Source organism: Zingiber officinale, chromosome 4A (genome assembly GCF_018446385.1).
Source record: "Zingiber officinale cultivar Zhangliang chromosome 4A, Zo_v1.1, whole genome shotgun sequence".
NCBI classification, from domain to species: Eukaryota; Viridiplantae; Streptophyta; class Magnoliopsida; order Zingiberales; family Zingiberaceae; genus Zingiber; species Zingiber officinale.
This window is the reverse complement of record NC_055992.1, coordinates 160,692,262-160,761,862: the sequence shown is the minus strand read 5'-3', so window position 1 is coordinate 160,761,862 and position 69,601 is coordinate 160,692,262. Positions and strand designations below refer to the sequence as shown.

The 69,601-nt window shown below is 38.2% G+C and overlaps 8 protein-coding genes and 1 pseudogene across 18 annotated transcripts; 5 read left to right on the top strand and 4 right to left on the bottom strand.

Annotated features, from left to right (window-relative positions):
* Nucleotides 1-3,104: 3,104 nt before the first annotated feature.
* LOC121973001 (wall-associated receptor kinase 3-like) lies at nt 3,105-11,367 on the top strand. The gene is made up of 5 exons (XM_042524602.1): nt 3,105-3,128; nt 4,064-4,809; nt 7,995-8,254; nt 8,335-8,511; nt 10,157-11,367. The coding sequence occupies exons 1-5, from the start codon at nt 3,105-3,107 to the stop codon at nt 11,365-11,367; spliced, it is 2,418 nt and encodes an 805-aa protein (XP_042380536.1).
* A 10,537-nt stretch (nt 11,368-21,904) lies between these two features.
* On the top strand, nt 21,905-27,502 carry LOC121972006 (probable ubiquitin-like-specific protease 2A). 2 transcript variants are annotated; one of them, XM_042523577.1, is made up of 8 exons: nt 21,905-22,030; nt 22,505-22,694; nt 22,765-22,932; nt 23,018-23,149; nt 23,244-23,325; nt 23,401-23,511; nt 23,599-23,663; nt 27,101-27,502. In XM_042523577.1, exons 2-8 carry the CDS (start codon nt 22,525-22,527, stop codon nt 27,177-27,179), a joined length of 807 nt encoding a protein of 268 aa, XP_042379511.1. In that variant the 5' UTR covers nt 21,905-22,030; nt 22,505-22,524; the 3' UTR covers nt 27,180-27,502. The 2 variants fall into 2 exon arrangements, with proteins under 2 accessions (XP_042379511.1, XP_042379510.1); XM_042523576.1 differs by lacking the exon at nt 21,905-22,030 and adding an exon at nt 22,051-22,408.
* A 2,560-nt stretch (nt 27,503-30,062) lies between these two features.
* LOC121972005 (UDP-glucuronate:xylan alpha-glucuronosyltransferase 1-like) lies at nt 30,063-34,055 on the top strand. The gene is made up of 5 exons (XM_042523575.1): nt 30,063-30,843; nt 30,961-31,076; nt 31,697-31,912; nt 31,993-32,639; nt 32,978-34,055. Exons 2-5 carry the CDS (start codon nt 31,006-31,008, stop codon nt 34,003-34,005), a joined length of 1,962 nt encoding a protein of 653 aa, XP_042379509.1. The 5' UTR covers nt 30,063-30,843; nt 30,961-31,005; the 3' UTR covers nt 34,006-34,055.
* A 153-nt stretch (nt 34,056-34,208) lies between these two features.
* Nucleotides 34,209-36,321, top strand: LOC121972004 (pentatricopeptide repeat-containing protein At2g13600-like). Its single transcript, XM_042523574.1, has one exon. The coding sequence runs from the start codon at nt 34,224-34,226 to the stop codon at nt 36,267-36,269; it is 2,046 nt and encodes a 681-aa protein (XP_042379508.1). The 5' UTR covers nt 34,209-34,223; the 3' UTR covers nt 36,270-36,321.
* Nucleotides 36,322-38,099: 1,778 nt separating this feature from the next.
* On the top strand, nt 38,100-41,139 carry LOC121973847 (serine/threonine-protein kinase CDG1-like). Of its 2 annotated transcripts, none has more exons than XM_042525193.1 (10): nt 38,100-38,445; nt 38,520-38,581; nt 38,659-38,780; nt 38,860-39,266; nt 39,353-39,604; nt 39,686-39,852; nt 39,932-40,011; nt 40,092-40,236; nt 40,446-40,595; nt 40,703-41,139. In XM_042525193.1, the coding sequence occupies exons 1-10, from the start codon at nt 38,229-38,231 to the stop codon at nt 40,952-40,954; spliced, it is 1,854 nt and encodes a 617-aa protein (XP_042381127.1). In that variant the 5' UTR covers nt 38,100-38,228; the 3' UTR covers nt 40,955-41,139. The 2 variants fall into 2 exon arrangements, with proteins under 2 accessions (XP_042381127.1, XP_042381126.1); XM_042525192.1 differs by having other exon boundaries at nt 38,517-38,581.
* Nucleotides 41,140-44,402: 3,263 nt separating this feature from the next.
* LOC121973000 lies at nt 44,403-45,797 on the bottom strand (annotated as a pseudogene).
* Nucleotides 45,798-48,586: 2,789 nt separating this feature from the next.
* Nucleotides 48,587-53,862, bottom strand: LOC121972003 (protein WHAT'S THIS FACTOR 9, mitochondrial-like). Its single transcript, XM_042523573.1, has 4 exons — nt 53,312-53,862; nt 51,502-52,793; nt 50,119-50,213; nt 48,587-49,124 (listed from the first exon to the last, which is right to left on the bottom strand). The coding sequence occupies exons 2-3, from the start codon at nt 52,756-52,758 to the stop codon at nt 50,202-50,204; spliced, it is 1,269 nt and encodes a 422-aa protein (XP_042379507.1). The 5' UTR covers nt 52,759-52,793; nt 53,312-53,862; the 3' UTR covers nt 48,587-49,124; nt 50,119-50,201.
* Nucleotides 53,863-56,180: 2,318 nt separating this feature from the next.
* On the bottom strand, nt 56,181-61,789 carry LOC121972002 (30S ribosomal protein S9, mitochondrial-like). Of its 9 annotated transcripts, XR_006109292.1 has the most exons (8): nt 61,516-61,789; nt 60,565-61,274; nt 58,040-58,480; nt 57,740-57,820; nt 57,447-57,541; nt 56,744-56,944; nt 56,549-56,633; nt 56,181-56,469 (listed from the first exon to the last, which is right to left on the bottom strand). XR_006109292.1 is itself a non-coding variant. In XM_042523568.1 (6 exons), the coding sequence occupies exons 2-5, from the start codon at nt 61,196-61,198 to the stop codon at nt 57,450-57,452; spliced, it is 1,248 nt and encodes a 415-aa protein (XP_042379502.1). In that variant the 5' UTR covers nt 61,199-61,274; nt 61,516-61,788; the 3' UTR covers nt 56,181-56,469; nt 57,447-57,449. The 9 variants fall into 9 exon arrangements, 4 of the variants coding, with proteins under 4 accessions (XP_042379502.1, XP_042379506.1, XP_042379503.1 ...); XR_006109293.1 differs by lacking the exon at nt 56,744-56,944; XR_006109294.1 differs by lacking the exon at nt 56,744-56,944 and having other exon boundaries at nt 56,553-56,633.
* Nucleotides 61,790-66,926: 5,137 nt separating this feature from the next.
* LOC121972000 (patellin-3-like) lies at nt 66,927-69,385 on the bottom strand. The gene is made up of 4 exons (XM_042523567.1): nt 67,880-69,385; nt 67,678-67,802; nt 67,449-67,590; nt 66,927-67,380 (listed from the first exon to the last, which is right to left on the bottom strand). Exons 1-4 carry the CDS (start codon nt 69,275-69,277, stop codon nt 67,120-67,122), a joined length of 1,926 nt encoding a protein of 641 aa, XP_042379501.1. The 5' UTR covers nt 69,278-69,385; the 3' UTR covers nt 66,927-67,119.
* Between the last annotated feature and the right edge of the window lie 216 nt (nt 69,386-69,601).

Genomic DNA, 69,601 nt, shown 5'->3' with positions numbered 1-69,601 from the left:
CCTGAAGGAGATACTAGTGCTACGCTTTCTTGGATTAACAACCTTCCCGGTTGTAACCAAGTAAATCTCGGTGTGCCTTTTACTTTTCTGCTTTTATTTATTTCTCTTATTTTACAAGTGTTAGTTTAAGAGTTCGAGAAGGGTGTTTGCGTTTTGATTTTTGCAGGGCTATTCAACCCCCCTTCTAGCCGGCCCAACGGTCCTACATAAAGTTTGATATCAACTAAAGTTTTACTTGTACTCCACATACAACTCACATATAGCCTAAGTAAGAGATTGTTGGATATAATTATCTCTATTAAGTGGGCTTATTTGTAAGTTACATATGTGAATACTATCTGAACCCTTTAAAGTGATCTAACTTAGACTTATTGAGTTCGGTTCTTAGATATAGACCTTGTATGTGTAGAACTTTTAGTCTCACATTTATTATCATTTATATACTGATAATAGATATTCAGTATATATATAGGCTTATAGTCCCGCATCTATTATTATTTATATGGGCTGATAAAAGATGTTTACTATATAATGAATTATGGATACCAACTAATTGCGTCAGTGCCTAAAACAAAACACATAACTTACAAGTGAGGTCTTTTGGTTTAGACCGAAGCAACAGAATCAATCAAACAGCTACTACCATCACTTAATTTTAAACAGATATTTGAAGTACCTTTCAAATATCTCAAAACTCATTTGACTACTTGCCAATGAGTTCAAATACCAAAACACGCATATACCATGATATATATGAGAGTCATTGTATACCACATTTATCTAGGATAGAATTCAACCCAATACATCATGTTTACTTTTTTCATCAAATGAGGGCGAAAGATAAGCTCCTACCAGTGACGAGGGTTTATGATAATTAACATCTACCAAACTAGTTGATCGACTTCAATCACAACTATGTTTTTTTTCTTCTTTTCGGCTTTCATCATAGGAGAAATTAAGATGAAAGGGAGGGGTGTTTTGGTCTTTTGAGAGGTGAGGGGTTTTTGGGGTCTTAAGGGTTACTGTAGCATGCGGGGAAAAGAGGAGGGGGGGAGGTTTTGGTTCGTTGTCTGGCGCCGCCAACAGCGAACAGAGAAAGGGGTTTTCCTCCCTCTCCTGTTTCTAGCCGGCCGCCGGCCTTCACCTCTGCTCCTCTTCTTCTCTTCACCGCCGGCTACCCTCTCTCCTCCTCCTCTTTCCCGCGACCCATACTGCCGCCGGTCGTCGGTCCTCCTTGCGGCGCCGCCATCGGACCAACACGCCGACGCCCCCTCTCCTTCTCTTCTTCTCGCCGGAAGTGCCTCACAATGCTGCCATCCTTCTTCTCCCCTTCTTCGGTGCCACCACAGCTCGTGAGAGACGTCACTGCCACCCTCCTTTGACGCTGCCTCGCCGGAAGGTCTCGCCGTCGCCACCATGCGATATCTCCCTCTTCTCCTCGCAACATCGCTACTGGATTAGCGTCGCTGCCATTGCCCTCCTCATGCAGCACCATCTCCGCCGCCGGAGAAACTTGCGACTGCCCTTCTTCTCCTCGCCAGCGCCGATGATGGCTACCGCCTTTTCTCCTCTCCTCCTTCCTCTCTGGCCGACTGTGATTTCCAGCCGCCGTCTCCTCTTTTCTCCCTGTGCGCACCATGACCCCCATCACGAGCACCGGCAGTCCTTTCTCCTTCTCCGTGTCGACGTCGCAGTGTTCGGAGCCGTTGCCGGCACTACTGTTCACCCCCATAGTCTAGGCCTCCACGTTGCAATCGCTGCCCCCTCTGCGCTATGGCTAGTTGTCGCCGTCTTTCAGATTCCGACGCTTATACGGGGCAGCTTCCTCGTCGTCGTATGTCTTTGAGCTGTGTGCCATGTTTGTGTGCCCGGTCTGTATGCTGTTATTGTATTCTGACCTTGCGCCGATCTTGCTCGTGTACTGTATTCCACCCTAGCGTGGTTCCTATATATGTGTCGGGTTCCGGCCTGCGTGCCGATCCAGCGTCCCGGCCTGCGTGCCGACCTGGCGTCCCGGCATGCGTGTCGACCCAGCGTCCCGGCCTGCGTGCCGACCCAGCGTCCCGGCCTGCGTGCCGACCTAGCGTCGCGGCCTGCGTGCCGATCTCGTGTGCCGGCCTGCGTGCCGATCTATTGTTCCGGTCTGTGCCTCGATCTCATGTCTCGGCCTGCGTGCCGGTATCGTATCCCGGTCTGCGTACCGGTACTTTTTCCCGGCCTGCGTGTCGTTATTATCTCCCGACCTGCAGCTCATCTTTCGGCTCTGCACCTCGTTCGGCTCTTCACCATCAGATCCAGCCTGATCAGAATCATCTACTCTTTCGGGTCGCGACAACTCAAGCCGCGTCCTATCCGAGGGCGCCCCCTTGGGCCAGGGTACGTTCCTCGTTCATATTTCATATACATTTTCATTATTTCATGGCTTAGTCTTGTACTCATATATTCGTCGGATCTGCCTCAAGTATCGGGGTACCGGGGGCTGGGTTAACCCGATCGCTGGCTGCAGGTAGCGTTGACCAGAGGACTTCTTAACACTTGGTCAACATAGAAGTCATCTCAGCACACCCCCCTCCGGGACGTCGCGACTTCGTCAACATTCTCGACACCTCTCTCGACGGTCCATCCGACTAAGCTTCCGGACCGGATCAAATACTATCCCATGTGTTGACGCAGTTAGTTCATGTTAATGATAATAATGAAAAATAATCTTGAATTGATTTCAATCAATTAAAATTTATTATATTTGTTATCACAATCAAGATCAACATCACAATCAAGATTGACATGAATCGAATAGCAAAAATAATACTTCTAAATCTATTATATTTATTGCTATGCTTATAATTGTACGTCATATTTAGTTTTTTCATTATTGTTTAGTTAACTTATATAAATAAGTCTATTGGCTTCAGTAAATAACAGATCAAAGAATTATTCTTTGTTCTATTTCTTTCCTTTGTCTATTAATTTTAACATGGTATCAAAGTCATCTTCTCTTCCTTCCAATTTTTTTCTTCTGAATTTTTGTTACAGCAACTACAGGAGTGTCTACATGCTAGTTTGATATCATCGTCTATAGTGCGGCAACCGTGACAACTTCGACGATGGCAATAGCAGCTTCGACAATAGTAACTTTTCTTCTACTTTCATTAACAACACTTTTTTATCGACGATAATAATTTCGATAACATTAATAGTAGTAAGACAAAGTTACTATTTGCTCATTTTATTCATCTCATCATTTTTTTTCCTTCTTCTTCTTTGTAATTTTTTCCGTCTCAGTCTCCGTTATGTTAAAAAAACAAAAAGCAAACAAAAAAACCAGAAAAAGGGAAAAAAACAACCAGAGAAAAAACAGGAAAGAAAAAACAGAAGGAAAAAAAACTAGAGTGAAAAAAAATAAAGAAAATCTTCTTTAGATTCCACTGAAATCTTTGCACCATCATAAAATAGCTCTTTCTCTTTTCATATAGTTTTTTTTTTTTTTTGTTAAATTTGACCATGATAACTGATTCTGTCTGAGAAGCTTGACAAGACGGAGAGCCCGGGAGAAAAAACTTACTGCTGGTGAAGAATAATACCTGTAGAACACCGATCTAAGAAACCCAAAGCGGATTAGGAAGAATAGAGTCGCTGAGTGCCCTCCTTGCGTGAAGATTCGATAACAAGAGAGAGATCCGACCGAAGAGAACCCGGATTCAGAGCTTCCAAGACTTCCTGCGCACAAGAGACCAACCAACACTATCGTCAGTGACCTAAGACCGGGGTGGGAATCCCTTGCTAGACCCTCCGACGCTTAAGTTAGTGATCTCTCTTGGTGTCTCCGAAGGAAGAAGATGAACAGTGGTTGAAAATTAGGGTTATGAATGTGCGTGATGATGTGAACTTACCTAGCCAACGGAGAAAATTTTCCTTTTTATACCACTTCATATAACCTTTGTAGTCATGAAGTGGACCCCGGTTTGTTAGAGTTTGGTATGAGATGACATAAGCTGCGTACTTGTGGTAAATGACTTTTAAGAAATCTTTTTTGTACCCCAGATGTACATTCTTTGTCGTCTAGTACCTACAAAATAGTCTGAAAACACATTTCCAGGCCAAAATATATAACACCTGTTATACAATCATATACTGCAAATATCTTCCCTGCAAATCCCTGCAAATCATATACTCCGTGAACGTAGTAATCGTAATAGCGCTGACAGTGGCAGCTTTAGCTGCTGCTGCTTCACCACCGAGCTATTCCAGTGCCGCTACTTTACCACCAAACTGCGGGCGCAAGTGCGGCGATGTCGAGATCCCCTACCCCTTCGGCATCGGCCCCGGCTGCTTCCGCGACGGCTTCGACATCGTCTGCGACGGCTCCCGCCCCTTCATCGGCAACACCGCCATCGAGCTCATCGACATCTCGCTGAACCTCAGCCGCGCGCGCGCCTACACCCACATCGACTGGATCTGCTACAACAACACCAGCGTGACCAGCCAAGGATACATCCCCTTCGACCTCTCGACCCGGCCCGCCTTCACCATCTCCGCGGCCGAGAACAAGTTCACTGCCGTCGGCTGCAACACCATCGCGCACATGGACAACGGCAACTTCGGCCGCGACGACTTCTATGGAACCGGCTGCGTCTCTGGTTGCCTTGATCTCAACATGAGAAACGACACCTGCGACGGTTCCGGGTGCTGCCAGACGGCGATCCGGAAGGGGATGACGGCCTTCTTTATCGGGTTCGGCGATGAGATCAACAACTCTTTCGTGTCGGATTTCAATCCTTGCAGCTACGCCTTCGTCGTCGAGCAGGAGTGGTATGAGGTTCTGAGCTGCTTAATAGTCTATTTAACTCAATTGGCTCAAATTGATCCACTAAACGACATGATGACCCATTCGCCTGTTAATCAATTGACTTGACTCTCCAGTCCATCTAATCATACAGCCAATTGGAGTCATTTAAGAAAAAAATATATATATTCTAAGAATAAAGTAAAGAAATTGAAATAATTATTTAAATAGATACTCAGAGTAATTTGTTAATAAAATAAGAATAGTTATATTATGGAAATTTATTAAAATAAAATAAAATAATTATTTATATGAACTAAGTCAACGAATCCATCATAAAGTTGGACGCTGGTAACGAATTAATAACTTTATCATACATTTGAACATCCGTGTAAACATTCAAATCATCATTCATATATATATATATATATATATATATATATATATATATATATATATATATATATTATTTTTCTTTACATTATATAATTTTAATTATATAATTATTTATTAATCATATAATTAAAATTATGGAAAATAAAATATAATTTAATATTATTTAGTTTAGATAATATAATAAAAATTTATTTATTTAAAGATTTTAATATATAATCTAATTTAATATTTTACTGTATTATTTTTCATTACAAAATCAAATATTATTATTATTATTTTATAAATTTTACGTTTTTTTTTAACATTATATTTTTTTCTTTACATTTTTTTTTTTAACGTTATGATTTTTTTTTTCTTTATGTTTTGTTTACCATTACGTTTTTTTTTAATTTAACTTTATGTTATTTTTTTACTTTACCTTTTTTTCTCTTTTTTTCTTTACCCATTACGTTTTTTAAATTTTTTTACTTTCTTGTATATATATATATAATATTTTCAAAAATATAAATTTATTTTTTAAATAAAATATCACTTTTTTATTTAATTTTTATAATTTAAAATAAAATTTTTGTTATAAAATTTTTAGGTGTATGTTTATCTCAAAGTATAAATGGATATCTAAACCAAATAAAATTTTTTATTTAGTTTTTATTTTTTTTATCGGAGTATAAAAAAATTATAGATTATCTAAATTAAATAAATTTTTTATCAATAATCTTAAATAAATAATTAAAATTATCAAAAATAATCCTCACCACCTTTAAATTTTTTGTCTCACTAAACTTCCCTTTCATATTCAGACGATAACTTTAGAGATTAATGATGGGTGATAAGAAACGAATGGGAGGTGAGAAAAAAATTTGGTTGAACAGATCGAATTTAAAAGTCCGGTTTAATTATTTTGGATAAAAGTTGATTTGGTCATTTCGGTAATTTTCTTTAAAAAATATCAATTGTTTCAGTTAAAATTCAATTTTAAAATTTTTAATTCAATTAAATTAATCAATTTATTTTATTCTCATTTGCAACCATCACAATTATTAGGTATTTAAATGAGAAATAATATCCAACTTGTAATTTTGCATGATATTGTCTATTTGGCCTAAGCCCTAAGGTCATCCCACATGGTATACCATGACTCTGATACCATTTGTTGTACCCAAAAAGATGTTCACATATCTCCACAATGATATGATATTATCAACTTTGGGCCTAAGGCCTCATGACTTTGCTCTTGAACTCTCCCCAAAAGATATCATGTCAATGGAGATATCATGTATCCTTTTAACCCTATGATATTTTACTAAATCTTTCAATGTGGGACTTTGATTGAACCCCAACAAAATAGAAATGTATCAAAAGTTTGGTTACTTAAGTCAAAAACTGAATTAACCAATATTATATCGATTCAGAGTGGTCGATTTATATTAGAAAGCTACGTCGATTTGGTTAGTTTGAAAAAAATATAGTTTACCTAATTTTGATTAAATCGATTCGGTCGATTTGATTTTGAATCAATTGCTCAATCCTAGAGGATAAAATATGTGTTTTCTCTTTAGCGTCGTTCAAAAGATCTTGAGAAAGAAGAAGAAGTGGAAGCAAATAAGGAAGATCTTCCAAGGGGCTTAGGAGATAATTGTGCCGAAAAATTTCTTGTCAATGGAGAATAAAAAACTAGGTCAAGATTTGATGTCCTAAACCCTTGAGGACCTCCCTTTTAGGCCATATATAATAACGGATTGGACTAAAGGGTTCTACATATTGAACTCACATCCAATAACTCAGAATCCAATAACTTTAATTTAAATTACTTAACAGATTTCAGTATCGCAAGTCTCTTAAATCACATGTGAGATCACCTTAAGGGATATTAAATCCAACAATCTCCCACTTGGGTCATATGTGATTATAGACAATACGTGAATTTAACTTTAGTTAATATTAAACTTTATGGGTACAAAATACCCCTTAAAAAATCTAGTTCATTAACTTCATTGGTATAGGACTAAAGAAGTCATAACTAATGTATATGATCGTGACAAACCCCAACAGTAATTATAATATCAATATCATTAATGACATAGATTAAGATACGGGTGTGTAGAGTAGAAATTACATGAAATGTTAATTTCCAACTGGTACTAAGATGACTTCAAAAAAGGTCAGATCATATTTACAAAATACTTTATGTTAAACTGCAATAGTAAATCATGATCCAAACTTAATGATTTCAATAGAAATCTGTATCATATTTACAAACACTAAATGTTAAACAGCAGTAATAAATTATGATATCATAGACAGAGTGTCAAACAAACATATAAATTCCCATTAATGTTTTAAACTTTAAGTACGTACAATAATAAAAAAAAATAAATGTTTGTCTTTATTAATCACAAGAGCAATAAAATAAATACAGACACTTACTAGATGAGCTCTTCTTTCATAAGGATCCCCATATCCATAACATGCGCATGAAAAACCTTAGGCACCAAGCCTTTGATGAGATTAATAAGTGTTAAAAGTTCCTCCACTAAGGTTTAACATCCCTAATGGTGGTTATACCTTCCCATAGATAGCTATTATTTTACTATACTTAAAATTAGATCAACTCTAATATCAATTCTTATGCCCGCCTTTAAAGGAGAGATCTAAGCTTATTATTGGCTCAAAATGCTTAAACAAGCTAATTTATCTAAGCTTAAAGTTCTTCTATTAGTTTATAACTCGTCATCTGGTAACAAAGTGGGATGTTACAGGAAGCGATTTAAAGGAATTAAAATAAGAGTGTTGTTTAGCCTTCTTAATTTATCAGGTACAACTTTAGCACAGCAGATCTTGGTGGGAATAGATTGAATCAGACTTACAAATTTGGGATGCCAGTGGTGTTGGATTGGAGAGTTGAAAATATGACAATTTGTGAGGAGGCTCGCTGGAACCCGAAGTCGCCACCGGCATCATATGCTTGCGCTGATAAGAATAGTGAGTGCTTCAGTTCAAGCACCGGAGAAGGGTACATCTGCAACTGCACAAGAGGTTACCAAGGGAACCCTTATGAAGATGGTGGATGCAAAGGTAGACTGTAGCTAATTAATTGAATGAAAAGGATAATTGCCACAAGGATTTTGCTGATTTTAAACACTGTTTGGTCGCAGATATTGATGAATGCAGTCTCTGGTCAGAGTATAGGTGTTATGGAAGCTGTATAAATACGATAGGCAATTATACTTGTTCATGTCCACAAGGCACAATGGGTGATCCAACCACCAAGGATGGTTGCCATCCAACAACAATATCAACAACTTTGCCTCAATCTCTAAAGGTGCTAATTGGTAGGTGAATCTCAAAATGATCACACAATTTGAGTGGTTTTTTTTGTGGCTATTTTTTAATTGTTGTTTTGGTCTTTTGGCTCATGTTGTTGTTATGAGTTTCTTGTAGGTATGAGTCAAGAGAGAGAAGTTAAGGATGGAAAATAATGGAGAAAAGAAAAGAGGACTTCTCTCGTTTCTTGTTTACTTGGTAAAAAAACCAAGAGAGAGAGAGAAAAGAAAAAACCTTGCAGTTTTCTAAAATAAAAGCCTGTCTCAATAAGGCTTTCAAAATATGGAGAAGAAAGAGAAAAAAAATAAGTTTATGTGACTGTCTATTATGTGTCGTGCATGCCACATTGTGTGGCTAGGGAAGATTGGTTAAGGATTTAAGGTCCATACAAAGTATTCTAGACATCACCTCTACTATTTAAACATGAACATTCACAAGATTACACTGCGGTTGAGTAGAATTCTGATTCTGCATCTCACTGTACTAGTGCTATTGTAAATCAACTTGAGGTAGTGCAAGACTTCCTGCCTACTAGGGCTTATCCTATAGGTGATATCTCATTTGAAAAGATAGTGTATAAGCCGCCTAATAAGAACAAGTCTATAACATCACGAGTTACTCTATTGAAAGTAGTACACCTTAGACTTCAATTAGGTGAAAAGTAAACATAACAGAAACACAAGAATGTGATAGGAACTTCATAACACATAGAATAAAAAGGTTCTATATTTTAGAGTTCGAGTTCGATTGGAAGTAAGATTTTTTTGATAATCAAGGATGACAAATTTATTGGTGAGCATTCTAAGGGGCAAAGAAGAAAAGTCACAAGTGACACAAGACATTAATTGAAGAAAAGTCAGTAAATAATATTAGAATAAGCCTTGAGAATAATGTCCTCCATGTCTCGTGTCATAAAGATTAAAATGCTTAGAGTATGACTGACTCCAGGGTAATAGTGCAGCGATTAGATTTTCTAAATGGTTAATCAAGTATCTAAGGATTGAATCCTAGTTATGACATATTGTAATGGGACGACAACACAAAGAATGTTGGCCGCTTGGATGGAACTTCGTGAGTACTTTCCAATTTACTTTAATGGTTAGTGGAAAATTTCTGTAAGATTGGATCTATCACCTTTAAAATTTGTCATTTTGAAGAGTTAGATACCTGTATTATTCAAAAAAAAAAAAAAAAAACTTAGAGGTAATGGAATAACGTATCATTATATGATTCATATTTACACCAGAGACTCCTAATTAATGCAAATAAATGATCAAGAGTTTGAGTCTAGTAAATAACTTTATTAGCAATGGAGGTAAAGAATGTTGGATTAGTCCTCTGAGTTTACTTGGAGTATGAAAAGTTTATAGGTAGATGGTGTGATCCTCACCGGATACTTAGCTAATTAGATTGTGGTATCATTATAAGCTAACTAAAATGAGTGTTTAGGATGGGCCATGGGAGCAGATGCACATAAGGAGGAAATTGCAGAAAGACTAACACTTTTGTTCTCTTTTCTAATTGTACTGAATGAATATGCTTTGTCCTGTGTCTAGGAAATTGCAGCAAATATCAATAATTTTGTTCTTGCCTGTAACAATATTTTCACTCTTCAGTTCACAATTTATAATTATCAATATCTTTTATGTGCAGCTACGATGAGCAGCATCCTTTTCTTAACCGTCTCAGGCTTTTCTATCTACTTAGGATTGAAAAAAAGAAAGCTTATGAAAACTAGGCAAAAGTTTTTCAAACAGAATGGAGGTGTATTACTACAACAACAAATGAATTCTTATCGAGGTGCCACTTTTAAGTTGTTTACACAAGAAGAATTGAAGAAGGCTACAGATAACTTCAGCTCAAGTCGAATTATCGGTCGTGGAGGACAAGGAACAGTTTTTAAAGGAACGCTAGAAGACAACAGGCTAGTAGCAATCAAGAAGTCGAAGCTGGTCGACGAGAGACAAACTAGGGAATTTGCAAAAGAGATGCTCATCCTATCACAGATAAATCACAAGAATATCATCAAGCTCTTAGGATGCTGCATAGAGGTTGAGGTTCCAATGCTTGTATATGAATTAGTATCGAAAGGAAATTTATTTGAGTATCTACATAGCAAGACTCACAGGTTTCACATATCACTGGATGCCCGTTTAAGGATTGCTGTGGAGTCTGCTGAAGCCCTAGGTTACTTGCATTCATCAGCTTCTACACCGATCATTCACGGAGATGTGAAGTCCTCCAACATCCTCCTGGACGACGAGTACACAGCAAAGGTTTCAGATTTTGGAGCATCAAAATTAGCTCCCAAGGATGCAACTCAATTGGGTACATTTGTGCAAGGGACTCGTGGTTACTTGGATCCTGAGTACATGTTAACTTGTCGATTGACTAAGAAAAGTGATGTTTTCAGCTTTGGAGTAGTGATTCTAGAGCTTCTCACAAGGAAGAAGGCACTTGAGTTCGATGTGTCAGGTGAGGAAATGCTGCTCGTGACCAGTTTCATTTCTGCAATGAAGGAAAATAAGGTTGAAGAAATGGTGGATCCAGAAATTAAGAAAGAAGAAGACATGGTAGTGATTAAAGAGGTGTGCAAGTTGGTCGTTCTTTGTCTGAATTCTAACGGAGATGAAAGGCCCACTATGAAAGAAGTGGCAGATGATCTTGGAAAGCTGAGAAAAAATAAGCAAATTTTAGATATGCAAAGTAAACACCAGAAGCCTGTTGATGACATAATTGTAACATCAGAATATGTTGATGAGCCTCCACAAAGGATGCAAAATGCAGCATCATCTGAACACTCTACTTCTAGGTATCGTAGTTTGGACATTGAGGCACTATTGAGTATAGAAAGTGGAAGATGATTCATTAGTGAGTAGGCTTCTTGCTACCTTCTGAATAAACGATTGCTACGTATTTGATAATCCTAGAGTTGTATAATACATCTAGGTATCCTAGAGTTTGTATTCTGTAAGATATACTGACTCTATGCACAATTCTTATGAAAGATATGTTGATTGTTATTTGGAATATTGTATCGGTTTCCCTGTATAAAAAATTTGTACAAGTCCTGAACCTTTTCTACTAACCTATTGTGTTCTTTAGAAATTAAATTTGAAATCGCAAATAAAACTTAACATTATTGATTCAAAATTCCACTTATCTATTCTTAGAAGTTTAGACTTAAATCTTAAACGATGCTTAACATTATTAATCCAAATTCACATATGTTACAAATTTGATTAAATATTTATTTCAGAGATCGGCTCCCAGGTCAAACATGGCGAGGCACTAAGTCTTCTTGGGTATGGGATCATCTACCACTGCCTCGACAAAGTCTTTCAAAGAAATTCAATATTTAATCTCCTTATAGTAACCCTAGGTTTAACCATTAAGAGCTATCGAATCACAAGATCGAAAAAAAAAAAAACACAAATTCGAATCACAAATCTGAAACCTATAATCTGTAGCCTCTTGTGTTTGGTATTTCAAGATCTAAACAAAAGGATAAATTAGTTATGATGCGGAAACTAATAACTAGTTATACCTTACGTAGCTTATAGACCTCACGATCTTCTGCCGTATTCCTCTTATAATCTCGAACGTCGTGTGGGCGACGATCTACCGAAATGAGAATCCACCCAAGCTTTCTTCTTCTCTTTGCAAGTTTCGGCCAATCAACAAATTCCTTGAGATGAAGAACTTCGGCCACCAACCAAGCTCCAAGGGATGCTAAAAAAACAAAACCTCCTATCTCTCCTTCTTCCTCTAACAAGATCCGGCCACCACCAAGCTCCTTGAGATGAGATGTCGCTGGCCACCAAGGCAAAAGAATAGGAGAAAATGAAGGATGAGAGGGCCGACCATACCACCAAGGAATAGAAGAGAGGAATACTAGATTATGTGTTGTTAGGTGAGACACCTCTACCATCTCTTTTATATTCCTTGGTCTTGGCAAATAAGGAAAGTTTTATAAATAAAATTTCCTTATATTCCTTGCCAATGTTTAAGAAGGAAAATTTAATTAAAATTTCCTTATCAAACCTCTAATGGCCGGCCACCTTATTCCCTTCAAACAATGAAAGTTTTAATCACAAAATTAAAACTTTCTAATTTATTTCCAGAAATTTTAAAATAAAAATTTCTCTTTAAAAAATTCCTTTCATGTTTGGTTATAAAAGGAAACTTTTATAAATTAAAATCTCTCTTTTAAAACATGTGGATGATTACAAAAAGAAAAATTTTCTCAAAATTTAAATATTCCTTTTTAATCTACAAATAAGTAAAAATATCAAATCTTTCTTTTAATCTTTTGTAGAAAGCTATAAAAGGAAATTTTAAAATTTTATAACTCTCTTTTAAAACCATGAGGATGGTTATAAAAAAGAAAGTTTTATCAAAAATTAAAATATTCCTTTTAACTACAAATAAGGAAAGATATCAAACCTTTATCTTAATCCTCTGTAAAAAGTTATAAAAGAAAATATTTAAATTTTAAACTATCTTTTAAAACAATAGCTTCCACATAAGAAAAGATTTTAAAAATTAAAATCCTTTTATTGTGTTGTGGTCGGCTACCTAAGCTTGGGTTCAAGCTAGGGTCGGCCACCAACTCACCTTGGTTTGGCCGGCCCTAGCTTGGGCTCCAAGCTAGGCTTGGTCGGCCACTTTAAGGTGGGTATAGGTGGGTATAATACTTAATAAATAAGAGGCTACAACAGGGACCGAAAGGAGAATTGGTTTTGGTCTCCCAATGAACTTGAGCTTCCCGTGTTCGCCCCGAACACCCGACTCGAGTTCATCAATAATAACTCATTCCACTAAAGAGTTATTATTGAACTACCGCACCAATCCCATATTACTATATGGGCTTCTTCTTATCATGGGTGTGTAAGTCTCCCTGTGTTTAAAATATCGAATGTCCACTAATTAAATGAGTTACTGACAACTCATTTAATTAATATCTAATTCCAAGAGTAGTGTCACTCAACCTTATTGTCATGTCGGACTAGGTTCACCTGTAGGGTTTACATGACAATCCTTATGAGCTCCTCTTGGGACATTATCAACCTAGATTAATAAGACACAGTTTCATTCTATAATCAACAACACATCATATAAATAATATCATTTCCCAACTTATCGAGCCTATTGATTTATCGAACTAAATCGCACCCTTTGATAAATTAAAGAAATGAATATTGAGTATATGTGCTTGTTATTATATCATGATTAAGAGCACACACTTCCATAATAACAAAGGTCTTGTTCTTTTATGCAGTCAGTATAAAAAGAACTTATCTTAAATGGTCCTGCTCAATACACTCATAGTGTACTAGTTTAATTTATTAGTTAAGATAAACTAATATCTAATTATACTACAACCACTCCAATGGTTTGTCCCATTCCATCTTGGTAGTGAGCAACTGTTTATAATTTATAAGGTACTGATAACATGATCTTCTGTGTGTGACACCACACACCATGTTATCTACAATATAAATTAATCGGATAACTACACTTAGCATAAATGTGGACATTTGACCAATGTGATTATAAATATTTATACAAAAAGCAAGACTTTTAGTATACATTCCAACAAGATAGTCTTTGCATTTTGTGTGATTTTGTCAATATTATTTGTTTGGGTAAATGACGGCTGATCTTATCTGCAAATCGGGGAGATGGTGAGTTGGGGATGTGATTGATGCATTAACTAGATGTAGACTCCTCTCCGCTCTGCAACACAAGAAACATCGGTGCCGAGGCAGGGAAGGGGTCCCCCATGTTGGCCCTCCGACGCTCAAGTCAGTCTCCTGAAAGAGGAAAAAGACAGAGCAACAGTAGACACATGTGTAAATAATGAATAACGCGTACCTTCGTCAGTGTATGAACCGTCCTTTATATAGTGCTCTGGTGGGTGATGTGCATGCTTCTCAAGGCATGGACGTATTTTCCAATTGGTCGTGAGCACATTCTCCAACAGGTCGTGGGTACGTTCTCCAATTTGTCCTATGAAAGGACTTGTCAGGAAAGTGCCTCTGACACTATACCTTAACAGGGTATGCATATCCTTGACAAAACAGTAGAAACTTTCATCATACGATTCGTTTGTTGTCCATGTCTTATGTCACTAGCACTATCTCCCAAAAAGATATCCCGAGATACATCAATGATCTATCTCGTTGCTCGACCGAGCGGGGAAGATGCTCGGCTAAGGACACCTCCGCTCAGTCTGACTCAGATGCTCCTCCCCGTGGGCCGTGGCGATCTGACTCGATAGCTTGTTTCCACCCGGCCGGACTAACGCTCAAGTCATCCCACCGTTCCTTTATTTCGTGATAAGCGTCTGATGATCTTGGTTGCACGGGTGTTCTGTTTGGATGACCCCTTTGCCAATCGGGTGATTCATGCCCGATTAGCCACTGCAGGAAAACTCCGCTCAGCCCTCTTCGGTTAGCCCGTTAGTTCTCTGGCGTTGACCTCCTTGACTTTGATCTCCACGTCAGCTGCTCTCTCCATCCTTTAACTCACACTTAATGACTCCCTTTATCACCACATCAACGACCTCAACTTACCACATCAACGACCTCAACTTTCCTTGAGGTTGTTCATAAATGGATTTCTATTAATAAAAAATGTGGAGTTGTTTCGTTAGATAATTTATGGTGGTGAAGTTGTCCTATGTACATGCATTTCATAACGCCCCTTGTCATATGGATCAATCATCACACAAATGATTTCATAACTTCCTTTGTCATTTCATAACCCCTCCTTGTATGCGTTATCGAACGGTCATAGAACCACCCTCACCTAAGGGATTCGTTTCTATATGTTCACTCAAATCTCTAGAATCACAACATACATTCGAGCAGCCCTAAAGACAAGGTAGGATTTCACGCAGATCTCCAGAATCAATGTTCCATTCATCTTTTGCCATAATGGGCGTTCGGTAAGCCAACTCTCAGCCGAGATATAGCCAAGGAACAACATTATCAAAGAATCCTAACAACTTGTTAGAGAATAAATATTCTTTTATGCATTCTTTCAACCGACATATTATGATAGCATATTCCTTCAATCGCCTTAGTAATAGCATCAGTTATAAAAAGGGTGCACACATGTAAAGTAAGATTCCTCTGACTAAGGTTATACGCCTTTCAGGATACATATACTTCGTTGCTTGACAGCTTCTGACACCCAACATTTTCTGTCATCTCATGATTACAGAGGTTATAGAGATGATATATAAACGGGGGGTCATTTCCTATGGCAAGGTACGCATGCATACTTCATTTATTCTATTACATGTGCATCCTACCACTCACTTAATATTCTACTTTCCGCTTGGGCAACACACTAACTTGAACGTTGGAGGGCCTTCGCTAGGGACCCCCTCCCTGATTTTTGGTGTTGGCTTTAGTTTTATTGGCTTGTATAAGTGTGTGCCCCTAGCTTAGCGCACTGGCCAGTAGTCTTTGATTCCAACTGGAAGTTTTTGTTCTGTCAACATCATGGCCACCTACCCAACGCTCCATCCTCGGTTTGTAGGTGGAGTCCGTTCCATCAATTAGAATCATGAGTTAATTAGATCGTGATAGTCTACACGACAAGAGTGTAAAGATCATGAAAAAGGATCAGAATGAAAGTGAGGATGAATGAGGAACAACGATTCTAACCTTGTTTACTTGTAATAAGAACAAAAGGATAGAACTTAAATTTATTGAAAGAACATTTAAAAACCTCCATTTGACTCCGTTTTTTCCCCCCAAAAAAATAGTGATACAATGATATCTGGAACTAAGAAGGTTTTCCTCTCTTCAATTTCTGCCCGCATTCTAGCAAAAGCAAAAAATAAGAGACAAAGTTAATTTCTTTTGATCATTCTTCGATATCTACAAGTTAAAACATTCTTTTGAGAAACATCTTTATTGATTCCTTCCATCCAATTTTCTACAAACTGGAAAAAGGCCGGAGTGGCCTTCACTACTCCAACACTTGAGCTGTAGCTATGTATAATGCGAGGTTTAAGATTAATTGTATCTCAATAGTAGAAACTACTCCGAATTCAACTTAACCAAAATAACACACTGAAGTCAAATTCAACATCAGCAATTCAGTTACTTAATTCTTCGAAAATTAATTAAACTTCAGTAGCTAAAGTTTACCATGTATAAGATGAATATTTTAGATAAAATTAGTCTAATATTACCGGATACATTGGATATGCTTGGTCCTCGTTATTTTGCTAATAATCAAACAAAGCATGCAATATTCAACTCATTTTCATATACACAAAATCAAATAAACAAGTCACTAAATTTTCTAAATAGCATCCCTCGCAACGTAACTCAGGAGTAAACTCAACATGTTGATTGGAAAATAACACAACAAAGTTAATTGATTTCTAAAAGGCGACATCTAATAATGTGTCTCTTAGAAAAATTATTTAATCAGGAATATGTAACAAAGGTTGTAACTATCCAGTATCAAGTAACAGACAACAAAATCTCTCCACTGATACCATGAACTATTAGTACAATGTAAAAAGAAAACGATCAAAAAATACAATGATTAATGTCCTTTGTTACCTGCACCCAATTAGCTACTATGATAATTTTATTAATGTGAGTTGAGTTTGTAGACGAGATAGCTTTATGCCTTCTTTCAAATATTAATAAACTTACAATGAGTCAAAATTTTACAGAGTTGGATGATTCTTGCTTGAGATGCTATGCAAGTAGTTGAAATAATCAATCCTTTATACTCTCAATTTCCCATATAATTTGCAAAGCAAATTGTAAATTTAAACATTATGGAAACACTAATGAAATAAACGTGTGAGTAAAAATAACTCATTTACCTTTTTAGAGGACTCAAAGTAGATTCTAGGAGAGGAATAGTAGGGCTTCAGCTTGCAAGGTGGATCCATATAGCCGACCTCGTCTAGTAGAATAAGACTTGATTATTGTTATATCATTCCAAAGCAATTGATTGCCGAATTTGAGTAATGATAGTAGAAAGCAATGGAATTTGTTATAGGTCTAGACTAAGCATACTAAACCCACAAAACCACCATATCTCTCGCAATTACATTTTACAGAGTTGGATGGTTCTTGCTTGAGATGCTATGAATAATCAATCCTTTATACTCTCAATTTCCCATATAATTGCAAAGTAAATTGTAAATTTAAACATTATGGAAACACTAATGAAATAAACTTGTGAGTAAAAATAACTCATTTACCTTTTTAGAGGACTCAAAGTGGATTGTAAGAGAAGAATCGTAGGGCTTTAGCTTGCAAGGTGGATCCATATAGCCGATTTCGTCTAGTAGAATAAGACTTGATTATTGTTATATCCTTCCAAAGCAATTGATTGCCGAATTTAAGTAATGATAGTGGAAAGCAATGGAATTTGTTATAGGTCTAGACTAAGTATACTAAACCCACAAAACCACCATATCTCTCGCAATTACATTTTGCACACAAATCATGTATGGACAACTCAATCAGCATAAATGCATAACTTGACACAGAAAAATTCACAATGGAAGAAAGTTAGGCAAAATCTACATGTCGATAGTCTATAAACAGAGAGAGAAGGTTTTGACGAATCTTTTAATTATATACCAGTAAGAAAAAGGAAAATACATATATATCATGGAATCTTCTATTAGCCATTGGCTCGATAAAGTCTATCATATTGTAGGAAGATTCATGTGTTCCATTAGATTACTGATCTGGTAAATCAGCATCCTTGCCCTCTTGAAACCTCACATACTGTTGCTTCCTCCCTGAGTGTGGGTTTATTATACAAAATAATATTTTTGTGTCTGGCCAGTTAATGAAGCTTCTAGATCTGAATGATTTAGTTTGATTGTGGACTCATGAGTTTTATCTGAAACGGTTGAAAAATAGACAGCATAAGAAGCCACTCTTACGTTTATCATCTAAAAAAGATGTGTTAAGCAAGTATGTCTCGTCTTCAGATTAGATTCTTTAACAAAGCTTTCATCTATAGCTGGAAGAGCCTCCGTTGCCCTTCAACACTTTTGCTTTGTACATCTGGGTTACTTCCAGAACTCTGAAAAACAAATAAAAGTGAAACTAGTGAGATGTCAAAGGAAACAAGACAAGTAATCTGTAGCAGGTGGAACACCATTAATCATCCATGAAATATCCTTGCAATTTCTACATAACAATATACAAGATTTACTTACCTGAGCATCACCCTCCTCACTGTTTTCCCCAGTCTTGGATCCAGCAACAACATTGGGGCTCAAATGATTGCTAGAAGCATGCATGCATTATTGTCAGAGGCATTAATTTTCACAAGCTAATTGGGTTCAACCTCTATGAATCAATTTGCATTAAGTAATATAAACCTACACAATGCCTCCTCCAACCATGCTGCCATAAGTTTCGTAACTCCTTCCTCCCTTCTGGTTTTACTAAAAAATCCACAGCACCATCACTGTATAAGAAAGAATTCCAGATATCACAACAGGAAGAGACAAATATATGGCAGGAACTAGTTTGCCTCTTACTCTACTAGCATGTAAAATGTCATGACAACGGAAACTTATTTCTTTGATGTAAGATATCCACCACTACATACTACAATGAGATTGAAATTAGATTGACACGTTCAAAATCTTCATTGGTTGAGAGTCTGAGAACTCTACCAGGCAGAAAGGCATAGAGAACATTAATAAAATAATTGAAGAGGGGAAGAACATTAAAAAAATAAATCGATCAATTAATGTATTAAAGTTAAAATTTCCATTTTGGTTCAATCTCTTTTTTGAAAAAATAAAAGGCTATGCATGATGGAATCAAGCATTCTTGCGTAATGATTCTATCCGAAAGTTGATCAGATGAAAAATTAGAAATATGATGTTTTTGTTGATCGTATGTAGACTGTACTCGGATATGCAATACAGATTATGTCAATGCCAAGTTAGAGAAGATATCTCTGGTGTTGATCTCCGACGCTCAAGTCAGTCACCGATGAAGAAGTAAAAGGCGGAGTAAAATGAACAGTAGCGAGAACAATGTCTATCGCGTATTGCGTCCCTCCGCCGATCCTTGGACCCCTTTTATATAGAGCTCTTGTAGCTCGCGTGTACGCTTCCCAAGATGAGCACGCTTCCCCAAGTTTTCCTTGAAAAGACTAATCAATAAAGTGGCTCTGACATAGTACCTTAACAGGCCGAGCATATCTCTGAAATGACAATGGAAGCTTTCGTCGTACGATCTTCTGGTTATCCATGTCCGGTGTCGGTGGCACTAACTCTCAAAGGGATGTCGTTGGATACCAGAGAGAGTATCCTGTTAGGCCGAACGGACTGGTTGCTCAGTCAGAACTTTGTTATTCTTGTGTCTCGTCCGCTCGGCCGGAACTCGACTGTGCTGGTGCCATGTCCGCTCGGTCGTACTCCACTATGTTTGTGTCGCGTCCGCTCAGCCGAAGTTGTACTGTGCTGGTGTCACGTCTGCTCGGCCAAAGATCCACTTTGCCAATGACGAGTTATGTTGCTTAGCCAAGCGGGGTAGTCACTCGGCCCGGCTACTACACATCATCTCCTCCTACGTTCGGCGTCTAATATCTCATTAAGTGTCAGTCATTTGACACCCCATGTCGAAGGCAAGATCGGACCGGGACCTTCTCTCCCCGGTCAGGGTATGCTAGCCCAACCAGTCGTTGCTATATGCGCGTTGACCGCCTTGACTTTGACCTCCACCGTGGCAGTATCCTCCGCGGGATGGGCTCCTCCTTATCACCACATCACATAATTAATTTTTCACATTGTCTACCGGTTGTATCAGTTTTTACATGTTATTATAGCCCCCAGGACTATGGTGCAGCGACAGAGAATCCAAGTTGTCACCCAAACACCCATGGTTTGAGCTCCAACTATGACGAATTTGTAGAAATTTTTCCTCCAAATAGGGCACGCAACTAAAGGATGTTGGACTCCTGGACTGCCCGCTGCGAACACTTCCCGATTTATCCTGATGGTCGATGAAAAATTTTCGTGGGATCGAACCGATCATCCCAAACTCGATGTTACCCAACCTGATTAATTATTTTTTACATATTATTATAACTAATATGTAATTAAAATTATTATAATAACTCTCCTACACATTATAACATTATATATAGTATAGTAGTTAGTTTTTTTAAAAAAAAATTAGTCAGCTAAGGATTCCAACTGTGCGTTAAAAAAAATTAAACTTACCATTTGACCAACTATATATATTTATATAATTTTTTTTAAATGGGTCAAATAATATATATCCACTAAGAAAATTTAAAAAAAAATCTATATAAAAATAATGTTATTAAACAATGGGTGGGGTATCAATTATTAATAATATTGGATAAAGAATATTATAAAAAAATATTGAATGAGACGTTCTTTATTATTTTCCTTTTTTTGTTAGGGGAAGCCCTTGTCATGATTAATATAATTTGGGACGTCCATTCGAATAAAATAAGGGAAAGTTGGATAAATTCCGACCGTACATTTGATCCGTAAATCTATAACAACCTTTTTCTCTTTCCCTTTACAAATTATAAATTATATTAAAAAAGTTAATACGTTCTGGATATATTTTACTGGATGGATATAATGACACGTGAAATATAATATATAATAATAAAGGTACAGATTGATTTATCATCAACTGTGTTTCTTTACATATAGTCCACCTATTTGATTGGGGAATTCTGTGGGGACCACTGAACAAGGGAATTTCTGGGTCATTTGTCCGGCTATTGCTGTCTGTTTCATGTTTATTACTCTCTCTCAGTTAACTTTCCACGTCAGCTTTCTTTTTGGTTTCCTACATTTAGGTATATTGGTTTTTAGGTATATTACTATGATTGTCCTTCAGAATCCATAGCTACATTATAACAACTAGTTAAATAATTACTATATCATTATAATAGACATATAATAACTTTGAAGTATAATAATTTTGATTAAATTGATAATAATTTTTTTCTAATATACAAATTATTATCTGTATAGGTTTTTCAATAAAGTTGAATCAATTTAGTACTTTATAAAAGGTTTTTTTATATAATAAATATAATAAAATACTATTTTATATTATTTTCTAAAAAAAAGATTCTTCCTATAAAAGTGTTATTTTGATTTTTACTCAATATTTAAGGTAAAAGCGTTTGACAATTTAAATATTAAAACTTATATGAAAAAAAAAATATCGTTGATCTTAACGTTGACTTAAATCTGTCTTTATTTATTTATTTATTTATAATTTAAAATTCAATAGTGTTGTCAAAAAATAAATCGAGATAATAATAATAATAATAATAATTAACAACGGACTTTCGCCTAATATATCGGACTTCAAACTCCGACTGCTCCAATTAAATTCTAGATCGTTCGGCTCGCAGGACGGAGAGCAGAAACCTCGAAGCTTCTCCCTCGACCAAATTCCGGAGACTCGATTCGCCTAGCTCTGTGTTCTCCCTGCAGCGATCGGTTCCTTGGTACGATTCCTGGATCTCACAAATCTCTGCCGGCTTTCTCGTGCTTCTCGCCATGGCTTCTTCATCTACCCTCGCCTTTCTAATTGTTGGATCTTCCATCGCTTGCTGTTTGAGCTTCGATGGGTTCTTCCTTTCGCCCCTTATGCTGTTACCGAACTCCAGGATGCCTTTTCGATTTAGCAAGCAACATCCACGCAGTTGTTGTTTTTTTTGTTAACTTAAATTGATTTTTTTTTTTCTCATTCTTTTCATTGGAATAGAACAGCATGTAGCTAGCGCCGGAATATGTTTTCCTTTTTCTTTGCATTTATCAGCACAGGGGGCGAGCTTTTTCTAATATTGGCCATATGTGAAAGTATACGAACCTCGCACTTTATGGTGATTTTGCTGCGTTATGCGCATTTAATGAAGGATTTGAAAAAGAGACATTGTCGTAATTTTGTTAATTGCATTCCTTTGTAACTGCTCTTGTAGAATGTCCTCTGCATTTTGAGATGATTACACGGCAAGCAACTAAGAGACGCAGGAATTCTGGAGATTCTGTGTTGGTTTTGCTTGACTCAGATCCCGAGGACGAGCCGTCAAGGAAGCTCAGGAATAGTACATGCACTAATTTTATCCGCGATAAAAAACTTGCTTCTAACTTGTTTCAGACTTTGCTAGAGTGAGTTCCAATAAATTTACTGTCTTTACGGCTCAAAAAATAAAACATACTGATCTGATTGGTCATGCAGAGATTTATGGAGCAAGATTCCGGTTGAAAAAACGTGGCCCTGCACATATCTTGATTGTTTATGGTTTTCTCTGTATAAGGATGATTTGATGAGAGAAAAGGTACTAAATTGGATTAAAAGGAAGCAGATATTCACGGCAAAATATACCTTCATCCCAATCGTTTGCTGGTGAGTTTTTTTCTCACTTCAAAATTTAAATGCAGTTATTGTTTTGGCAGTGCAATGTTGGTGTTCAATGACCTTCCATTAACAGGGGCCACTGGAGCCTTCTAATATTATGTCATTTCGGAGAACCACAGCAAATGAGACCAAGGATACCATTTATGTTACTTCTGGATTCTCTTCATGAGACAGAGCCAAGAAGATTAGAACAGGATATTAGGAGGTTTTCTATGTTATCTAGTTTGCTTCATCCATGATGAAATTTTCAATATGGACAAGACCTAGATGTTTAACTCTGTGATATTTCTATTTTCCAGGTTCATTCTTGATGTCTATAGATCACAAGAAAAGGAAGAGAATAGTGATTCTATAGCTAAAATTCCTCTTTTTCTTCCTGAGGTGATGGATCATGTTTAAATACCATTTTATTTGTTTGTATTGACTTCTTATTTACGAGTGCCTGACTAATTACAGGTGCCACAACAAACCAATGGTGAAGCATGTGGCATCTATGTACTGTATTTCATACATCTTTTTATACATAGTATCCCTTCAAGCTACACACAAGAAGGATGGCCGTGTTTTGTAAGGCTTTTATTTTAGAGAGTGTTCTTAATTTTGCAACAGGTCTTATGGATTTTAGTTTCTGATTAATTTTTTTCCACCATTCAGCTCAACAAGGACTGGTTTACAGTAGAAGAACTTGAAAGCTTTCGCAAGGAAATTTTTGCCTGGAAGTATGCACTCTATAACACTATTTCTAGCATGTCAGTGTTATTGCTTAGATTAATCATTGATCCATCCCTTCATATTCATGTCATATACCTGATACTTCATCAAGTCAGAAACCAATAACCCTATTGACGCTCTGCAAAAAATTTTAGAACTAGCCCTCTCAGACTCTTAGATCCATAATTGGGTTAAATGCTCATATTGAGTCTTATGGATTTTAGTTTCTTATTATTTTTTTTCCACCATTCATCTCAACGAGGACTGGTTTACAGTAGAAGAACTTGAAAGCTTTCACAAGGAAATTTATGCCTCTTGGATGTATGCACTCTATCAGTTTATTTCTAGCATGTCATTGTTATTGCTTAAATTAATCATTGATCTCCATCCCTTCGTATTCATGTCGGATACCTGATACTTCACACTGAACCTTCAAGTCGGAAACCAATAGCCCTATTGATGCTCTGCAAACTTTTTTAGAACTAGCCCTCTCAGACTCTTAGATCCATAATTGGGTTAAATCCTCATATTGAGTCTAACATGGTGCTTCATAGTTGATTTCCATGTCTTTTTTTTTTCTTTTACTTTTTCCCATGCCTTGAGTAGTTTGATAAGAAGGGCATATTTATTTTCTTAAAAGAAATTTCTTCTTGAGGGTAAAACGCCAAAATATAACATTTGGATAATTTGAAATACTCAAATCCTTTTTAAGTCATAAACAAATGAACCAACTAAAGTTTGGCCTTTGTTTACGTGAGTGGATTAGATATATGAAAGATTAAAATAAGGTATAGAGAAAAATAGAGGGAAAAATGGTAATAAACTTCTCTTCATATATTTGCTGACTGCTGACAGAAAGAAACAAAAAACAAAAAAACTTATAAAAAAAATGGTCACTCTGATTACTTACTGGACCAGAGATCACAATCTCTTTCTTCCCAATTTTGCCTAGTTTTGGCATGAAAGTAATGTATGATGTCCTCTCCTCTTTTCTGATACTCCTCTCATTTCTTTCTCAGCAAACAAAGGAAAAAGTAACACTTCTGCCTTTCCCATTTCTCTTAAAGAAAAACAAGCTCCTTTTCTTTGAGAAAACAACAGCAAGTATAGATACATATACTTGAGACATAAAATGTCTAGCATAATTTTCTAGCCAAAGTTACCACTGCTACCAATACAGCAGTGTGCTTAGGTCTTTCATATAGAACCTTTTAACGTTGAGCAACTTAAAATATATAATTTAAAATATCAAAAGAAAAAAAATGGGGCATGGTACTAGAGCTCTTCTGGGTAGGAGCTTTCTTCCTATGTCTGTAGAGAGTAAGTGCCATTTTAAGTTATTGGCTGGAACCAAATCTCACACAGAGGGGCACTTTCACATAGAGAAGCTGAAATGTTATCTTATTAATCAAAAGTTCATTTATTATATTAAAGATTGACACTTTTATAAACTTGGTTTTACAACAAACTAGTAACTAACTCAACAATCTAGGAAATACAATAATCACTATTAGTTGAGTACCAAAAAATTTGGGATGATTTATCTAATAACACAACTATTACCAAAGAATAATTAAAATTATCTCAAGAACCCATCCTATTTGAAAAGTGTATGCCTTTTTTCAAGAGATAACCCCTTTTAGTAATAAAAAATTCAGAGTAAATTTTTTAAAAAAAAGGGAAAATGCTTTTACTTTTGTGTTTTTCTAGTTGGCGTTTTTGATTTAGAAGACCTCAAATTTAAAATTATTCTTAAAAAATTTATTATTAAACGGGCAAGACCTAATATTTTTGGGTAGGTGTTTTAAAGAGGCATTTGCTCTTTATAAAAGAAGAGTCATTCTAATGGCTTAAGACACCAACAAAAACTCCTAATTAAAAGAGTTCCAAGTGTCTTCTTCCATTTTTTTTACACTTAAATATACTGTTGTGAACAACAAAGGTAACATCAGTGTTATATATATCCTTGGGGCAAACATGGATGAGACTAAATTCAAAGAAGACCTAACTTCACCTTATGATAGTGAGGGTTGACTTGACTTCAAATTCTATTTCTCTAAAATTATTATTTTTTTATTCTTTGAATTGATTTATTTTGATTACTTTAATTTAATTAATGGTTATTATCTCCTGATGGGGATTGTTCTAGTGCAATATTGTCGCAAATAATTTAAAAGAATAATATTTATATTATACCATATTAGGGCATCTCCAATGGGGGATATTTGGAGGAGATATTTCTCCAAATATCCCGCCCTCTCAAATATCCCCCATTGTGGGGGATATTTGAGAGGTGAATAGAAATCACCAGGCATAATTTTATGCCCGGTGATTTCATTCTAGGTGGCATGCAAGTGGGGCCCACAAGGGGAAATGATTACCTTTTTTGAGATATTTTATTATATAATTTGTGATATTTGAGAGTAAGATATTTGGTAGGTGGGACCCATAAATATTTGGTTGAAGCGATATTTGATTGTGAGATTTGGGATATTTGAGGAGTGAGATATTTGAGTGATGATGTGGACGTGGGGACCACAAATATTTGGGAGAAATATTTAGTGTTATTGTGGATGCTCTTAGCAATTTAAGGCAAATATTTCTTATCTCCTGACCAACTGGTATACTTGTAAATGATCTATCAAGCCTAAAAATTTATTATATTCATTTGAATTGTCCTCCTTGAATATGAACTTACGTGGACATTTGGAGTCCGAAAGGGACAGATTTTTATAAACACATATTCTATAAATTTTATTTGTATATTTAATTACTATTTCTTTTATAAAGGTTATAGCATATTCTAAAGCTACAATTTATTGACTCTGGTTGGGACTATGTAACCAGCAATTAGATAAAGTAAAACACGGACAACATCAACCCTCTGATGAGGTTTCTATGAGAAATTGTGAAAGAAGGTTTGCCTCTGCAAGGAAGAAGAGTCAAGCCGGATTGACAACTATGTCCAGAACTGGCATTTGTTTTGGCAGGAACATTTCTGGGATGAGTGACCCAACAAAGAACAATATTCTTGTGATGAGTGACTGAACAAAGAACACAAGACTAGAATAACAAGGATAGATCGAGATTGAGCTAATTAAAATGTGACTAAATGCTTCTCAAGAAAAGTTACAAGTGTCTAATTGTTGGTTTAATTTGAATAACCCTATCTCAGCCTCTTACGCAACATTCATAGTAGACTACTAATCTCTAACTTTGAATGTTAGTTGTTCTCTCTCAAGTCCGTTTGTTACTGGCATTTCTTGTTGCCACATGGTATTGTTGTGTTCCTCACCATAAAGTCGGAACTTGTATACTTCCAAACCATCAGCTTCTCACGTTCTTTTCTCATAAAATCAACTATTGTGGTCTTCTTCCAGGAACAAAGACATATTAAACCTTTCAATAATAGATGAACTGATATTTCTCCCTATTGTTTGTGCAGCTTTGATACAGCAATGGTGAATCCCGGAGAGCAACCACCTTCCCCCGTTATTTTCACTCCAGTACTAGTAGAACGATGAGCGCAAACAGATAAAAATCAGATGGTTTTGCTCTCTGGCAGATTTTGCTACTGGAAGCCTCAATGACACTCTAATTCCAGACATTTCATCCCTACTACTTGTATATATTACTCAGTAAATCTCGAAACTCATAGGAGACAGGCACAAACCCCAAACCCATAACAATAGGATGGTTTTGCCATCTCGCAGATTTTGCTCCTGGAAGCCTTAACGACACTGTTATTCCAGATACCTCATCACTGTATATCTAGTCAGTAAAAAGCAACTGAACAATGGTGTATATATTCATTTTGTTAGTAAGTATATTCGAAAACTGCTTGATATGTTTCTAGTTTCTAACTGGATCGATGAGTTAAGAACAGTAAGTTTTATAACTAATATTATGTTAGAGTCAATAAGTTATCTCAAAGATTATTTGGGATCGAACAGTTTATAGATTGGAGGATTATCTTCTCCTCCAGAATTTGATTATAGTTGGATTATCTTCTCCTCCAGAATTTGATTATAGTTCAAAGAAAGAATTTTGTGTAGCGTATGGACAAACATTTTTTATAAGGCTTCACAAGCAATCCTGATAGTGGCTTTTTGTTTTTTTATGAACTATATATATAGGGCACATGTTGAAATCATGACAAGTTTAGCAAAAATATGAAAGATTAACTATTATAAATTCTTATGTCTTACATTAAAAAAAAAAATAGAAAATATAGATAGCTCAAAATAAACTTTAATAGCCAAGTTATCATGCATCATTATCATGATTAAATAGGCCTTTAGTGAATGTAAAATATCTCATTGGATGTCTGATATTCTCATATAAAGAATTGTTACATTAGGATAAAAAAAAAATTTTTGATTTATTTGTCTATATCTTATTGTGGGATCGATGATACTGAGATGAATATCACTTTTTCATCAATCATCATGATTAAATATTATTTTTTTTCAACAAATCATACCACATATTTTATACTTTAGGTGAGGATTTAGCATGTTTAATTTGAAGCTTATTAGAAGCAAAAAAGGATTCATTGTTCTTAGACCATGATCGTTCCATTCTTACTCAACTTAAAGTACACTTAACTCCAAATCATAATACCAACCTTTGTCTAATCATTATCAATCATTCAAAGCTTACCCAACACAATGCACTACCAATCTCCTCTCTTTTATCCACACTTTGGAGCATTTGATTTGCGACAGAAAACTCTAATCTAATAGTTCATTATCATTACTTAATAATTTTTTGTGAAATTGACAAGTGCTACCTTCTTTTTAAGAACTTCAAAAATCATGATAAGAGGAGGTCCTTAGTCACTTCACAAATGTCTTTTTCTTTTCTTTCCATTTCCAAAAGAATCAATCAAAGGAACAAAGCATTATGAAAATCTAAATTTTTTTGGGACGAGCATTGTGATTCATGTGCTTGGTTTTGGTTTGGTTGGTTTAATTTGTCATCTCAACTTAGTTCTATTGTAGTTGAGATTAAATTTCTCAATCTCTCTTGAAATATTGAATGAATCAATCAAATTTGATGAATGAAAATCAATTCAATTAAATAGTAAATAATGATAGTCTGTGCACGAAATTCCAGAATTTCAAAAAAAAAAATTTAATTAGGCTGGGTTGAGTTTAGGATGATCGATCTGATCCCACGGAAATTTCTCACTGGCCACCAGGATAAATCGGGAAACATTCACAACGGACAGTTCAAGAGTCTAGCATCCTTTAGTTGTGTGCCTCACTTGGAGGAAAAATTCTTACAAATTCGTTATAACTAGGGCTCGAACCACGGATATCTGGATGACAATCTGAATATCCTATCGTTGGATCATAACCCCGAGTGCAAAGTTTCAAAAAAAAAGTTTATTATAGAGGTGGTTGCAATTTTACCATTGTAATTTAACAAATTCATTGTGATTTAACACAATATTTTAATCTTCTTCTCTATTTAATGTAATTTAGATCAATAATAAATCAAATATGGGATTTTTGTAAGGCGTGAATTGGCCATCAAACCTTTAATTCATGTCTCCATCGAATTGATCACCCTGTCCTTTTCTTTCTTGTCAATTTTTTATTGTGCATTTTGGGACCACAAAGTATAAATATTATATTTAGCCATAATTTGAAGTTTAATTGCCACCGACGGCTCACTTTTCTCCATTTATTGATTTTTTTTTCTCCAAACAAAGAATAAATATAAATCATAATATTTTACAATATTATTTCTTTGTAAATATTATCATCTTATCAAATATTTATAATTATATACACCGTGGATATAATAATTTTTATGTAAATTGTAAAATATTATTGATTTTTAGTAAAATTAAATTTTAATTTCTAAAATCATGCTCGACCCTCCTCAATTAATGCTCCCGCATCTTAATTAATTTAAATGCATAAATGGAATAAAATCACTAAATATTTCTTTATTTCCAGACATTTTTAATGCATATCATGTGAAGCAAAGTTCACCTGATGATAAAAGCAAAAAAGATCAAAAATCAAAAGAGCCCTTCTTTGTTTTATTATTATCAAAAGGTATTTCCATTTTAAAAAATATTATTATTTTATAATTTAGATATCCAAGCTTCGTCTCATTAATTTTAGAGACAGACGGTCTTTCCATAATTTGACTATCTAATAAATTTAAAATATAATTTATGTATATTTAAAGGCCGGAGAGAAGTGTTAATCTACCTTTAACATGAGTATATATATGAATTCCGTCATAAGGTCAAGGGCTTTTTTATATATGTAACTTTTAGGATAAAATAATAACATTGAATTATAGGGTGGCAATAGAAAATTGCAAAGGGTGCACTTTAAAAAAATGAAAAAAAAAAAATCCATTTTTCAATGGCTGGCCAACTAAAAGAGATTAATTGATCCGGAGTCCCATTTATGATGCAGCAGCAGCAGCAGCTCCTCGATGAATCATTGATGAGCTTCACAATCGCATCTCCCTTCCTCCTTTCTTGAAAATCCAGCTCGATGTTCGCCCCATTCAATCCAAGCATCAACATCTCTGCATAATCTTTGCTTCTTCCACAATGATCTCTGACGCACGCTGACCATAAAAAAAAAAATTGAATTTTTAAGCAAATCGCAGGCCAAAGACGAGATTTTTGTGTGCGAGGGAGTGGATCTGACGCTTCTATCAAGAGTGTAGATTGTTGATGACCAGAAGCTTGAAGGAGGAAGGAAGAAGACAAGCAGAGCCACCAGGATCCAAATTTACTTGTTCCATTGAGACTTACCAGCCAACTCTCAACCCCTCCCTCACCCACTCCCATGGCGACGACGAAGGAACTCAGCAGACAACGCAACCGCACCAACCAATCCAAGTTATTAAACTAATCGGCTACTTTTCGTTTATCATCAGCCAGTTCCTTTTTCTCCAAAGAGAGAGAGAGAGAGAATGGAGGGCAAAAGATGATATCTTTGTAAACTGGAAGCTGTTTTGGGTCCCCATGAAGATTGCAGGAGGTGAATCAACACAGCTCACCATTCCATTCCATGCTTTGATTCTCTGATCGCGCTTCCGCTAGTAAAAATCGTTCCTTTTTCTCATCGCCCGCCGATTGCTCCATTGGCGGTCGCTTTGCTGTTCTTTCTCCTTTGATCTTGGCATTTCTTCAAGGATCTTCCTCTGCGGGTACGTTTCTCCTTCCCCACTTCGCCGGAACAGTTCGTTTCGTTCCTGTTGTGGTTTTCGCTGCCAAGCTAAGATTTTTTTCTATTTGCTTGATCGCTCGCTGGCTTTCATTAATAGAACTATTGCATCGCTTGCCTGTTCGGTTCTTCTTCCCCGAGCAAAATGAGAGCCGCCGAAGGAGTCGTCTCCGCCAGTAGCCCAGCCGAGCCCCGGCATCGGTCCGCCGGAAACCCGTAAGCACTGCCTTATCTTCTTCACCTCCCCCCATTTGTTACCTCGCAGAAGATGAATTGCTTTCGGCATTTTTCTATGTCCATTTCAGTTCATAACTCTCAAAATTCAGAATGCATATTGACAAATGACAGTGATGATCGTTCATCAGATCCATTTCCTTAACTTCTCCCAATTCTCTTTATCATTTCCCTTAATCGAATCTAGCTAACTTAATGCTTCTTACCTATGAACATAAGATTCCTCACCATTATTATATTTAATGAATGGTGATTAGGAAAGGCAGTGAATGATGACAAAGCCAGACACTTGGTGAGTCATGTTGTCCTTCTGCTCCTTGAAAGAGACCAGGAATCATGGCAGACTGCAGATCGAAGTACTGTTTGTGGTTTGAAGGGCACATGGCCACTGTACTCTGAGATTATTTACTGCAAGATTTCTTTCTGTTTTCTATTTTTGTTTTTAATTCTACACATCTTTGCAAGATTGTAAAGTGTTTAGGCATCTGTTGGTTCTTTCTGTTTAGTGAATTAGGAACTAAACCTCCTTTCTTGATCTTGCTGAATGAGTATATCTAGTTTGTTGCTCGACCGCGATCTTATTAACTAGTTTTTCGATCCAGATCCAGTGATTTTGCTAACAAGAGAAAGCCCCAAAGGAGCAGTGACTATAAACAAGCTGACAAGCCATTGATCAATGTTTTACAAGAGAGAATTTTTGTGTTGAAGCCCTGTTCCATTCGACTCGTCTTGTTAACCATCATCTGCGGCACCGTGCTAACGATCCTCCACTGCCCGGTGGCTTACCATAATGACCATGGATTGCGAACCGATTCTAGGTTTGTGCTTTCTGGCTTTTGGACTTTGAAATGTGCTTTTGGTAGAGCTAACGATCATGTTTGTTCAACTGCCAATTCAGGTCCAGGTTCATCGATGCCGGGTGGATTTGGGACAAAGGCAAATTGGATCCCCGTTATGTATCGAACTCAGATGTCGACTGGGCTCAGATTCTGAAATGTATCGAAAATTCGAATATGGAACACGAAAAACCGAAAATTGGCTTACTGAACTTCAACATCTCTGAGATCAATCAATGGCATCAGAACTTACCATATGCTGGATTCTCTGCCATTCGTCTCGATTACGCACCGAGCAATCTTACATGGGATGTTCTCTATCCGGAATGGATCGATGAGGAACAAGAATCTGAAGTCCCTTCCTGTCCCAAACTTCCTGTGCCTGAGTTCTCGAAAGCCTACCGCTTCGATCTCATAGCGGTCAAGCTTCCCTGCAATAAAAGCTCAGGAAGCTGGTCTAGAGATGTGGCTCGGCTGCACTTGCAGCTGGCTGCTGCTGAAATTGCTGCAAGTTTTCTGGGAAGTCCTAATATGGTCCATGTTCTTTTTGTATCGAGCTGTTTTCCGATACCGAATCTTTTCGGTTGCAAGAATCTTGTCAAGAGGGATGGAAATGTTTGGTTATACAAGCCGGATTTGCGATCGTTGAAGGAGAAACTACAGCTTCCTATCGGTTCTTGTGAGCTTGCCCTCCCTCTGGAATCAAGAGGTCAGCTTGAATCAACCTTACCACTCTTTATACATCTTTGCAACACATAGTTCACTCAACTAGTGTTATCTGTTATTGTCGATCTTAGAAACACACAAAAATGTGGCTGTTTTTGTAGGATCATGAACATCAAAACACTGATTCAATTACTTGATTATTAGTCCTCACAGAGAAGAGAAGCATACTTATAATTCACTCAACTAGTGTTGCAGCTTATCTGTTATTGTTGATCTTAGAATAGAAACACACAAAAATGTTGGGTTTTGTAAGATGGTGAACATCAAATTAAATTAAACACGCAGAGATTGGATTACTTAATGTTCATCTTTTGATCACAGAGAGGCCGCAATCAGATACTCCTCACAGAGAAGCCTATGCCACCATTCTCCATTCGGCCAACGATTATGTCTGCGGTGCCATTGCGGCGGCCAGAAGCATTCGCTTGTCGGGATCGAAGAGAGACATGGTGATCCTCATCGACGAAACAGTCAGCGATCACCACAGAAATGGCCTTGCAGCTGCAGGATGGAAGATCAAGACGATCACAAGGATCAGGAATCCCAAGGCCGAGCGGGACGCTTACAACGAATGGAACTACAGCAAGTTCCGGCTCTGGCAGCTGACGGACTACGACAAAGTCATCTTCATCGACGCCGACCTGCTCATCCTCCGAAACATCGATTTCCTCTTCGCGATGCCGGAGATCACGGCGACGGGCAACAACGCCACCTACTTCAACTCGGGAGTGATGGTCGTGGAGCCTTCGAACTGCACGTACAGGCTGTTGATGGAGCACATCGACGAGATCGAATCCTACAACGGAGGCGATCAAGGGTACCTGAACGAGATCTTCACGCGGTGGCACCGCATTCCTAGGCACATGAACTTCCTGAAGCACTTCTGGATCGGCGACGAGCCGGGGATCAAAGCGGCCAAGACGCGTTTGTTCGGCGCCGACCCCCCTGTTCTGTACGTGCTGCACTACCTGGGGCTGAAGCCGTGGCTGTGCTTCAGGGACTACGACTGCAACTGGAACTCGGAGATAATGCGGGAGTTCGCGAGCGATGCGGCGCACGCGACGTGGTGGAAAATGCACGAGGCGATGCCGGAGCAGCTGCAGAGCTACTGCCTGCTGTCCACCAAGCAAAAGGCGAGATTGGAGTGGGATCGAAGGGAGGCGGAGAAGGCGAACTTCTCCGACGGACACTGGCGGCGGAAGATACGCGACCGGCGATTGAAGACGTGCTTCGAGGAATTCTGCTACTGGGAGAGCATGCTCTGGCATTGGGGCGATCCGAATTGGGCGGATGAGAACGTGACGACGGTTACTCCAACCGCCAAACTGCCCGCCTTATTATTATTATGATCCATCCATATAATCATATATATATATCAATATCATTGCATTGTTATTTATTTATTTTATTTTTAAGGTGGATATATTTAATAGAATTTTAATTAAGTTTAAATAATTTAAAAATATTTTGATATTTTGACCCGAGTATTATTTATTTATTTTTATTAATTTATTTTAAGTAACGCCGTTGAAATAAAGATAATTTTGGGTGTGAAAAATATGAGAAGATGAGATGGGAAAGCATCCCTTCCTGCTGCTGCGGCCTCGCTCTCAACTCCACCCCCTTCGCTGCCCTGCTCCAGTCGTGCATCCACTCCAATTCGCTCCGGGGCTGCCGCCGGGTCCACGGCCGCCTGCTCAAGACGCCCTTCTCCTCGGAGACTTTCATCGGCAACCGCCTCATCGACGCCTACGCGAAATGCGGCAGCTTGGAGGACGCCCGCAAGCTGTTCGACGCGATGCCCCAGCGAAACGTCTTCACCTGGAACAGCTTGATCGCCGCGCTCACCAGTCGGGGATTCCTCCACGACGCAAGGCGGCTCTTTGAGTCGATGCCCGAGCCGGACCAGTGCTCCTGGAACTCCATGGTGTCCGGCTTCGCCCAGCACGACCGCTTCGCGGAGGCGCTGGAGTTCTTCGTCTCCATGCACGCCGACGACTTCCTGCTCAACGAGTATTCATTTTCTAGCGCCCTGAGCGCCTGCGCGGGGCTCGCGGACTCGAGAATCGGCGCGCAGATCCACGCTTCGATCTCAAAATCCAATCTTGCCGACGGCGTCTACATGGGCAGCGCTCTCATCGACATGTACGCAAAGTGCGGCAGACCGTCGGACGCCCGCAGAGTGTTCGACGGAATGGCGCGAAGGAACGTCGTATCATGGAACAGCCTGATCACATGTTTCGAACAGAACGGTCCCCAGAACGAAGCACTGGTGCTGTTCGTGAGAATGATGGAGAATGGAGTAGCGTACGATGAAGTGACTCTCGCCAGCGTGGTCAGCGCCTGCGCAAGCCTGTCGGCTCTCAGGGAAGGCAAGCAAGTCCATGCTCGGGCGATCAAGTGCGATGAACACAGGCAGGATTTGGTGCTGAGCAACGCTCTTGTCGATATGTATGCAAAGTGTAGAAAGATCGGCGAGGCAAGGAGCGTTTTTGATCGAATTCCCGTCAGGGATATCGTTTCGGAGACGTCGATGATCAGTGGATATGCAAGATCCTCAAGCGTGGAAGAAGCACAATCTGTATTCATGGGGATGTTGGAGAAGAACATTGTGGCTTGGAATGCACTGATTGCAGGGTACACTCAAAATGGGGAAGATGAAGAGGCACTCAACTTGTTCCTCCAGCTGAAGAGGGAATCGGTCTGGCCGACGCATTACACATTCGGAAACATACTCAACGCGTGTGCGAATCTAGCGAATCTTCGACTCGGGCAGCAAGCTCATGCGCATGTTCTGAAACATGGATTTCGGTTCAAGGCAGGGCCCGAAACCGACATCTTCGTTGGGAATTCGCTCATCGATATGTATCTTAAGTGTGGGTTGATCGACGATGGGGGCAAAGTATTCGACAGGATGGTCGCGAGGGATGAGGTGTCTTGGAATGCCATGATCGTTGGGTACGCGCAAAATGGGCGTGGCCGGGATGCCCTTTGTTTGTTTGGAAGAATGCTTGCATCCGGGAAGACCCCTGATCATGTAACGATGATCGGTGTTCTATCCGCTTGCAGCCACGCAGGATTGGTGGAGGAGGGCCGCGTATATTTCCATTCGATGACCGATGAATATAGTCTGATTCCGTCGAACGGTCACTACACGTGCATGGTCGATCTGCTAGGCCGAGCAGGGCATCTCGAAGAGGTGGTGAAGATCATAAGTGAGATGCCAATGGCTCCTGATTCTGTGCTATGGGCTTCTTTGCTCGCCGCATGTAGGATGCATTGTGACGTCGAGATTGGAGAATGGGCGGCAAACAAGCTGTTCGAACTCGACCCGAGCAATTCGGGGCCGTATGTTCTTCTATCGAACATGTACGCCGAGAAGAAGAGATGGCGAGACGTTTTACGGGTCCGGAGGCTAATGAGGACGAGAGGTGTGATCAAGCAACCAGGGTACAGTTGGATAGAAATAGGAAGCAAGGCTCATGTGTTTCTGGCAAAAGATAAAAGACACCCATTTAGGAAAGAAATTTATGGAATTCTAGAGGTTCTTAAAGTTCAAATGGATAAATTAAACACAAATGTAGATCTTTATGATTATTTCTTCAATTCTTGAAGATTTTGCTGAAATGTTAAAGAGTGTTCTTCTGTTTCAAAGGTGTATATATCGAGAGAGGTCTTTTCATGTTCATCTGAGTAAATCCAAAAACATAAATTAGTAACTTGTCATGGATAAAAATCCAAAGACTTAGGAAAGCTTGTTTGGATTGATTAAAAAATTAGTAACTTGTCATGGATAAAAATTTAAAGGATATTTTTTATTTGAAAAAAATTATTAAAAGATGGTTATATTTTAATTTTTCATTTAAAAAATATAATTATTTATCAAATAAGAGCGATATGTTATGATTTTAACTAACTATAATTACTCTAATATTGATCCAAACTCCACTTTGAGCTGCCAAAACTACTCCATTTTATTTTTTTCAAATACAAATTTTAACTTTACCTTGAAGTACTCACTCAAATATTATTGTAAAAGAGTAGAAAAATTAAGACTAAGTTATTTTAATTAAAAAAAATATTTTAATTCGATTTTAACTAGCTGTTTTATTAGTTGCTTTGACAAGTTAGATTAAAAAAAGCTAATTTAGAAAAAAAAAATTCAACAAAATTCCTATTTTAATATTTTACATATGCTTTTATCACTCCGGCCGCACCAGTAGAGACCTACACGGCTTCGTCGCCACCACTCCGGCAGTGGCGGTGGCGATTTTGACGGCGATGCCAACTGCCTGGGAGATGGGGGAAAGGGAGATAAATGGGAGTACAAAGTTTGGCCGTGTTCAAGAATCTAAAAATTTTAATAAAAAATTAAAAACTCAGAGGGGAAAATGGCCCACGGTTACATTCGTCCAAACTTAATTAGATCATTAGACGTATCCTTTACCCCAATCAAAAGAGTAAAAAAAAAAAAAAAACCTAATATCCCGTCAGAGCAATGGTGGCACAAAGCACTTATCAATTTATCAGATATTTAAAATTTGAATCCTAATTTTATTAAATTAATAGATAAATTCTTCTTAATATATGATTGACCAGAACGTTGAGATGATAAGTGATCCATCATTTTCAAAATTAGTTAATATAAATTCAAAATTAGTTAATATAGATGGAATATATGATGTCAACTAAAATAAAAATATATATATAAATAAATAAATAACAATAAAACTAAGTTGAGACGATAAATTAAATGTACCGAAATAAAAACCAAGCACACGAGTCACAATTCTCGTCACAAAATAATTTAGATTTTCATAATACTTGTTCCTTGATTCTTTTGAAAAACCAAAGGAGAAAACATACTAAATGCCTCCTCTTATCATGATTTTGAAGTTCTTTAAAAAAGGTCAATTTCACTAAAGATTATCAAGTAATGATAATGATCTACTAGATTAGTCGGTTAGTCAAATTGATCAATGTAAATAAGATATCAAATATCAACTAAAAAATTAAAAAATATCCAAAACAATGGTTCAACTTCAGCAATTAAGTCTCAACTTTAACGAATTAATAAATAATTTTTTTAATAGATAATTGACTAAAAATACTGAACTGATACAAAAATTTTCATAATTGAACTGGTCAGGGTTAGTTGACATCGACGTAAGCTGATATATAAAATATCATAAGGATATAGAACTCTGAAAGGAATTTTGTCTTTCTTGCTTTGATCGGTCAACTCTGATGGCAGGAAGAGAAAAAAAAAAAGAAAGATCAACGACAGAGAATGAGAGATTGAAAGAAAATCTAGCAGCATAGCAGCCACGCCACCATTTATTATCCGTGCTCAATCACAAATTCACAATCTCTTCGTTAAAAATATATATATATATATATATATGATCAATCTTTGACCGCGATTAAAAAATTGCGCCTGATCCGCCCTTTCTTACCGTACCAGAATCGCTCCTTGTAGCCCATGCTTCACGTATATTATGCTCGCCTGAGAAGCCTCCCCCCATCGGTTGCTTCACGCAGCGACTCCTGATCACATGTAGAATCCCACACCATGAGGCCAAGAATTCAGGCAAAGAAGGGAGGAGAAATGGAAGGAGGAAGAGGAGAGATCATGGAGACGAAGGAGCAGAGGACGGCGGCGGTCGTGGTGGGCATCAAGATGGACGCCGCCGGCCACCAGCTGCTCACTTGGGCCCTCGTCAAGATTGCCGCCGCCGGCGACCGCGTCGTCGCGCTCCACGTCCTCCCCTCCCCCGCCGCCGCCGCCGGTATACCATTCGACCTCTGCCAAACGTCTCTTCTTTCGATCTTTTGGAGTTTGATCGGTCTCCGCATGCAGCAGAAGCTTTGGACGCCTCAAGCAGGTTCCTGTCCGTGTACGATGGATTGTGTAGCCTCAAGCAGGTTCCTGATCCTGCCCTGTTTCATCTTTGTGTCTGATGATTCATTCGCTTACTTTTCTTGACGATCTTGGTACGTAGATCGATTTGGAGCTGAAGATCGCCCGATGTTCTTCTGTCCCCAAGGTGCTGGTTCGGGAATTCATATCTCATGGAGCTACCAAACTGGTTCTTGGCGTCGCCAAGAGCAGCCATGTCATTGGGTAACGATGATAAGATATTATTTGGAGTCGAGATTGTTTCTTTTGAGCTGACTCAGTCGATCCATCATCATTCGATCAGGTGTTCGTCTAAATCTGTTGCCAAGTACTGCGCGAAGAAGCTCCCCCGAGACTGCTCTGTTTTCGCCGTGCAAAATGGCAAGGCTTTGTTCAAGAGAGAAGCATCCCCTGCACAAACGTTGACAGTCGATAAGGAAGAGGAAGAGACGAAGAAGATCAAACCGTCTCTGCTGTCTTTGGAGGACTTCTCCTCCCAGGACAAGCCGGGTTGGCCCCTTCTCAGATCAGCACTGCTTTCTCAATCAGCACCGCGATCCATCGAACATCCTCAGCATAAACCTACTGCCAATTCGAGAGTTGAAAGCCGGGTTCCCGAGGAGCTGGTGCACCTTCAAGAGAAGTATGGCACAGTTTGCAGGGTGTTCAGCTACGAGGATGTCATTTGCATCACCTCTGAATTCTCCCCGAGTTCATCTCTACTCCTTGACATCTTTATGAAGGTTCAGAGTTTCGATGGGGGGCGATGAACTAACCGAATAAGTTGTGCTTTGCAGAAAACCTAGTTGGAAAAGGAGGCAGCAGCCATGTCTACAAAGGAAGTTTTTCAGATGGCCAAGAATGGGCACTCAAAGTTTTGAAATCATCTGACCACCATGCTATGGAAGAATTCGCATCTGAGATTGAGATCGTCACGGCCATGAAACACAAGAACATTGTTTCACTCGTTGGATTCTGCTCCGAGAACAATAAACTCACACTGGTCTACAATTTCTTGTCTAGAGGTAGCTTAGAGGACAACCTTCACGGTAGGCTTACATGTGGTATGAGTTCGCTTGAATTGCCTTCCATTCCATTGTAATCTCACACTGTGCCATGTTTGATAACAGGATTGGACTCTAACAAGAATGCCATTGGCTGGGCTGAGAGGTACAAGGTCGCAGTGGGGGTCGCGGCGGCTCTTGATTATTTGCACAGCAACGGCGATGCCCCGTCGGTGATCCACCGAGATGTCAAGTCATCCAACATCCTCCTCTCTGATGATTTTGAGCCACAGGTATAGCCAGGCAACTCTTTGTTGTGGCCTCCAACAGTTCTATAATCAGGTTGCCTGATGACTGACCTGTTTCCAACAGTTGTCCGATTTCGGGCTTGCGATGTGGGCATCAGCCTCAGCAGCACCAATGATTTGCAATGATGTCGCCGGCACATTCGGGTTTGAAATGCTTGAGATAGATAGCGAGCCTAGTGTTGATATGATGATGAGGAAGTGTTTAACTAACTGTTCGTTTGCAGGTATTTAGCTCCAGAATACTTCATGCATGGGAAGGTGAATGAAAAGATTGATATCTATGCATTTGGTGTGGTGCTTCTTGAGCTAATCTCAGGAAGGAAGTCTGTTGATACAGGGGCCAAGGGACAGGAGAGCTTGGTTATGTGGGTACGTCTATAAATTGCTAGGAATAATTGGATGCTCTCTAACAATGATATAATTTGTGTATCCGTAAAAATATAGGCAATCTTTGTATTCAACTTATCAAGAGAATTGAAAAACAAAAGCATATGAATACCTCTTAAAATACTAAATATTAAAATGCTTTCCATGGTACAAATCTAGCTAATCTGTATCACATCCTAATATGATCACAGGCCATGCCAATTCTACAAGGTGGAAAGCTGGAGGAGCTTGTGGATCCATGTTTAAGGACTGGTTTTGTGAAGTCTCAGTTGGAGAGGATGGCCTTGGTTGCCTTCCTCTGCATTAGACGATCTCCTCATTCTCGGCCACGAATGGAACTTGTAAGAATCCATTGTCCACGCCATTACTCTATTCATCTTTTGTTGATCTAAATCCTGTACAATCCATGTGTTCACTCATCTGATGCAAGTGTTGCTGACTCAATCAGGTGTTGAAGCTACTCAAAGGTGATGATGATGTTGTCCGATGGGCGAGGCAAGTTGCTCACGCACCAGAAAAGGTCGATGACTTAGATGATGAGGCAATTCTCCAGCATAAAAACTTGCAAGCTCATATTGATCTTGCGCTGCAAGACATAGATGATGTATCCTCATCGATCAATAGCATTGAACCCTTGATGAACATGTCAATGGAGGAGTACTTGGAGGGGAGGTGGAGTCGCTCCTCAAGCTTGAACTGATGTTCAAACATAATTTGATCATGTCAGTATAAATAGTGTTTGTTTCTAGGATTGGCTGAGAGAGAATTATTTCATTGACATTATATGTTATTGAACTTGAATGTTTCTCAAAGCATGAGGAACATTAAAAGGAGTGAATAACTTGTCATAGTCTAATGTAAATACAGTTAGATACAATCAATATAAGACTCTTGATGCAAAGTCTTGTTTGTCCTGACTATTAGATAAAAGTATAAATTTTTTCTCTCCCTTGAGCTAACATCTTTAAGTACTTGTCCATGATAATCAAGTTGAATGCAATAATCTTGAATTCAAAACTTCTTGTATAAATGGTTGGTAAAGATACATCTTTATATGAAAGGAAAGTGCATCATTAAGAATTGATAATTTCATAAAGACAAATGCACAACAAAAGAGTGTTCTGAAATAAAGCTTTGGATTCAATTCAGTTACTACAGAGCATACCTTACTATTCTTGATCCCTCTTTCGAACAGATCAGATATCTTCTCTCTTTCAGCGCAGCAGAGCCTATGAGAATCCACATTGATATCACCCGTGCAATACCAAAAATGTATCCATTTCAATGCTAGATCTGAACGACACATACAATGGTCCTACTCTTGTGATTTGGCAAACTGAGCAATCTGCATTTAAGGGCCCTATGCATATTCCACATTCTTCATGTCTCCTACTTATTTTCTACAAAATGAAACTGAAGAAAAATAGAGGATTCGCTTTGCAAGGGAAAACAATTTCTTTTGTTCTTCAATAATATCGTGAAGTTTTCGATTCATATGGAGCTCTAGGGTGACACTAAGATGCTTTATAGTTTTCCAAATTGACAAAAGTGGACATCCGGTGTTTGATTGGGTACTGGAGGGCCAATGATGGTCACATGAACTGACTGCAACTTGAAACTGAATTAACTCTTTTTTGATGATTCTATTAGGCCCAGATATGGTTGAAGAAGAAAATTCCTCTTACATTTTAGAAGCAAATTAATTTATAGAATCAATTAAATCATCAAAACTTTCTTCATGTGAAGTTTTATCAAAAACTTTTAGACCCCTCCGACTTTGCAGAATATCTTCGGACTTAAGCATCAATCTCACATACTCATTCCTCACGTTGAAAAGTGGGTGTGTTTCTTTGGCAGTGGCTGAGTTAGAACAATATGCTTCTTTAAGGACAACAAAGCAACTCTTGTTCTTTAACAGGAGGTAAAAGACATGGGGACGACGTTCAAACGCCTTGTGAAACTTTTGAGGTAATCCTAAGTGCTTTTTGAGACAAAGAAGTCTCCGCCTCTCAGCAGAGTTATCAAAAAATAGACAGAGTAACTCATGAAGAACTCCAATTACGCGCTTCTCTGAAATATCACTATTTGGATCCAAGGTAGAAAAATCTTCGTATGGGGAGACATACTGGAGTTTCTAAAATTGGAAGAAGGAAATAAGAAATTAAACCTTGGTTTAGTTTTTATACCTAGGTCAGTTAACCTTAATGAAATTAATCAACTCTCATTTAATAGATTGTATTCATATATGCAACTTACAAATAAGTCCACATAATAGGGATAATTATATCTAACATTGATATCTATGTATTGGTGTGGTGCTTCTTGAGCTAATCTCAGGAAGGAAGCCTGTTGATACAGGAGCCAAGGGACAAGAGAGCTTGGTTATGTGGGTACACCCATAAATTGCTAGGAATATTTGGAGATCTCTAACAATGATACAATTTGTGTATCTGTAAAAATATAGACAATCTTTGTATTCAACTCATCAAGAAATTGAAAAACAAAAGCATATGAATCTCTCTTAAAATACTAAATATTGAAATGCTATCGATGGTACAAATCTAGCTAATCAGTATCACATCCTAATATGATGACATGATCACAGGTCGTGCCAATTCTCTAAGGTGGAAGGCTGGAGGAGCTTGTGGATCCATGTTTAAGGACTGGTTTTGTGGAGTCTCAGTTGGAGAGGATGACCTTGGCTGCCTTCCTCTGCATTCGACGAACTCCTAATTCTCGACTACGAATGGAACTTGTAAGAATCCATTGTCCACGCCATTACTCATCTTTTGTTGATCTAAATCCTGTACAATCCATGTATTCACTCATCTGATGCAAGTGTTGCTGACTCAATAAGGTGTTGAAGCTACTTAAAGGTGATGATGACGGTGTACAATGGGCAAGGCAAGTTGCTCATGCACCTGAAAAGGTCGATGACTTAGATGATGAGGCAATTCTCCGACATAAAAACTTGCAAGCTCATATTGATCTTGCGCTTCAAGACATAGATGATGTATCCTCATCGATCAACAACATCGAACCCTTGACGAACATGCCAATGGAGGAGTACTTGGAAGGGAGGTGGAGTCGCTCCTCAAGCTTGAATTGATGTTCAAACATAATTTGATCATGTCAGTGTAAATAGTGTTTGTTTCTAGGACTTTTTTTTTTGCTAAATTATTTTGCTTGTTAGGTTACAAGAGAATTGGCTGAGAGAATTATTTCATTGACATTATATGTTATTGAACTTGAATGTTTCTCAAATCATGAGGAACATGAAAGAGGAGTGAATAACTTGTCGTACTTTGATGTAAATACAGTTACTATCTATATAAGGCTCTTGATGCAAAGTCTTGTTTGTCCTGACTATTAGCGAAAAGTATAATTTTTTTTCTCCCTTAAGCTAACTTCTTTAAGTACTAGTCCATGATAATCAAGTTGGATGCAATAATCTTGAATTCAAAACTTCTTGTATAAATGGTTGGTAAAGATACATCTTTATATGAAAGGAAAGGTCATCATTAAGAATTGATAATTTCATGGAAGACAAATGCATAATATAAGAATGTTCTGAAACAAAGCTTGGATTCAATTCAGTTATTACATAGCATATCTTACTATTTTTTATCCCTCTTTCGAACAGATCAGATATCTTCTCTCTTTTAGTGCAGCATAGCCTATGAGAATCCACACTGATATCACTTGTGTAGTGCCAAAAATGTATCCATTTCAATGCTAGATCTGAACGACACATAGAATGATTCTACTCTTGTGATTTGGCAAACTAAGCAATCTGCATTTAAGGGTCCTATGCATATCCCACATTCTTCATGTCTCCTACTTATTTTCTTCAAAATGAAAATCGAAGAAAAACAGAGGATTAGCTTTGCGAGGGGAAACATTTTCTTTTGTTCTTCAATAATACCGTTAAGTTTTCCATTCATATGGAGCTCTAGAGTGACACTAAGATGTTTTATAGTTTTTCAAGTTGACAAGAGTGGGAATCCGGTGTTTGATTGGGTATTGGAGGGTCAATGATGGTCACATGAACTGACTGCAACTTGAAACTGAATTAACTATTTTTTGATGATTCTATCAGGCCCAGATATGACTGAAGAAGAAAATTCCTCTTGCATTTTAGAAGACAATTAATTTACAGAATCAGTTAAACCATCAAAACTTTCTTCATGTGAATATTTATCAAAAACTTTTAGACCCCTTCGACTTCGCAGAATATCTTCAGACTTAAGCATCAGCCTCATATACTCATTCCTCACGCTGAAAAGTGGGTGTGTTTCTATGGCAATGGCTGAGTTAGAATAATATGCTTCTTTAAGGACAACAAAGCAACTCTTGTTCTTTAACAGGAGGTAAAAGACATGGGAATGACATTCAAACGCCTTGTGAAACTTTTGAGGTAATCCTAGGTGCTTTTTGAGACAAAGAAGTCTCCGCCTCTCAGCAGAGTTATCAAAAAACAAACAGAGTAACTCATGAAGAACTCTAATTACGCGCTTCTCTGAAATATCACTATTTGGATTCAAGGTAGAAAAATCTTCATATGGGGAGACATACTGGAGTATCTGAAATTCATCCAACCACATCTCAATCTTCTGCTTCAAGCAAAGACCTTTAGACGGGAAAAGAGAGAACTTAATGACTGATGGTGGCCAACAATTATTTCCATTCAATTTCAATGCATTGTGTTGGAGCACCGAAATAACCTCCTCATTGGGACCAATCGATGCATTCAAACCTTGTTCGCCATCTTGCATTCTGGCAATCTGAAAGTACCCATTTTGGATCTCTTTTGAACTTTTAAGATAATCTTCAGGTAATCCAAGGTACCATAGCATCCCCTGTACAATCCTCAGAGGCAGTCTCTTCTCCCTCGACATCAGTATGAGTTTCCTCAATCTGTCAACGATCTCTAACCGGTGCACAGCATAGAGTTCACTCTCCTTTCTATCAAGGTCAGCAACATCTTGGGTCATCTTGAACCATGGATGGTTATCCCCAGGGTGCAACATAGCTGGGGGCGCATGGTTTCGTGGCCGAGAGGTCTAGGGTTCGATACTCAGGGTGTCATTGCCTAGGATTAGCGTCCCGGCCATGCGCTTTCAGCTGTATACCTGCATTTACATTCTTCCATATCCGTGGGACCGGCTCTAGGGGGCCGCTGATGTGGCAATTCCATATTTTTTGAACCGTGGATTGTTGTACCGTGGGCCAGTGAATTAGACAGCCGGGTGTTTCCTAAGAAAGCTTGCGACCTGACCAGAGATCTCCAAAATGCGGTCAAGCTTGGAGACGGTGGACACTAGGATGTAGCCAGTGGGCTTGTTAGCAATTATGTTTTTGAGGTATATGAGGGTTTTGAGCTCCTTGGCCCTGATCAGAATGTCAACAGTGTCGAAGAAAGGGTCCTTCTTCCATTTCATTATCACATCCACATAATTTGATTTTTGTTTGTGGGAGAAAGCCAAATTTCTGAGGTAACATGACGACCATCTTCTTAACCTTCTCATGACAAGCAGTGCCATCTTGTCTCACAGAAGCTCAGCAGAGACAAGGAAACCTATCAAATGAACAAGTAGCACAAAGCAAACAAATCAAGGAAGGATGCAAAGATGACCATAACTAGAAGAACAACTCGTGAAAAGAAAACAAAAACCAAACGATCTCAATCCAAACCACCAGCTGACTTGGAGGGGGTTGACCCTATAGTAAACTCTATATGGCCAATAAGTTAAAGCAAAATGATCAAAGAGTCATCGAAAATTGTCAAAAATAGGCATAATTAGAAGAAGAAACATACAAATTGGAGACGAAGAGTGAGGTGGGAAAGGCTTCTCCAAGAAACTGCGACGGGGATTCGGTTGATCAGGACGAGGTGGAGGTGTTGAAGGAAGGAGGCGGTGGTGGTGGTGGCAGAGTCGGTGTTTGTTTGGGACGAAATAGAAGCAGTGTGGGCGGGGTAATTAGGTTAGGTTTTGACCTACAGGTGCCAACTTCCTCAGTTGTGTGCAATCGGGCTGGGATGCCAAAAATCTGCTCGATCCGGTCTGTTGGCCCACTTATGAAGTCTGACTTAAATGCTTATAAATTTTTTTTAAAAAAAATCTATATTTTTTATTAAAAACATCACAGCAAGAATCAAACACCGTCTGGTCAGACTCGAATTAATAAGATATCTAAGAGTTTAATCCTAACTGTAACCCACTATAAAAAATATTTTCAGTATGATAACAACTCTAGAAATGTTAGTTGTTTGGATAGACTTCCACGAGTACTTCATGATTTATACTAATAGCTGTTTGTTTAGTCAGTATTTGTTTGGGATGAAACGAAAGTAGTGTGGGTCATCGAAAATTCTCAAAAACAAGCAGAATTAGAAGAAACATAGAAATTGGAGGCGAAGAGTGATGTGGGAAAGGCTTCTCCAGGAAATCACGAATGAGATTTGGTTGATCGGGATGAGGAGGAGGTGCCGAAGGGAGGAGGTGGTGGTAGTGGTGGAGTCGGTGTTTGTTTGCGATGAACAGAAGCAATGTGGGTCATCAAAAATTATCAAAAACAAGCAAAATTAGAATAAACATACAAATTGGAAGTGAAGAGTGAGATGGGAAAGGCTTTTCCAAGAAATCGCGACTGGGAGAGGAGGTGGTGGTGGTGGTGGAGTCGGTGTTTGTTTGGGATGAAATAGAAGCAGTATGGATCATCGAAAATTGTCCAAAATAAGAAGAATTAGAAGAAATATACAAATTAGAGGTGAAGAGTGAGGTAGAAAAGGCTTCTCCAGAAAATCGCAACTAGGATTCGGTTGATCCGAACAAGGAGGAGGTGCTGAAGGGAGGAGGTGATGGTGGTGGTAGAGTCGGTGTTTGTTTGGGACGAAACAGAAGCAATGTGGGCTATCGAAAATTGTCAAAAACAAGTAGAATTAGAAGGAACATACAAATTGAAGGCGAAGTGTGAGGTGGAAAAGACTTCTCTAGGAAACCACGATTGGGATTCGGTTAATCGTGACGAGGAGGAGGTGTTGAAGGGAGGAGGTGGTGGTGTGGTGGAGTTGGTGTTTGTTTGGGACGAAACAGAAGAAATGTGGGCGGGATAATTAGGTTAAATTTTGTCCTACAGGTGCCACCGTCCTCAGTTGTGCAATCGGGTTGGGATGCTAGAAATCTACCTAATCCAGTCTGTATCGGATCTGTATTTGAGTTATGTCGGGCCCAATTGGCCCGCGTATGAAGTCTAACTTAAATGTTTATAAAATTTTTATTAAAAACATAAGAGCAAGAATCAAACATGGTCTTGTGGCCTCTGGTCCAATTGTTAATCGGGCATCTAAGGGTCTAACCTAGTTGCGGCATATTGTAAAAAATTTTCTTCAATGGGATAACAGCTCTAGAAATGTTAGTCGCTTGGATGAGCTTCCGCGAGAGTTTTTCGATTTTATCTTGATAGTCAATGAAAAATTTCTGTGGGACTGAACTCGTCATCTCGAAGATTAGTTGGTTCAAAAAATTTGATATCCGAATTGCCAAAAAAAAACATTGTCTCCTGCCCTGAAGCAATGGTGCATGGTTGGGCTCTTCTGCAGTGCACGACAAGAATTTTATAAAATTTTATAACATAGTCTTAGTTCTTATCACAGGTTTTATAAAATCCATAATTTACTCCGACAAAATCCCAAACAAACATGTTCTTACCATATGGATCAATTTTTTTTCTTCACAAAATCTGAATTCAAACAATTATAGTATATCTAGATTTGTGATCTTATATTATTTTAATGTCTAATCATTCTTTCTCCAAATCTGAATTTTTTAAACAATAAAAATTACATCTGTAGATATTTATAAATTAACACTTAAAAATTAAATATATTATAATTAAAATTTATAAATTAATATAAGGGAACAAGAAAGGAGGGCCACTGAATAAGCTTTCCCATTGTAGTGGTAAATATGGCTGATGAAATCCAACTGCTCCAAATTATTTGTTATATATGGTTGAAGAAATATGAGTGCTCTAAATAGTTTTTGTTTTTTTACTATCATGCCAAAAAAACGATTGTTCATTTAATAATTTATTGTTAAGTGGGCCCCAATGAGAGTCTAATACAGCAAGTATGTGTACAAAATGCTTAAACAAAGTAAAATAATAATAATAATAAAGAGAACGTTGGAGCAAAAAAAATCAAATTAACTAAGGTGGTATGCATAGAAGCATAGATTTGGCCAGGAAACTAACAATTTACATATTTAGGTGATGGCGATGGAGATGGAAAATAAACTTGTTATATATCATCAATCAAAATGTGCAAAGATCAACACAAACAACTTTAAGTCTAATTAATTAACAAGTCAGAGCAAACTTCTCCAAGATCACGCACGCATGTCATCAACTAGCCGGCGGCTAGCTACTACTTACAAAACATTAATTAACAGATAAGAACACAACCTTGAAAATGATCAGATTTAACTACAACAATTCCCCCTGTACTCCCTTGCATGCAGCAACGAATTAAGGAGAAGAAATGGTCATAGCACAACAGCCCACATACTATAATATCTCAGTTACCATATTCAAGAACTACATGATTACTTAAATTTATCATTTCATAATTAGGCTAAGTAAGAATAACATCATTCAGTGGATGTTAATTAATATGCAACTATTCTTCACCTAGAACATGATAATTAAGCACTCCAGCAGCTACAGATAACTAATAAATGGTGGAGCAATGAGCAGTCGGGAGGATGTCAATTAATTATAATGGCATATCAGTAGGTTCTTCCTTCATCAAATTTAAGCCAAGGATGGTGAAGGCCTCCAGTACTGCTACTGCTGATTTCTCCATGGCCCTGTAATTAAAATTTGCAAGTAAACAATTGTCCATGAAAAAAGAAACTTGTATTTGCAGAGAAATTAAAAATGGCAACACTTTCAAATTTTCAGTTTATGATCAGAGAAAGTAGCTGGAGACGGCTGTGAGAAGATACAATCCCAGTGTACGGAGTTGTCAGAATCTGTGGTATATCATACTCAGTCAAATTATGCTGACCTTACTGTTTAGATGTGTAAAACTGACACAAAATGAGGGAACAAGCTTTGGATTATCTCGTGCAACAAGCTTTGCTGAGTAGGCCTTTAAGCTGAGAAATATTACAGGTAGAGGGGGACTGGTGAAGTTGATGGAAAGAGAACACACCAGTCCATTCAACCTAGGGAACCCTGGAGACTTCACCATGTTGGAGCATGCAAATGTTGTGCAGGACATGATTGATCCCCATGCCAAAATAGAGTTCGAGCTCCGACCAAACACAGCCAGACATCACTGAGGCTGTAGTGGTAAATATGGTTGAAGAAATATGACTGCTCCAAATTGTTTGTTAAATATGGTTGATGAAACATTACTGCTCTAAATAGTTTTTTTTTTTAATGACTGTCATGCCAAAAAAAAAAAAAAGGTTCACTTAATACTTTATTGTTAAGAGAGGTCCCATTGAGAGTCTAATACAAGCAAGCATGTGTACAGAATGATTAAACAAAGACCAGAAAATTGAAGAAAACATTAGAGCAAAAAACATGCTTAACCTAATCACTACAAGTTTATGGTGCATTGCAAGTTATAAAAGCATGGAAGAGGTGTGGGTGAACTGAGAGCCACATCGCATAGGTCGTCATATTTGAACAGCAAAACAAAAACAAGACGCCACGGAATTCGGTATAAGATGAATGTTGGCTGAAAAGAATCCTGCTAATGAGAGAATGTGTCTCCAAATTAACACTATAGTCTGAAATAAATAGCAGGATCATGTATAATCGCATTTGAAACTGTTGAAAAACAATCAGTACCTTCTACCATTTAACCCATTGAAAGCTCATCCTTGCTTTAGCTTTGCCAGGCTTCTTTCCTTCAACTACGCATGGATCATGTGTTAAATAACCAGCTGCATAAACCGCACAAGCAATGTGAGTAGTCAGAAAGAAAGTAAATACCTACAGAGCCTCAATCTACAACAAAGGATTCATAAGCAGAATGAGGAAGCAGTCCAGAATACAATGCTGAAAACTACATTGGATCAGTCTAATAGATATCGGCCAAGTGGCATTATGGCAATATGTTGTTGGGGCAATTACCAGCTTTTAGGTAAGGTCGAAGGTCTGGATCCTAATATAAAAGAAAGGTATTAAATATGATCTCCTTTTTCTTTTTATCGAAAATATAAAGTAATTTTTTACTTTAATAAAAAATTATTTTTCATTTTCAATTATTTTAAATTTTTATTAAATAAAATAAAATAGACAGATGTCCTGGGCCTCGGTATAAAATAAAAATTGTTGACCTTCTCATGGCACTGACATGCACAGTGGCCTAATCGATACGCACAATAAACCGAAGGCCAAAAACATGGGACACACGTGCAGTTTGTCCAATTCAACCGAAGGCCAATTATTTCACCACCCACTTTGAAGGGTGTTGTGGTGGATGCTCAAGTCCCCGTGGGGACTAAAGCATCATCATATGCACAGTTTGTCCTAGAGAAAAAATCTAAATGGTTTCTTACAGTGTGGATTGAGAATTGAATGACTCAGTTATGTGTTCTCAATGTAGTAACAAAAAGCAATCAAATTGATAGACAGAAGAACATATGCAAAATTCAATTTACACCCACAAATGAATTCGACTCCAGCAAGTCAACAAACACCATACAAGCTTGAATTGATGTTCAAACATAATTTGATCATCTCAGTGTAGATAGTGTTTGTTTCTAGGCCTTTTTTTTTTTTGCTAAATTAAATTGCTTGTTAGATTACAAGAGGATTGGATGAGAGAGAATTATTTCATTGACATTATATGTTATTGAACTTGAATGTTTCTCAAAGCATGAGGAACATGAAAAAGGAGTGAATAACTTGTCATAGTCTAATGTAAATACAATTAGATACATCAATATAAGGCTCTTGATGCAAAATCTTGTTTGTCCTTACTATTAGAGAAGTAAAAATTTTATCTCTCCCTTGAGCTAACTTCTTTGAGTACTAGTCCATGATAATCAAATTGAATGCAATAATCTTGAATTCAAAACTTCTTGTATAAATGGTTGGTAAAGATATATCTTTATATGAAAGGAAAGTGCACCATTAAGAACTGATAATTTCATAGAAGACAAATGCACAACATAAGCATGTTCTGAAACAAAGCTTTGGATTCAATTCTGTTATTACAGAACATACCTTACTATTCTGGATCCCTCTTTCGAACAGATCAGATATCTTCTCACTTTCAGCGCAGCAGAGCTTAGTATTTGATAAACTTAGACTTTCATCATGTTTTCCATGTGAAGTTTCATCACAAACTTTTAGACCCCTCCGGCTTCGCAGAATATTCTCAGACTTATGCATCAGCCTAACATACTCATTCCTCACGTTGAAAAGCGGGTGTCTTTCTATTACAGTGGCTGAGTTAGCACAATATGCTTCTTTAAGGACAACAAAGCAACTCTTGTTCTTTAAGAGGAGGTAAAAGACATGGGGATGGCGCTCGAATGCCTTGTGAAACTTTTGAGGTAATCCTAGATGCTTTTTGAGACAAAGAAGTTTCCGCCTCTCAGCAGAGTTATCAACAAACAGACAGAGTAACTCATGAAGAACTCCAATTACGCGCTTCTCTGAAATATCACTGTTTGGATCCAAGGTAGAAAATTCTTCATATGGGGAGACATATTGGAGTTTCTGAAATTCCTCCAACCACATCTCAATCTTCTGCTTCAAGCAAAGACCTTTAGATGGGAAAAGAGGGAACTTAATGACTGATGGTGGTGAACCAATATTTCCATTCAATTTCATTGCATTGAGTTGGAGCACCGAAATAACCTCCTCATTGGGACCAATCGATGCACTCAAACCTTGTTCGCCGTCTTGCATTCTGACAATCTGAAAGTACCCATTTTGGATCTCTTCTGAACTTTTAAGATAATCTTCAGGTAATCCAAGGTACCATAGCATCCCTTGTACAATCCTCAGAGGCAGTCTCTTCTCCCTCGACATCAAAATGAGTCTCCTCAATCTATCAACGATCCCTAACCGGTGCACAGCATAGAGTTCACGCTCCTTTCTATCAAGGTCAGCAGCATCTTGGGTCAGCTTGAACCATGGATGGTTGTACTGTGGGCCAGTGAATTCCTCAAAGACAGCCGGGTATTTCCTAAGAAAGCTTGCAACCCGACCAGAGATCTCCAGAATGCGGTCAAGCTTGGAGACGGTGGACACTGGGATGCAGCCAGTGGGCTCGTTAGCAATTATGTTTTTGAGGGAGATGAGGGCTTTGAGCTCCTTGACCCTGATCAGAATGTCAACAGTGTCGAAGAAAGGGTCCTTCTTCCATTTCATTGTCACATCCACATAATTTGATTTTTGTGTGTGGGAGAAAGCCAAATTTCTGGGGTAACATGGCGCCCATCTTCTTAACCTTCTCATGGCAAGCAGTGCCATCTTATCTCACAGAAGCTCAGCAGAGACAAGGAAACCTGTCAAATGAACAAGTAGCACAAAGCAAACAAATCAAGGATGGATGCAAACATTACCATAACCAGAAGAACAACTCGTGGAAAGAAAACAAAAACCAAACGATCTCAATCCAAACCACCAGCATACTAATCTCAACTTCAATTAATCTAATCCATGAATCCTTTAAAATCTTCGCATCATAATCTCATCAACTGGCAATCTATCATGAACCAAGCATACATAATTCATCTCAATAAGAACCGACTAGTCTCAACCCATAAACCATCACAACCATATTGGAATATCCATAATTCTTCCACAATTAAATTGCATTAGATCTATGCATAAACCAATCCATTAATCATCAATTAAATCTGATTTGTCCCTCTATTAAATCTGTTTCTCAGCCAATCTAATGCCTCAAACAACACAGAAATGGATCTACCAAATCCAATCATCCCAATTCCACAATGAACACTCTACATTAGAAATTAAAGCTAATTAATGATCAATAATCCTCTTAAACCAGAGATCTTACCTTCAATCAAACCCTTGGTCTTGTCGGAATAGTAGAGACCATAGCGTGGTGCCCGGCTAGTGTTCGGCTTCTCGTCGGATGGAGAGGAGAGATCCGACACTGGATCTTGTGGCCAAAGAGTCGTAGAAGCAGATATTAGGCAGCCTCTGGACGATAACCAGCGACTGAAATCCTGCGACGACAGCAACCAATCGAGGAGAAGAGTGGTGGCTGCCCCGGATGAGTGCGACACTGGTTGCTGCTTAGTTGTCCTAGTGAAGAGGGTGACGCGATCGGGTGGAGAAATGAGAGATCAGGGCTATCGGCGGCATTGGGCAATGGCGAGAGGGAGAGCGGCAGTGGAGGAGATGGCTAGGGCACGGGATGACATCGAAGGGCGGTGGCAGAGATCGTCGGCGGCTAGCTGTGGTAATCAACCTCACAGCTATTGGCGTTGGGGCTCGGTGGTCGCCGGCGACGGCGAGAGGCGATGGAAGGAGATCGTGAGAGGGAGTTGGCGGTTCGGACACAAGCAATCGGGAGAAGAAAATCGGAAGAAGGAAATAAGAATTAAACCTTGTTTTTATACCTAGGTCAGTTAATTTTAATTAAATTAGTCATCTCCCACTAGATAGTCCAAACACATATTATCCCCATTAACGTATCATACAGATAGTCCCCTCGGGTGATTAAGACATGGAGAGTTACCACATGAGGTCTTGGGATCGAAACTTGGTGTGACTGAGCATAACCTCCTCCATATCTTAGCCATTTGTACTAATGATTAGTAGTCACCCATGATTTACCTCCTCCGTGTTGGCCTAGGGACGGGTTGGCGGGGGCGTTGGGGGCGAGCGAATCGTCTTTTGCCACATTTAAATCCAAAAAAAATCTTAAAAATTTTCTAAAAATTCAATAAGGTTATTTCTTCAATAACACTTATTATCCACAGTTTGAACCCTAATTATTATGTATTTGTAGAAATTTTTCCTTTAAATAGGGAGCGTAATCAAAGGATGTTGGGCTTCTGGATTGGCCGCCGTGTGCACTTCTCGATTTAACCTAGTAGCTGGTGGAAAACTTCCGTAGAACTGGACTGGTCATCCTAATGATAGTCAATGAGGCTAACTATCTATTTTTTCTTTCAACGATTAATTAGATATCTAAGAGATTAATCTAAACTATAACACAATATAAAAATTTAATAGGATTCTAATTTTAAAAATATTGACTATTTAGATAGACTTTTGATAGCACTTCTCAATTTATGCTGATAGATGGTGAAAATTTTGATTGGATTAAATTAATCATCTTAAAAATTAGTCGGTTTGAAGAGTTTGATATCTGAAAATAATAACTCTAAAAATACTAGTCGCTTAAATGAATCTCCACGAGTACTTTCAAATTTATCTAAATATTTTCATGGGACTAAATTGATCGTCTCTAAAATTAATCAACTGAAAGAGCTAGATAAACAAATAAAATTCTTTTAACAGTATTTTATAAAATCCATAATTTTACTCCGCTAAAATCCCTATAGTATAAACAAACATGTTCTTACCACATGGATGATGGATCAATTTTTTTCTTCACAAAATCTGAATTCAAACAATTATAGTATCAAGATTTGCGACCTTATACTATTTTAATGTCTAATCATTATTTTTCCAAATCTGAATTTTTTAGACAATAAAAACTAACATCTATAGATATTTATAAAGAAACACTTACAAATTAAATATATTATAATTGGAATTTATAAATTAATATAAGGGAACAAGAAAAAGGCCCGCTGAATAAGCATTAACACTGTAGTGGTAAATATGGTTGATGAAATACAACTGCTCCAAATTACTTACGGTTGAGGAAATATGACTGCTCATTGTTTTTATTCTTTTTTTACTGTCATGCCAAAAAAAAATGGGTCATTTAATAATTTATTGTTAAGCGAGGCCTCAGTGAGAGTCTAATACAAGCAAGCATGTGTACAGAATGCTTAAACAAAGACCAGAAAATCGTAGAGAACGTTGGAGGAAAAAACATGCCTAACTTAATCGCTACAAGTTTATCCTGCTTTGATTTGAATTCCTGATAAGAGATGTGATTCTCCTACTAAATTAATTTCAAACTGCTTTCAATATGACTGATAAATTCATTAAGAAAACATATAGGAAAACATATTTCTAACTACTCTCCCTATATTCTAAACTTTATCATAATCATATCACCATATAGGAAAACATATTTCCTACCATTGTTTTTTTTTTTACTTAAAAAAAAATGAATGCCGATATCTAAACATCTACATTTCCTCACTATTTATTAAAGGAAACAAGAAATAAAGAATTTATTCTTTAACTTGATTTTTTTGCCCACACTTCATTTTTTAACTTATCCCTTGAAAAAAAAAAATCCAAATCTCAACATTCATTTATTTATTTTTTCTCTTTCTATAATGACAAATCAAATTAATTAAGGTATTACGCATAGAAGCATGGATTTGTCAAGGAAACTAACAATTTACATATTTAGTTGATGGTGATGGAGATGGAATACAAACTTGTTATATATCATCAATCAAAATGTGCAAAGATCAACTCAAACAACTTTAAGTCTAATTAAGTAATGAATCAGCGAAAGCTTCTCCAAGACCAGGCACGCATGTCATCAACTAGCCGGCGCTAGCTACTACTTACAAAATATATCATTACATCTATAAAATATTAATTAACAGATAAGAACACAACCTTGAAACTGATCAGATTAAACTACCACCATTCCCCCTGTAATCCCTTGCATGCAGCAACAAATTAAGGAGGAGGAGAAATGGTCATAGAACAACAGCCCACATACTATAATATCTCGGTTACCATATTTAAGAACTACATGATTACTTAAATTTATCATATCATAATTAGGCTAAGTAAGAATAACATCATTCAGTGGATGTTAATTAATATGAAACTATTCTTCACCTAGAACATGAAAATTAAGCACTCCAGCAGCTACAGATAACTAATAAATGGTTGAGCAATGAGCAGTCGGCGAGAGTCAATTAATTATAATGGCATATCAGTAGGTTCTTTCTACATCAAATTTAAGCCAAGGATGGTGTAGATGGGACAAAGGCCTCTTTTCCGCAAGCCTCCAGAACTGCTACTGCTGCTTTCTCCATGGCCCTGTAATTAAAATTTGCAAGTAAACAATTGTCCATGAAAAAAAAACTTGTATTTCAAGAGAAATTAAAAATGGCAACACTTTCAAGATTTCAGTTTATGATCGGAGAAAGTAGCTGGTGACGGCTGTGAGAAGATCCGATCCCAGTGTACGTAGTTGTCAGCATCTGTGTTATATCATACTCAGTCAAATTATGCTGACATTACTGTTTAGATGTGTAAAACTGACACAACATGAAGGAACAAGCTTTGGATTATCTCGTGCAACAAGCTTTACCGAGTAGGCCTTTTAGCTGAGAAATATTACAGGCAGAGGACTAGTGAAGTTGACGGAAGGAGAACACACCGGTCCATTCAACCTAGGGAACCCTGGAGACTTCACCATGTTGGAGCTTGCAAATGTTGTGCAGGACATGATTGATCCCAATGCCAAAATAGAGTTCAAGTTCCGACCAAACACAGCCAGACATCATTGAGGCTGTAGTGGTAAATATGGTTGATGAAATATGACTGCTCCAAATTGTTTCTTAAATATGGTTGATGAAATATTACTGCTGTAAATAGTTTTTTTTATGACTGTCATGCCAAAAAAAAAAAATGGTTCACTTAATAATTTATTGTTAAGAGAGGCCCCAATGAGAGTCTAATACAAGCAAGCATGTGTTCAGAATGATTAAACAAAGACCAGAAAATTGAAGAGAAGGTTGGAGCAAAAAACATGCTTAGCCTAATCACTACAAGTTTATGGTGCATTGCAAGTTATCGAAGCATGGAAGAGGTGTGGGTGAACTGAGAGCCACATCGCATAGGTTGTCATATTTGAACAGAAAAACAGAAATAAGCAGCCGCAGAATTTGGTAGAAGATGTGTTGGCTGAAAAGAATCCTGCTAATGAGAGAGTGTCTCCAAATTAACAATATAGTCCGAAATAAATAGCAGGATCGTGTATAATTGCATTTGAAACAGTTGAAAAACAGTACCTTCTACCGTTTAACCCATTGAAAGCTCTTCCTTGCTTTAGCTTTGCCAGGCTTCTTTCGTTCAACTACGCGTGGATCACGTGTTAAATAACCAGCTGCATAAACCGCACAAGCAATGTGAGAAGTCAGAAAGAAAGTATATACCTACAGAGCCTCAATCGACAACAAAGGATTCATAAGCAGAATGAGGAAGCAGTCCAGAAAACAATGCTGAAAACTACATTGGATCAGTGTAATACAGTAATAGTTATCGGCCAGGTGGTATTATGGCAGTATGTTGTTGGGGCAGTTACCAGCTTTTAGGTAAGGTCGAAGGCCTGGTTCCCAACATTGCAATGCTCTGCTGATTCCCAAGCGGATGGCTCCAACTTGACCTGAGAATATGACAAGCTGAATCAAATCCTATGCATGCATACAAATACCATGTCTCACAAAATCAACCAAATCCTCCAATCATGCAAATGGGGAAAAGAAAATTAAAATCCAACAATATGATTTTTCTAGTTTTAACTAGATTTTTCAAACCAGAATGGTGAATTTAGGATATAACCATGAAATGATGTTAGATCGCATATTCTCAGAGTGTTACTTACCAGAAACCCCACCCCCTTTAACAGTGCAATTTACGTCCCAGAGACCGAGAGTTTTTGTGACAGTGAAAGGTCTGAGAAGTTCTGCTCGATGATCAAGAATGGGAAAATAAACATCAAACTGCTTGTCATTTACAATGAACGTCCCATCACCGGGTTTAATCCATACACGAGCTACGCTGCATTTCCTTCTCCCTGTTCCATATGCTCTACCCTTTTCATCCACCTGACGAACTCTAGATTTTGCAATCTCCTCTTGTTTCTTACGCTCAATTTCAGTTCTTGTTGATGTTGCATTCATCTTTGCAATTGCTTCCTCTTGTATTTCCTTAAGAGGAGGTAATCCTGGAACACCCGTTACATCCTTCAATATAATCAAACTATCAATCATATCATCTGTGATCCCTGATGCTTCAGTGAGATCTCCAAATGCATGTTTCGGACCTGCCATTTTGAATTTCAAAGCAAAGCGAGCAAAATGAGCCAATGGAAATTTAAAGCACTCTTTCTAATACACATTGGGTAGGAGTATAGTTGAAGAATAAGAAAGCCAATATCTTCAAACGACATAAAAAATTAGGAAAATCAAGGTGTTAAATGACAATGTAGAAATTCATAGTAAAAAGATTTACAAGTAGGAAAAATAGCAAAACATCCAGGAAGCATCACTTTCATAAAGGACAACATGCTTATCACAAATATTTAACAAATAGTCTCATACTCAGATACTAACTCACAATTGAGATGGGATGTACTATAGATAGAAGAATAGAAGATAAAAACGTTAAGTTTATTACGTGTAGAGTGAGAAATAACAATACTATACAACATTATGTGTCAAAATAAATGAGTTTGCATCAAACATCTACTATTTAATGAATTGATTCATTGAACATAAGAAATTATTTAAATTGAGTTGAAAGTTGGAATAGGTCTAGACAATCAACTGCAAAATTCATCTAGATCCATAAACATAAATCTTAATTATATTCAAGAGCAATTAAGCACAAGTGATAAAGTAAGAGAAAGGAGGTTGAGATGACATGGATAGTTCAAAGATGACCAATAGATTCAATAGATAGATGAGTTAAATTTATTAGATTGAAAGGTATACAAGGTTAAGTGACAAAAAGAAAGCATGAGTGCTTCATTTATTTTAGCAAAGTTAGTTAACCTAATTATTTATAACTCGAACCATTTCAACTTTAAGAATCTTCAGATTTGGCTGACATAAGTAGATGCCATGCAATCCCTCACTAGATAAGTTTATGCACCCAATATAGGTGACATAGCGAAGGCCTTTTAAAATAATGTTCTTCAACAAATTATCTAGTATATGACATCAAAAGGATATTAAGGCTAACTCATATGCATATCTATATTTCATATCCATAGTAGTATGACGCAAAATTTTAACCAAAGTTGTATCTGAAGTTGCTAAAGAATAAAGGCCAACATTCATACGTCTATGAAGTCTGTCACAAATTTAATTAGAAAGAAAAATGATAAAAGTGATGATAATGAACCTTTAGATAGAAAATATTTTAAGGTGATTGAGCTTAATCAATATAAGCTGAAAATTGAAAAATTATTCATGATTCATATTTTCTATCATACCTAGAGATAGCAATGGGCACCTGATAATCGAATTGTGGGTACCCAACTCGTTTAAGTTTGATTTAAACATCCTGATTATGCTTAAAATTATGGATATCTTCAGGCTGAACATAAATGCATATTTTACTCATCTAAGTTAGGTATCCACGAGTACCAACAAGTTCAAGTACCCATTTATCATCCAAAATGTGTATTTAAATAGGTTAGAGTAGCAAATATTTAGAAGGATAGGGGTCTGAGCAGTACCTAAAAAGTGGATATGCCCAACAACAATGTTTCTAAAAAAGGATTAGATAATTGCATACGCGAGGGAAAAAACTTTTAGGCAAGGGACTGCATCACATATGTGATATGTGGTCCCTTTAGGCAGTTAGGGCACTTAAGAAAGTTAGATGAGCTCCTGTGAAGGCAATCTATGTGGGGAAAAGGAAGTAAAACTAGTTCTACTAATTTGATGATGAAGAAATTAAAGATGATTTGTTTATTATTTTCTCCACCAAAGAAGATTAATTCTTGTGATTATTAAGCATTAAGTTTTGTAATTGTAAGGATTAGCTTAAATTTGTTCTACAAATGGTAGAAGCTTTAGATATTAAAAATATGTATGTAATATGAAATATTCTATGTTATAATATTACTTGTTCCGCATAACAGGTAGCAAGTCTACTACAATGCATAATAGGAAAATATAATCATATCATGAAAATTAGAGAGCTGATGATGATATTTCAACAATGAACATGCTCATGCTTGTTAGATGGTTTATTACTCCTTGCACTATCAAACATAATGAAGGAAAAAATCAACAAAAATCTAGACCTAGAAAATTCTTCATGCTTAGAACTAATCCCGAATGATGAGATGAACAAAAATAGATATTCTTTGGGCTACGTTGTTTTGCGATGTCTTACCTTCCAGAATATCTAACAGCTCTTTCTCTCGCTTCTCAAGTTGCTGCTTCTGCTCATCACTAGACTTCTCTAAATCATCAACGCCGCCGTGGACTACCCCTCCATCACCATCATTGAACAGGCTCAATTTTTCATCATCGTCGCCCAATGACCATGGCTTGTATCCCTCAGCCGTCTCCCATTCCTCCACGCCTAATCCTCCAAGCCCGTTCTCGTTAGCCAGAGTCTCTCCATCGAGGCCATCAAAAATATCCCCTTTATCAACTGTCCCGTAGCCCTTTTCCCACTGATCCATGATTCCGGCTCCAGTGTTGATCGCCTCTGTTCCGGAGGGTCTCGGGGCGTCATCAGAAATCCCTGCAAGGTCGCCCTCGTCCGGAAAAACGAAACCACCCTCGTCCTCCTCGGGGGTTAATTTCCAGTCGCCGCCATCGTCGCGACTCCCGCTAGAGAATGCCTTAGAGTATTGAAAGAAAGCGGAATTGGACGGAGGGAACAGAGGACAGGGGAGACGAGGAAAAGACAGAGGCGGAGGTGGAGGCGGAGGTGAGATGCAGCAAGGGTGGAAGGAAGCTACAGCAGTGAGAGCAAGGAAGCGAAGAGGCTGGCGAAAAGAGGCAGAGCGGGAGAGCATCTTTAGCGAAGAGGCTGCGTCTGCTGCGATGCTCGAGTCCTGACGCGTGAAATATTAGGGTTCAGAGGGCTGGAACCTATCAAATGAACAAGTAGCACGAAGCAAACAAATCAAGGAAGAATGCAAACGTTATCATAACTAGAAGAATAACTCGTGAAAAGAAAATAAAAATCAAACGATCTCAATCCAAACCACCAGGCGACTTGGAGGGGGCTGACCCTAGAGTAAACTCTATATGGCCCATAAGCTAAAGCAAAACGATCAAAGGAGCCATCGAAAATTGTCAAAAACCGACAGAATTAGAAGAAAAAACGTACAAATTGGAAGCAAAGAGTGAAGTGGGAAAGACTTCTCCAGGAAATCGCGACGGGGATTCGATTGATCGGGACGAGGAGGAGGTGTTGAAGGAAGGAGGCGGCGGCGGCGGCGGCGGCGGCGGCGGTGGTGGTGATGGTGGTGGAGTCGGTGCTTGTTTGGGACGAAACAGAAGCAGTGTGGGCGGGGTAATTAGGTTAGGTTTTGTCCTACAGGTGCCAACTTCCTCAGTTGTGTGTAATCGGGTCGGGATGCCAGAAATCTGCCCAATCCGGTCTGTATCGAATCTACATTTGAGTTATGTTGGGCCAAATTGGCCGACGTATGAAGTCTGACTTAAATGCCTATAAATTTTTTTTAAAAAAAACAATTTTTTAATTAAAAGCATAAGAGCAGGATTCATTTTTCATTCGACAATTTATCAAATAATGTACCTAAAAATCTTAATTGACAAAAAAAAAAAACGTATATTACTTTGGTATTTACCAAAGGACATACTTTTTCAATTACACTTCCCTTTTTATACAAGTCTAATTTCTTTTATCGTTTTTCTTTTCTCCCTCTTCTCTTTCCTATCTCCTCTCTCATCTCTCCTTCTACTTCTTTTATTTTTTCTTTCCTTTCTTCTCATTTTTATTTGCATGCATGCATAGCATAGGCCTGATATACAAATTATATCAGTTCATTTAGTTAATTTTTTTGATAACATTTTAATATATTTAGAGGAGCTAAAATAAATCATGAATAGCAAATTTGAATTCCTTGTAATCTCAGAAATTCACAGGAATTGAAATAAGTTCAATCAGAGTTCTTTAGGTCCATCAGTGAGTTTTAGTCAAAACTCACTCATGGACCTAGAGAGCTCCGATTGCACCCATTGCAGTTCTTGTGGATTCCTGATGTTGCAAGGAGTTCAAATATGATATCCATTGTTTATTTTGATTTTTAGAAGGTGTTAAAATATAAGAAAAAAGAATCAGCATAAAAACCTCCCCCGTTAAGCCTGATATGAGATATGGAATCATATCAGGCCTAACACGGGCCTTATATGATTCATATCAGGCCTAACATGTAAGTTTTTTGCTGATTCTTTTTTATTGTATTTTAACATCTTCTAAAAGTTAAAATAAACAACGGATAGCATATTTGAACTCCTTGCAACATCAGAAATCCATAGGAACTGAAATAGGTGCAATCGGAGCTCTCTAGGTCCATCAATAGGTTTTAATCGAAATTCACTGATGGACTTAGAGAGCTCTGATTGCACTCATTTCAGTTCCTGTGGATTTCTGATGTTGCAAAGAGTTCAAATATGTTATCCGTTGTTTATTTTGACTTTTAGAAAGTATTAAAATATAAGAAGAAAGAATCAACAAAAAACCTCCACGTTAGGCCTGATATGAATCATATCAGCCCATGTTAGGCCTATTATGATTTCATATCAGGCCCAATGTGGGTCTCACTCTATTAGGAATACTCAACTGTTTTAGAAACTCTTCATTTTATAATGGATGTGTCTATGATTGCTCTAACACTGTGTGGACAGCAAAAATTAGAGAATAAGAAGGAAAATATGCTGAGAAAATGAAAAACAAAATTGCTTTGATTCACAAAGAAGCCAAAGAGAAGAGAGTAACGACTGAGGCTATGTGTCGTAAAGAGCTATTGAAGTCAGAAGAAAGTGGTTTTTTTTTTTTTGTTATTAGGCCTGATATCTCCCATATCAGTCCCAACATGGGCCTGATATCTCTTCATATCATGCCTAATAAAAAAAAAAGGGGAAAAAGGAAAAAAAATTTAGGTGTTTCAAAACCTCTGGTCCACCACTAGGAATGTTGAAAATAATAATGAAGTGTATAATTAGACTTCTTGCAATTTTAGAAATTCACAGGAACTGAAATAGGTGAAATCGGAGCTCTCTAGGTCTATTAGTCGGTTTCGAACGAAACCCACTAATGGACCTAGAGAGCTTCGATTGCACTCATTACAGTTTCTATTGATTTCTAATATTGCAAGGAGTTCAAATATGCTCTCTATTGTTATTTTTGATATTCTTAGTGATGGACTAGAGGTTTTGAAAAACCTAAAATGTATAGGGAATTTTTGCTGATTCTTTCTTATTATATTATAACAACTTTTAGAAGTTAAAATAAATAATAGATAGCATATTTTAACTCCTTGCAATATTAGAATTCCACAGAAACTGAAATGGGTGCAATCGGAGCTCTCTAAGTCGATCAGTGGGTTTAGGTCCATCAGTGGGTTTTGACCGAAACCCACTGATCGACCTAGAGACCTCATATTGCAGCCATTTCAAGTCCTATAGATTTCTAAAATTGAAATGAGTCAAAATATGATTTCCATTGTTATTTTTGACATTCCTAGTGGTGGACCAGAGATTTTGAAAAACCTAAATCTCTCTTCTTTTTTCTTTTTTCTTTTTTTTTTTTTGTTATTAGGTCTGATATCTCCCATATCAGGTCCACGTTGGACCTGATATGGGGAGATATCAGGCCCAATGTAGGCATGATATCTCTTCATATCAAGCCTAATAACAAAAAAAAAAAAAATAGACCTAGATAGCTCCGATTGCACTCATTTCAGTTTCTGTGGATTTATAATATTGCAAGTTCAAATAAGCTCTCCATTGTTATTTTTGTCATTCCTAATGGTGGACCAGATGTTTTGAAAAAACCTAAAATGTATAGGGATTGTTTTGCTGATTATTTCTTATTATATTTTAACATCATCTTTTAGAAGTTGAAATAAATAATAGATAGCATATTTTAACTCCTTGCAATATTAGAAATCCACAGAAACTGAAATTGGTGCAATCGGAGCTCTCTAGGTCCATCAGTGAGTTTTGATCGAAACCCACTGATCGACCTAGAGATCTCAGATTGCAGCCATTTCAGATCCTATGAATTTCTAAAATTGAAAGGAGTCCAAATATACTCCTCATTGTTATTTTTAGCATTTCTAGTGGTGGACCAGAGGTTTTGAAAAATCTAAATCTCTCTTCTTCTTTTTTGTTATTAAGCCTGATATCTCCCATGTCAAGTCAACGTTGGGCCTAATATAGGGAGATATCAAGGCCACATTCGGCCTGATATCTTCATATCAGGCCCAACATGGGCCTGATATCTCTTTATATCAGGCCTAATAAGAAAAAAAAAAGAAAAAAAGAGAGATTTTGACCTAGAGAGCTCTGATTACACCTATTTCAGTTTCTGTGGGTTTCTAATGTTGCAAAGAGTTCAAATATGCTCTCCATTATTATTTTTGGCATTCCTAATGGTGGACCAGAGGTTTTGAAAAACCTAAAATGTATAGAGATGGTTTTGCTGATTCTTTCTTATTATATTTTAACATATTTTAGAAGTTGAAATAAATAATAGATAGCATATGTTAATTCCTTGCAATATTAGAAATCCACAGAAACTGAAATGGGTGCAATCGGAGCTCTCTAGGTCCATCAATGAGTTTTTATCGAAACCCACTAATGAACCTAGAGAACTCTGATTGCACTCATTTCAGTTCATGTGGATTTCTAAAATTGCAAGGAGTCCAAATATCCTCTTCATTATCATTTTCGGCATTCCTAATGGTAGACTAGAGGTTTTAAAAAAACTAAATCTCTCTTTCTTTATTTTTTTCTTTTTTTTATTATTAGGTCTGATATCTCCCATATCAGGCCCATGTTGGACTTAATATGGGGAGATATCAGGGTCACATTGGGCCTAATATGAAGAGATATCAGGCCCACGTTGGGCCTGATATCTCTTCATATCAGGCTTAATAAAAAAAAAATTTAGGTTTTTCAAAACCTCTAGCCGATCACTAGGAATGTCAAAAATAATAATGGAGAGCATATTTAGACTCCTTGCAATTTTACAAATCCACAGGAGCTGAAATGAGTGCAATCGGAGTTCTCTAGGTCCATAAGTGAGTTTCGGTCAAAACCCACTAATCGACTTAGAGACCTCAAATTGTAATCATTTCAAGTTCTGTAAATTTCTAAAATTATAAGAAGTCTAAATATGCTCTACATTGTTATTTTCGGCATTTCTAATAGTGGGCTGTCGAAAAATCTAAATCTTTTTTTTTTCTCTATTGTTAGGCCTGATATCTCTCCATATCAGGTCCACATTGGGCTTAATATGGAGAGATATCAAGCCCAACATGGGTTTGATCTTTTATAACATGTTTGAGAAAAAAAAAAGAGAAGATAAAAAAAGAAGAAGGAAAGAGAAATGACAAAGAAAAGAAAAAGGAAATCAATTAAATTTGTCAAGAGGATAGAATAGGAAGACCTCTGTAAAAAGGTGCGTAGGGATATAAATGAATCAAACGGTTCGCGAGCTATTCGGAACTCGATTCGGTAAAAAGCTCGTTCGAGTTCGTTCGTTTATCTTATCGAGCCGAACTTGAGCTTAAGGATATTCGGCTCGTGAGCTCGCGAACATGTTCGTTTATAGGCTCGCGAGCCAAAAAAATGAGCTTTAAACCGAGCCAAAAAATGAGCTCTAAAACGAGCCTTAAATCGAGCAAAAAAATGAGCTCTAAAACGAGCCAAAAAAACGAGCTCTAAGACGAGCTTTAAATGAGCTTTAAAATGAGCCAAAAAACGAGCTCTAAACGAGCCCGAGCTCGCTTAACGAGTTAGGCTCGTTAACTTTGATAATCGAGCTAATAACGAGCCGAGCTCGAACTGTTCGCGAGCTTGATAATTCTAAAACGAGCCGAGCTCGAGCCTTGTGATAAAAGCTCGATTCGAGCTCGAGCCAAGCTCGAGCCCGAATATAACTTAAACGAGTCAAACTCGAGCCTAATACTATTCAACTCTATTCGACTCATTTACATCCCTGAAAGCACGTCATTTGGTAAATACTAAACCAGCATGCATCTTTTAGTAAATTAAAAAATTTAAGTACGTTTTTCTTAGTAAATTGTTATTTTTCATTTTCAATTATTTTTAATTTTTATTAAATAAAATAAAATAGACAGAGGTCCTGAGCCTAGGTATAAAATAAAAATTGTTGACCTTGTCATGGCACTGACACGCACAGTTGCCTGCTTGAAACGCACTCTAAACCGAAGGCCAAAAACATAGGGACACGCGTGCACTTTGTCCAATTCAACCGATGGCCAATTATTCACCACCCACTTTGAAGGTGTTGGTGGAAGCTCTAAGTCCCCGTGGGGACTAAAGCATCATCATATGCACACACTTTGTCCTTGAGAAAAAACAAGCACCAAGTGGTTTTGCTCATTTCACGGCTCAACTTCTGCACCAAAACACTGAGACTCAGACCTCTCTGTTCTTGAGCAAATCCACAAAGTTCATAGACAGAAGCAATCAAATTGATAGTGTGGAATGAGAATTGAATGACTCAGTCGTGTGTTCTCAATGTAGTAACAAAAAGCAATCAAATTGATAGACAGAAAACGTATACAAAATTCAATTTACACCCACAAATGAATTCGACTCCAGCAAGTCAACAAACACCATACAGACTAATTACTTGAAGATAAAACTGAGAACAATAATAAGGTAAACAGTAGATGTGATTTCGTTCATCACGTTCAGTTTACGGTTGCTTGATTTAAGAGCAATCCGCAGAGCTCTTGGTCTTGTACCTGTAGAGTAGTTTCTTCTTCTTGGAGGTGTTGTTGTCCACAGTGAGAACCACTTTGCCGGCCTCGCTGATTTTGAAACTGCCCTTCGCCACTGGTTCGTCGGTCGCGATCAACTTCCGCGCCTTCTGAACGATGATGGTGTATCCATCCTCCGCCTCGGGCACGAATTCAGCGCGGTAAGTCACGTCGGAGCCGAGAACTCGGACCTCCCAAGCAATGGTGCTCGACTGTAAGGAAGCACCAAAGCGATCACAATCGGTATAGCATTAGCCGAATTGGTGTATCATTTAATTACCTCACTGACTGGAATTTGGATGACATGCTTGGTTGATGGCTTAATGGCGACCTCTGTAACAGAATCAGCAGTGCTGAAATCTGGGTCATTCTCCTTGCTCAGGCCTCCAAACTGAACAGGAACTTGCTCAGGAGCGATGTATCTGTATGATCCAGTTGCAGAATAGAGAAAATGATCAGATTAGATTAAACTTCAAATTTTGCTTAATAAGATGAAGAAATCTACTGACTTGAAGAGGGTCTCAGCTGATTTAGATGGTCCTGCAAAAACAAACTTGCTCTTTGTTCTTTGTGTAAAGAATGGACTGATCATCCTGTTGAAAGCCAGGTACCACCATGGGACGTTGATGAACACCTACCCAACCAGAGATGATTACGGTGTTTCAAAATTTTGATTTTGATTAGGAAATGGTAGTGAGGAATGGAAGTTACCTGTTTGGCGGCGAACTCGGGGTAGTTATCTTGGAGCAAGTCGAGAGCTTGGCGGAGCTCCTTCTTCGCGAGGCCGATTGAGTTCTTGAGATCGGTGACCTGGACCATGGTGGAAACGCCTTCTGGATTGAAGTCCAGCGAGTTCCTTATGCCCTTCTCCAAGTACTGAATTCTCCACCTCAAGAACCTGTGCCTCTTCTCCTTGTCGGCGAAGGCGGCGGCGTAAAGCTCCTTGTTTTGGAACTCGCCATACACGTTGTAGCAGACGGGGTGGTTCTCTTTGTCGACGCCGTGCATGAACACCACCTTCTCCAACTCGGGGACGCCGAGATCCTCTTCGAGGAGCGCCTCGATGCCAAACTCCTTCCGCCAGAGTACGGCGTTCTTGAGCATGGCCATGGCTTCCTTCACCTTGAAGTCCCTGGCGCGGAGGAACTTAAGGAGGACAGTGTCGCTCCTCTCGTCGGCGAGGAGTGGCACTCCCCAGATGATGACTTTCTCTGGCGAAGGCGGTGAGACTTTTTCCTCTTCCTTCTCCTCCCTCGGAGCTTCTGCAGCAGGCGTTTCGGTCTCGGCGAGCGGAGGAGCAGAAATGGGAACGACGGTTTCCTCTATGGCCTCGACGGTTTTAGCACCGTCGTCATCCGACTTCTCTTCTGCCTCCGGAGGCTTCTGCTTTTCTTCCACGGTCGGTGCGGTCGGCTCCTCCGCCGCAACAGACTTCAGAGGCTCCTCTGTTGCTACGGCCTTCGGGGGCTCTTCTGCTGAGGCCGAGGGTCCGCCCTCAGTTTTGGCCGCCTCCGTCACCACATCTTTCGGGACCTCCTCCCCAGGCGCAGGAGCAGATTCGCCCCCTGCTTCAGCCTCCTCTGCCGCTACGGCCTTTCCGGCGGTCTCTTTCTCAGAGTCTCCTTCAACTTTACCCTCCTCCGCCGCCACAGTCTTCAGGGGATCCTCCTCAGGACCAGAAGCAGCGTCGCCTTCCGCCTTCGCCTTCGCCTCCTTCTCCTTGGCGGGAGCCGGAGGGCTGAACTCACTATTCGCGAGCGCAGCCTGGACGAGCAGCTTGAGCTCCTCCAGCGCCTTCTTCTCAGGATCTTCGAGCTCCGAAACAAGGTTACTCTCCTCCTTAAAGGAGACAGCTTGCAGCATCCCTTCCGCCTTAACCTCCTCCGCCGCCGCCGCCTTCTTCTCCTCCACCTCGGCCGCTTTCTCCGCGGCAAGAGCGACCTCCAAAGCCGAGTTCTTTACTGGCTTCACCACCTCAGAGGCAGGCTCAGCCACCGATTTCGGCTGCTCACCGACCACCTCCTTCTCCGACGCCGTCACCTCAGCGACGACGACCTCCACGGCGGCCACTGTCGCCTCCGGCGACTCGGCTCTGGTCTCCTGGGCCATAGGGCGGTGCTCCAAGCTCCGAAGCGGAGAGCAGAGAGATGAAAGCAAGACGTGGAGGGGAGGAAATGGGAAGCGTGGGGAAGATGGAGGTGAGGCAGAGAGTTTTTTATACACGTATAAAGAAGAGACCAGACTGTAAGTGTCCGTTGGACAGCTTTGACGAGCGTTTCGGTGGTCGCATCTTTTTGGAGAGAAAATAAATAAATAATTAAGTAATTTTAAATTATCAGAAAAAAAAAAACAGGAGAAAATTTGTAACGGTTATGATGATTTCAAGGGAATCTTATGCGCCATCTGTAATTTTTTTAATAATAAAATCAAGAG

Bases quoted from the DNA above. Each gene is read 5' to 3' on its own strand.
- LOC121973001 (XM_042524602.1), top strand. From the start codon at position 3,105: ATGGCAATAGCAGCTTCGACAATA. The intron at 4,810-7,994 runs GTATGAGGTTCT...TTAATTTATCAG, and splicing joins TTCGTCGTCGAGCAGGAGTG to GTACAACTTTAGCACAGCAG. The intron at 8,512-10,156 runs GTAGGTGAATCT...TTTTATGTGCAG, and splicing joins ATCTCTAAAGGTGCTAATTG to CTACGATGAGCAGCATCCTT.
- LOC121972006 (XM_042523577.1), top strand. From the start codon at position 22,525: ATGATTACACGGCAAGCAACTAAGAGACGCAGGAATTCTGGAGATTCT. The intron at 23,326-23,400 runs GTGATGGATCAT...GACTAATTACAG, and splicing joins TTCCTCTTTTTCTTCCTGAG to GTGCCACAACAAACCAATGG. The intron at 23,512-23,598 runs GTAAGGCTTTTA...TCCACCATTCAG, and splicing joins AAGAAGGATGGCCGTGTTTT to CTCAACAAGGACTGGTTTAC.
- LOC121972005 (XM_042523575.1), top strand. From the start codon at position 31,006: ATGAGAGCCGCCGAAGGAGTCGTCTCCGCCAGTAGCCCAGCCGAGCCC. The intron at 31,077-31,696 runs GTAAGCACTGCC...TTTTCGATCCAG, and splicing joins CATCGGTCCGCCGGAAACCC to ATCCAGTGATTTTGCTAACA. The intron at 31,913-31,992 runs GTTTGTGCTTTC...CTGCCAATTCAG, and splicing joins GGATTGCGAACCGATTCTAG to GTCCAGGTTCATCGATGCCG.
- LOC121972004 (XM_042523574.1), top strand. From the start codon at position 34,224: ATGAGATGGGAAAGCATCCCTTCCTGCTGCTGCGGCCTCGCTCTCAAC.
- LOC121973847 (XM_042525192.1), top strand. From the start codon at position 38,229: ATGAGGCCAAGAATTCAGGCAAAGAAGGGAGGAGAAATGGAAGGAGGA. The intron at 39,605-39,685 runs GTAGGCTTACAT...GTTTGATAACAG, and splicing joins CTTAGAGGACAACCTTCACG to GATTGGACTCTAACAAGAAT. The intron at 40,596-40,702 runs GTAAGAATCCAT...TGACTCAATCAG, and splicing joins CTCGGCCACGAATGGAACTT to GTGTTGAAGCTACTCAAAGG.
- LOC121972003 (XM_042523573.1), bottom strand. From the start codon at position 52,758: ATGGCACTGCTTGCCATGAGAAGGTTAAGAAGATGGGCGCCATGTTAC.
- LOC121972002 (XM_042523572.1), bottom strand. From the start codon at position 61,198: ATGCTCTCCCGCTCTGCCTCTTTTCGCCAGCCTCTTCGCTTCCTTGCT. The intron at 58,481-60,564 runs GTAAGACATCGC...TCAAAATGGCAG, and splicing joins GCTGTTAGATATTCTGGAAG to GTCCGAAACATGCATTTGGA. The intron at 57,542-57,739 runs GTAACTGCCCCA...CGGTTTATGCAG, and splicing joins TCGACCTTACCTAAAAGCTG to CTGGTTATTTAACACGTGAT.
- LOC121972000 (XM_042523567.1), bottom strand. From the start codon at position 69,277: ATGGCCCAGGAGACCAGAGCCGAGTCGCCGGAGGCGACAGTGGCCGCC. The intron at 67,591-67,677 runs GTCAGTAGATTT...TGGATCATACAG, and splicing joins TCAGCTGAGACCCTCTTCAA to ATACATCGCTCCTGAGCAAG. The intron at 67,381-67,448 runs GTAATTAAATGA...GCTTCCTTACAG, and splicing joins TCCAAATTCCAGTCAGTGAG to TCGAGCACCATTGCTTGGGA.